At 42.7% G+C, this 72,089-nt stretch overlaps 1 protein-coding gene across 1 annotated transcript; it reads right to left on the bottom strand.

Annotated features, from left to right (window-relative positions):
• Positions 1 to 15,241: 15,241 nt before the first annotated feature.
• Positions 15,242 to 48,304, bottom strand: PSMB2 (proteasome subunit beta 2). The gene is made up of 7 exons (XM_030219852.1): positions 48,231 to 48,304; positions 48,092 to 48,194; positions 42,253 to 42,375; positions 40,561 to 40,631; positions 21,996 to 22,158; positions 17,352 to 17,401; positions 15,242 to 15,465 (listed from the first exon to the last, which is right to left on the bottom strand). The coding sequence occupies exons 2-7, from the start codon at positions 48,180 to 48,182 to the stop codon at positions 15,364 to 15,366; spliced, it is 600 nt and encodes a 199-aa protein (XP_030075712.1). The 5' UTR covers positions 48,183 to 48,194; positions 48,231 to 48,304; the 3' UTR covers positions 15,242 to 15,363.
• Positions 48,305 to 72,089: the final 23,785 nt, after the last annotated feature.

Genomic DNA, 72,089 nt, shown 5'->3' with positions numbered 1-72,089 from the left:
GAAAAAAAATTGACATGTCAGACTGGTCCATTTCAGTAAGCAGCACAGTCTACGTTGGGTTCCAAGTCTACACATATGACAGTACTATAAAAAAAATGCATTTGTAGGCAGCCGTTAACTTTAGACGATTGTTATCAGAGGTCTAAACGACGAATCTCATGGTAAAATTGGACCTTCTTAGGATATGAAGAGCAAGTACCAAGATCAACAGGAGAAGACATGAAACAAGGCATGTTCTACGAAATCTCATGGCCTTCCCTCTACTATGAATACTGACTTGCTTCCTCCTTCTCCTAACACAGAAACTTAGCAAATGATGGCAGATAAAGACCATATGGCCTATCCAGTCTGTCCATCTGGACCGCTTCTAGCCTTTTTACATCCTTAGCAAGATACGGCCTCCAAAACTGAACACATTTCTCCAGGTGGGGCCTCAACACCTCCTTTCTTCTGCTGGTTAAGCCTCTCTCTATATAGCCTAGCATCCTTCTGGCTACAGCCACCACCTTGTCACACTGTTTCATTGCCTTCATATCCTATCACCCCAAGGTCCTTCTCCCTATCTATGCATATCAGCCGCTCACCGCCTAACACATACATCTCCCTTGGATTTCTAATCTCTAAGTTCATCACTCTGCACTTCTTTGCATTGAATTTTAATTGCCAAACATTAGACCATTCTTCTAACTTTTGCAGATCCCTTTTCATGTTTTCCACTCCCTCTGGAATGTCCACTCTTACAAATCTTGGTATCATTTGCAAAAAGGCAAATCTTACCTTCTAACATTTTGGCAAGGTTGCTCAAAAATATATTGAATGGAATCGGCCCCAGCATCGATCCTTGAGGCACTGTGCTACTCACCTTTCCTTCCTCAGAGTAAATTCCATTACCCACCCACCCTCTGGTCTCTGTCCATCAACCAGTTCCTAATCCAGTTCACCACTTTGGGTCCTAACTTCAGCCTGTCAAGTTTATTCAAGAGCCTCCTATGAGGAACTGTGTCAAAGGCCATAATACATACCCATTGAGAAACCAGAAAAATTAAATATAAATCTTTATTTTCTGAGTAAAATGGCAAAAACCTGACTATTCCTTCATCCTAGTTTATTTGGCCACAGCTAGAAGACTTCTGTTGTAGTGAATCAGCAACTAGTTGACATCCATACCTACTAATCTCTTCAATCCTTCCTCTCCCACAGAGATCCTCTGTGCATCGAAACACAAAGAATGACAGCAGAAAAAGACCAAATGGCCTATTCAGATCAACGAGACAGTCACAAACAGAAGAAAAATACTGTGAAGAGGGCACCAAAAAGGAGAAGAGTAGAGTAACGAAACTCCTCGAAGATGATGTTCAAACCAAAGTGTATTCAGAATTCTTCTAAAAACAAGGAACAAGACCCGACACGATACGTGTTTTGGCCCAAAAGGCTTGCATCAGGGGTCTAAGGAATAATAGACCAACATGTATTTCCAAAATGAGTCATTAACTGGTTAAAAACCAACACAAGTAAGTGCTCAACGTGGCTTCTGTGATGAACCGCATTTGTTAACATTGTTTGAACATCATCTGCGAGGAGTTTCGTTACTCTACTCTTCTCCTTTTTGGTGTCCTATTCAAATCAACTACAGAGCTCTACAATCCCTTTCTCTGCCTTCCTCTGAGCTGCTGCCAACTATGTGAGGATCACATGACATTTTTAAACCAGGATGAAAGGATGGTCAGGTTTTTGCCATTTTGCTCAGAAAATAAAGATTTATATTCAATTTTTCTAGTCTCTCAATGAGTATGTAATATGGCAGGTGATCATTTCCATTTTAAAGGCTTTATGCCCCAATTAACAATAATCTTGGATGCCTAGTGAAAAACAAATGTGTAGCCCCAGAGCTATTGCCTGGCCTTGGAGTTTCATACTTTTAACAGTCATATCTTAAATGATGCTTCCAACTGGTGTGTGCTTGGTGCCTTGGGCATCTTACAGTGAACCAATATAAAAGGATTATCACCCTAAACTGCAGACTTAGGTTCCAAGAGAACAACCCTTTTAGAATGCTTTAGGTCTGTTTCACCCACCCAGGCCACCAGTCCAAGAAGAGGCCAGCCAGGAGAGCAGCACAAGCTTAACTCTTTCTAAACCCTGCGGCTCTGCTGATAAAAACATATGGTCAACATTATTCACTAAAGGAAAGAAAACAGTGATGTGGACGTTAATAATTTAGAAATATTTTAAGCAACTTACAAAGGATTCCTGTTTTACTTTAATAGAAGCCCTTCTATTAGACATTATTTAAATTTTCATTTTTAATTTTTTTTCAGCAACATAGCCTGGAGGAAGCTCAAGGTTGTTATCCATTCTACTGTCGGAACAGCCCTTAATTTATTTTATGGAGATTTTCACTGCAAACATTTTCCAACACGATTCTTATGTTGCGCTCTAGAGCACGTGCACTTTCCATAGGCAATTAATACTCCGGTTGGTGTCCCAGCCCACTCTGACCCTACTAAGGCCACAGGAGCACCATCTTCAAGGGCCACTGAAAGCCAATCAGAAAGGAGACTTTCCGATAGCTCCTGGTTACCATCAATCGCTTTTTACTCACTCAGTTACTGCACAGTGAGGAAAGGATATACAAAAGGAAGATGTCCCCAGAAGTGTATCGTCTTCCTTTTGTGATGTCATCACACACTGAAATTGCCTTTTTTGGGACAATAATCATTCTACAGTCTGGTGACATCAGACACAGGACAAAGGATACAGCCCACAGATTCCATCTTCCATTGTGCAATTAAGAAAATTAAGTGTCACCAGCAAACTCGGAATCACAATCCCCCAAATTCTATATATGGCACCTAAAGTTGTGTGCGCTAATTTGACCACATGGCCAAATTGTGTGGACAACTTAATTGAACAAGCCAATCAGGGCCAATAATTGGCAATAGAATCGGATAGCGTGAAAAATCCTAATAACGGAATGTGCCTAATTCTATTGAGTGTAACAATTTGGGGGCGTTCCCAGATTTTATGCACGCTGATACAGAATCATACCTAAGTGAATCTAACGTAGGCACCAGTATTTAAGCCTGCTTATTGCAGGCCTAATTGCACTCATGTACATTTAGACGCAGCTTAGTGCTAAGCGCGATTCTGTAATGGACGCATTCTATTTAGAGAATCATGCTAAATGCTTTTCATTTTTGGCGCCTATTTTTAGGCACAATTTACAGAATCTACCCCAATGTGGGTTCACCATGAAAATTAAGAACATAAGAATAGCCATACTGGGTCAGACCAATGGTCCATCTAGCCCAGTATCCTGCTTCCAACAGTGGCCAATTCAGGTCACAAGTACCCAGTATTCCATGTTATCAGTCCTGGGGCAAGTATTGGTTTTCCCCATGTCCACCTCAATAATAGACTATGGACTTTTCTTCCAGGAACTTGTCCAAACAGTTTTTAAACCCAGATATGCTAACCACAGTTATTATATCCTCCAGCAGCAAGTTCCAGAGCTTAACTATTTGAGTGAAAAAATATTTCCTCCTTAAAGTATTTCCATGTAATCTCATTGAGTGTCCCCTGTCTTTATAATGTTGGAGTTCTATTTTGGACAATGTGTCCTGATTTTTATATGGTTTATTGTACCCTAAGTGGTTAATCAAATAAAATGAACCTGAACTGACATCTTCAAGATGCAGCAATAACAGGGGCAGGAAATTCCGACAGGCACAGAACAGTTCAATGAGGGTTAAGTAAAAGGGTTTTTTTCCCCCTTAAATTTGCCCGAAGGCAACAGCAGTTGCTTAAGAGGCAAATTACTGTATAATGATGCTTAATAATGCTTATTTCTAGGGCAATGGCATCCTTAGATTGGAGCGTGTCAGAAATTAAACCCTTTCAGGGGAAGCTGTTGAGCCTAAGCTCATGCATTCAGCATATGATGCTAGAAGTTGTCTAGGTTTAGAAATAATCATACAAGAAGCTAGTGTGCATGGTAAATATGGAAGTCTTCTTACATTGCTAGCACTCCTGATAACACTCAAAGGCCAACAAAGTGCAGGAGGCTTAATGCTGGCACTGTGACTTATTTTATGCACTATTATGGCCATCCTATCTTCAAAGGGGTTCAAGTGCACAAAAAATAACATGCATAAAGGACTGTACAGATAGCAGCACACTGCTCATGGAAATGGTCATGAAGGCAATAGCTATTAAACCTGGATGCAAAGAAGTGTGAACAAGACTCAAAGGCTTATGATCTGGATATTTAGTGCTGGGGATTTGGCATGTAGTCTAAGGTTGAAGAAAAGGTTATGTTGCTTTTCTGCAGCTTGTCCAAGCTCCATCCCTAGTTACACTCAATGAGCCCAACCTGGCAAGTCCTACCAGCCCTATCCAAGCCTTGCCCTCTTAGCTCCACCCATAGTGACATCAGTATTTGTGCTTCCCCTTTAAATTCAAGATTGCAGTGGTGTACACCTTGTGACGTGCCTAAGGAGCTCACTTGAGCTCAGCCTCCATGCTTGTGTCCCTTCTTTTGCTGGTTGAAGATGCCTCCTTCACCTGTCTCTCCTGCCTGCTTCCCAATCTCTGTCTAATGGGGTAAGAGGTCTTCCCTTTCACCATCAGCCTCTGCATTGTGATGTTAAAACTGGGCTTTTGCCCAAGTAGTAGGACGTATTTTCATAAAGACAGAGTAAGGAGGTGAGGTGGGGGAGTTGTTTGCTTTCTCGCTCTAAAACTGTAAAGGCTATGCTGCTCAGGTTCAACATTAATGTTGACAGTCACCAACTGCTTTCTGTTTTTATAATTTACGACCCTGCCCTTGCAACCATGGAGTCATTAGATGAACTCCACGTTGCAGTGTCTGATGTGTACTCTATGCCCCATTTGCTTATCCTCGTTAACATGGCTAAGCCAATTCCCTTCCCTACGGAAGGAAAAAAAAATCCTGTTGATCCGTCCCTGGAAGATCAGGCAAACTGCTGAAACAGCACATTGAGAAATCAGCTAAACTTAGTGTGCCCCCCCCCACCCACCCCCCAAAAAAAGAAAGAAATCAGATGATACGCTTTCACCCTGGCGTCATTCTGGCCTCTCTCTTGGTCAGGCTGAGAAGTTGTGGAAAAGAAATGTCATTGATCTCATGCTGTGCAGGAAATGGCTCCATAGCTATAAATCTGAAGTTTGTAGAAAAACCTATTTCTCTACACTCGTTCACTCGCACAGGGACTACCCTAACCAACAGTTTAACATCATTTCTAGCATCTTTATTTCTAGGCTTGTGTGTTAACTCCATCAACTGGTGCCCACTCTTTCATCATCTCCTCCATTTGCAAAGTTATTCCACACCAAAATAGTGTCCAGAAGAGAATAGTTGCTCCAACCAACTTCATTGCCCCTGTGTCCAGAGCTCTCTTAAACCATCAGTTGCTTGCTTAGAGACTAGTCATGCCTAGTACTCTCAATCTTCCTTCCAACTTAGCCCTGGCAAATGTTATTTCTTCAATGATATAATCCACTTCTTCAGGCCCACTCTCCTCTAGTTTGGTTCAAAAACAAAACAAAAAAAAAGACAGCTTGGCCTGTTGCCATTTATTCACTCAATGGTCAATGGCATTCTCTCCCAAAATCTCTTTCACACCTGCTGGAAAAATGTAAAACTCACCGACTTCTATAAAACAACAAAAAAAAAACCTTTGACTCACCTGTTCCAGCCAAATACTGTCCATTTGCTGTTTCTTTCAATAACTGCTAAGAAAATAGTGTTCTCACAACTTACAGATTTCCTAAATAAAACTCATGTTTTCACCCTTACTATATTAGATTTTAGGGTCATTTACAGTACAGAAACTTCCCTTGCATCCAAAGTCAACAGAATTAGGTTGAAAGCAGATGCCAGCAAGATACAGTCATGATTCTTATCTTAGTGCAACCTTCAACCTGATGGAATACTGGCTCCTGCTATTTCACTGGAAGAACGGGGCCTATCAGGCAAAGCCTTGAGCTGGTTTAAGTCCTTCTTGTCAGCTAGGTCTTCCAGGTTGACTGAAATGCTGTGTCATCTGCTCCCAGATCAGTAGTTCATGGAGTATCTCTGGGTTCCATTCTAGCACATACACACCTTAAGTTATTCTACCTCTGCCCCCCATCACACTTATTGGAGTTTTGGAATCACAGTTCTTATGCGGATGACATTAAGATACAAATGAGTGTAGACTCCTTATTGCGATATTCTCTCTCTCTCAGCTCTTACCTTGATGTCAGCGTCTGCTTCAAGAAACACTGATTGATGCTAAATCCTTACAAGGTGGAAGCCATCTGGTTTTTCCAGGAGGAATATTTGGCCAATCTTGACACCTGTGATTTGGAACGTCCCACTGTCCCTTTAGTAATTTTTCTAGAAGTGCATTTGATTTCCATCTTATCTTTGATAAACATATCTCTTCCCTTATTCATGTCACTTTATTTGCATTAAGGAAAATCTGTGCCATTACTGTCAGACAGGACCTTATTCTCATCTACTGCAACTCTTCACAATCAGATGTAGGCATCATGTTGATCAAAAGGTTGTCAACCCTGAACAGAAATTTAACAGCCAAGTTCTGTATAATTAATTTGCAGACAAAACCATGTCACACCTCTGCTCCTCATCTCTCCTTCAGAATTCAGTTCAAAATCTTACTTTCAATTCATTGCACTTTACGAATAGGTCTCCTGCACTCTATAGCTTCACTTCTAACTCCACTAACTCTTTCTATGCCATTGAATCCCACTCCATTTTCTTTTGAATATACCTTCTTCTATTGACTTCAGACTTGAGGTTACGCATTGGTACATCATCAATTTTGGTCTTCTCTAGAAGTCTCTCCCACAGTTCAGAGGTGAATCTAGATACCTCAGATTTCAAGCTACGCTGAAAATCTCTTTCTTCATGTATCGCCTTCATCTAACTAGGTATCACGTGTCCTCTCCCTCCCCCTCTTTCAAACTATGTACTGTGACCCTTCACAATGCTGTGGGTATGTATATATAATCCTTATGATATATTGACTGTATAAGCTACCCTTATCAGTCATGTTCTACAGCTCTTTGACTAATGTTTTCTATTGCTACAAGTTGTCTCATCGCTCCCTTCCCCAATATACACACTTTTAATTTTCTAACCTTTGGCCCTGATGAGAGGCAGTTAATTACATTAATAAACTTTAAAACTTTAAACCTTTTTTTGTGTCTTTATGAACTATACACAATTTTTTTTTGTTTAAGGCGATGGGTAGTCAAATTGGAAACAAAATGGCAGGGGGCGAGAAACTGAGGTGGTCATTGCTAAATACAGGGGAAAGGAAAGGTGCTGTGATTGTGAAATGATGGTAAAACACGATTTTAGAACTTAAGGCCTGATATTCTGCTGGCGGTGATCAGTGTTTTGCTGGCATTTCTGGAACTGGCTAACTTATAGGAAAGGGAAAGGGGAGGGATTTGATATGCGTCCTTTCTGTGGTTACAATCAAAGCAGTTTATATCTTAGATACAGGTAATTATTTCTACCTGGGGCAATGGAGGGTTAAGTGACTTGCCCAGAGTCACAAGGAGCTGAAGTGGGAATCAAACCCGGTTCCCCTGGTTCTACCACTAGGCTTCTCCTTCACTTGTAATACTTAACCGGCTATGGGTTACCACATAAAGATCGGACTGGCTTTAATATTTTGTTACATTTGTATCCCACATTTTCCCATTTATTTGTAGGCTCAATGTGGCTTACATAGCTCCGGAGAGGTAGTTACAGACTCCGGTGTGAACAGTACAGATTGGTTTGTACAAGTACAATTAATTAGAATTGGGGCGATTCGTCCCATGCAGAATGCAAGGGCGGGAACCGCAGCAAGGGATAGGTTATTGTCCGTTTCCTAGTTTGATTATTGTGCTTCATTATTTGGTTAATATGGTTAACCTGCTTGGAAAAGTTCTGAATATCGGAACTTAACTGCTCAAAGGCAGACTCCATCCCTGGAACACCCCCAAAATACCTGGTCTTCAGTTTGGCACTAACTGATTAAGTACCACTGAAAATTAGCGGCTAGCGCCGAATGGGTGATTTAGCCAGCCAGGAGTCATTTCTGGCCAGTTAAATCACTTTGAATATTGACCCCTTAGAAGATACAAGTAATAACTATGCAGGGAATAGCAATGCAGACACATGCATTCAACTGCTCCAGTTGGCGACAAAATTGTGCACTTATTAATTCTGCAGCTAACACACATCCATCTGCAGTTTCCCTGGCAACCGGTACGCTCTCCCATGTTTGTGTGCATCATTTATATATGATTTGGTTAGAGCATTGGGTGTAAATTTTATGTGTGCATTAGGAAAAGAGTGCACCAAGCTTCAGCGCAGTTTATTACATCAGCCTGTTACAGTCTTTGTGCCTCCTGCCCTCTTGTTTTTGGAAGCAATTAAGAATCTCCAAACTGAGGTTAACTGTGAAGCCCAGAGCTCTGGTTCTGGAAGGCTGTTTGCATTCTTTTTTTAAACAAGTTGAAAACCCTCTGTGTAATAAGGACAAAAATTGAGGCCAATAAGCCTCCTGGTAAATGACTTATTAAGGGCAACGCAGAGACAGAAGCATGGCGCCAGATCAGAGCAGAAATTATCAAAGAGAAGAACAAAAGATTTTATCATGGAGCCTTTTCTCTGAATAATGTTCTCAATTTTAAAAGTTCTCTTTGCATCAGATGAAAAGATGCAAATTTTTCTTGCATCATTAGATCGGTACCTGGAAGTGGACTTCATGCCATTGACAAAACATAAGGAGACGGCACACTTCAGTGGGAAACGCTTGCGTTCTCCTCCATTCACAGAAATGTACTCTTTCCGATCACTTAGAATGCCCAGAAACAATCTTTCATTCTTCTGTTTGGTGAGAAAGGTCCTGCTGGAAGATGGACATTAATGCTTCCTTCCCTAATCCGGGAGGTTGTAGAGCAGCCTCTTGTCTTCCTGATGCGACCTCTGTATCTTTCTATCAGTGGGGGATCCAGATCTCTCTTCATGCCCTGGGGCTAAACATATGTTCCACTCTAACCTGACTGCAATCAGGCTCTTTCAGAAGAAATAATTGTTTTATGTTTATTAATCACCTGCATGCAGATGGGATGCAATAAATCACAAAATCAAGGCAATAGAGGCAGAGAACAGGAGCAGCAGAGTATTAACAGTGCAGGCGCAAATCCCTCACTGACAGGATCCTGTCTAAAGAACTCAGGATTTTAATCAAAAAGGACAACTAAATACTAGGTTTTTTCACCCCAATATAAAACTATGAAGGCATAGCTAGATAGTTAGAAGGTCCAGTGCAGAACCAGTTTTCTACATACAGTACTCTCTATGCAGCAGAACACTTGGGGAAACTTCCACTTATCCTGAACTAAGATTGGGGGATTGAGGATCGAGACTTACCTCAGATTCCCCCTATCCAACAGAGTGACAAGGAAAACTGCTACCATTCCCAAGTCAAATGGCTCCTGTTTTATACTGGCTCAGGTAGCTATCAGTCTCCGGGAAAGGTTGAGACAATTTATTTATTTATTTAGATTTTGCTCACACCTTTTTCAGTAGTAGCTCTAGGTGAGTTACATTCAGGTACACTGGGTATTTCTCTGTCCCAGGAGGGCTCACAATCTAAGTTGTGACCAGTTGTTAGAATGGAGGGATTCCCATGACCACACCCCTGAGGTCTCCCTTAAATCCTTACAGTTGTTATTCCTTAGTGGTGACCCAATCCTGGTCTTACCTAAGATGTCCCAGGATCAATAAAACAGCATGAGCTCTTGACCTAAGATACCTACGTTTGGGAAAATATTCAGGGGCAAATTTAGACACGACATGTCTAGGCAGCTCCATTTTTTTTTAAAAAGGTCAGGCAGATGGGAGGGGCAGGACCCAGCGACAGTCAGTAAGGTAGACAGAAGGGGCTGGCATTACTTAAAAATCAAATGCTAGGAACCTAAATTTCCTGCCCCAATAGCACTATGTTTGGTCACCTAAATTCCAGAACTTTGAGAAACTAGGCACCATTCAGACCTGGGCCATTTTTCAAGGAGGCAATTTACATGCCTGCCTATAGGTTCTTCTGAAATAGAAGCTATAGGTAACAGAACCACAGTCACCTTACTTTCTAACTCTTCCTACTTTCTTTCCTATCTATATGTTACATCTTTGCTTTACCCTTCGCTATCAATTATAATGTTCTACTACATATTGTGTTGACATTGTAAATAGTATACCATGCTTTGTATTGTTTTTGAATATTTTTACTGCTTTGTCTATTGCTCATGTTTGATCTATTCTTACTGTACACCGCCTCGAGTGCATTCCTTCAAAAAGGCGGTAAATAAATCCTAATAAATAAATAAACTCCTTGACAAGGATCATTATATCCCCAAAGGGGTAAAATGGAAGTACATCAATATGTCCTCCCCCCGCTCTAAATTACATAGGTTTTCAATCTCCTTGCCAAGGCTAGGAAGGGACTTGTCCTCAGCTAATAGCTTTGCTTGAACCTTAGCCAAAACCAAGGCTGAGAAATGGAAGAATATCATTGTACAGACCAACTCAGATCTTGAGGGGATCACTCTCTCTCATGGTACACTGCCTCCCCCCACCTGCGATATATTATCATTGTTCCACCTCCCCTCTATCATCTTATGTTCTCATGTAGGCTAGCTACAAAAATATATCAAATTACTGAAGCCCTTTTCCCCTGTCCCCCTCCCCCAATATATCTAACTGCTACGCCTGTGTTTCTAAAGTTTGCTATTAAAGAAGCATGTTGGAATCCAAATTAATACTATGGATAACGAAGAGAAAATAAGCAGGTCTGGGTAAAACAGAACGTGTGGCCGAGACTCAAAGATGAACTGTTGCCTTTTGGATTAGGAATGAAAAATTTGTAATGCAGGAAAGGAAAAGAAAACAGAATGTGACTAAACTGATAAAATGCACTGCATGAGACTCCCCGATAACATCTATGTGTGTGCGCGTGTACAGACACAGCTAAGCCTGCAGTTTACATTTACATAAGGAATGAAAGACAGATCTTTCTCTTTCCGTAAGTGACCACAAATGGTAGAATTTGGACAAAACCACCAGCAAATAAACCTAATATTTCCTCCTAGAATAAACTGTATGTTTCAAAGTGGATTATTGTGGTCAGGCGACCTGGGTTTAATTTTTTTGTTTTCGCTTTAGAAAAAGAGAAGACAACGTGGCCCCAACAAACCCGAACGGAAGCAGAAGTTTGTGGTTATAAGGTTCTCTCTCACACACTATTCCACATAATTGATATAACGTGTTTGTATTATATGGTACCAGGCCCACTAGAGCAGCTCTTAACTTCAGAGACGACACCCTGTCTTTGCTGAGACAATGGGCTGAGAATCAGGAGATTCACATTCGAATCTTGCTTCTACCACAGACACTTGCTTTGACCTCAAGCACGTCATTTAAAATCTGTAACTGCTTTCGAGACTCTCTTAAGTATGTAAGATTTTTTTTGGCAGGGATGCCTGGATGTATCTTTCTTGCAGAACCAAGATAAGGAAAATGCAAGTTGAGAGGACCCATACATAATCCCAAAGTAAAGATGAGCTTCCATTCCTGAAGAAACCAAAATCCTTCTGTACAACCAAATGTATATCCCCTTCCTATTTCCAGTATCCATGATGTATTGTAAGCCACATTGAGCCTGCAAAGAGGTGGGAAAATGTGGGATACAAATGCAATAAATAAATATGTCTATGAAATGGCTCTTATGGAACCAGAACTTCATCTAGACTAGATGCCATTTACACTTTATAAATCCACATATATATACAGAGAGAAAAATATATTCCCACTGGTTCAAAACCCATTGCTGCTCCTTGTGATCTTAGACAAGTCATTTTAACCCTCCATTGCCTCAGATACAAACTTTTAAGCCCTCCAGGGACAGGAAAATATTAAGTGTACATAAGTATTGCCATACTGGGACAAACCGAAGGTCTATCAGGCCTGTGTTCCTGAATGAAATTCACCTTGAGCTATTTATTTACCGCCTTCTTGAAGGAATTCACTCAAGACTATCTACAGCAAGATTACGTCAAACATAAGCAATCGAAAATTACAGCAATAAACATATTCAAACAATCAATAATACAAAGTATAGCATAGTATTACTGAAAAAGGCATGAGCTAAATCCAACACTTTACAATACCTCTCTGCTCCCCACAGTGAACTTTCACATTGGGTTTAGGAAGAAATGCTTTCCCACATGGAAGAGACCCCCACATTCTTCAAAAGCACCGACTGACCAAATGCAATGGGTCAAGGGCATGCTGCGTTAGCTGTGTAGATATCGGGGTCTTGTTGTATTCCCATCTTACATTTGGAGACCAGTATTTATAAAGTCACACCTATTTTAATTTCTAAAATCCTAGTGAAAGCACAAAAGATCGCACATATAATGTGGATGCTACCACTTGCACCAACTTGAAGGCTGGATTAAACATTAGCGCACACATAAATAAGAACCAAAAGAACCAAGCCCCAAACTATATAGCGGTGAGAGACACAAAAAATTATTGACAGGAAGGAATATTCGGTAGGTCGGCTGCTAACACAGCTTAAGAGCTGAACTTTGGAACAAACCGTCAATTAGCAGCTTTCCATAAATCTTCTTGTACATCATTAATTCCCTCCTTGATGACACTTGGTGAAACTAAAGTGTCCATTATATAAATCCTTTATGTAAACGCCATCCAAAATAAAAGTTGTGATCTTAAGTCTTCAATCTAAATCTAATCTTAATCAAGTTTCTCAAACAGCAACATAAATTCACTGAAATAATCACAAAGAAATGAAACTCAAAACTTATCTGAAAAAGGACCTGGATAATCGTCCTACAAAGTACTCCATTTCAGAAAATCCTTCATCAGGGATGAAACAATCTTGCCAACTCCTTCTGGATAAGGCAGCTGAACTTCCAAACCTTCCGATTCCTTGGAGCGTTACGTGTGACTGTCCAAATGTCATCTCTGTGAAAGCTAGTTGGTATTTTATAAAAAGGCTACTTCCCTATGTAAATGACTAAAATACTACTACTACTACTACTACTTAACATTTCTAGAGCGCTACTAGGGTTACGCAGCGCTGTACAATTTAACAAAGAGAGACAGTCCCTGCTCAAAGAGCTTACAATCTAATAGACAAGTGAACGGTCGGTCCGATCGGGGCAGTCAAATTGGGGCAGTCTGGATTCACTGAACGGTAAGGGTTAGGTGCCGAACGCAGCATTGAAGAGGTGGGCTTTAAGCAAAGACTTGAAGATGGGCAGGGAGGGGGCTTGGCGTAAGGGTTCAGGAAGGTTGTTCCAAGCATAGGGTGAGGCGAGGCAGAATGAGCGGAGCCTGGAGTTGGCGGTGGTGGAGAAGGGTACTGAGAGGAGGGATTTATCCTGTGAACGGAGGTTACGGGCGGGAACGTAAGGGGAGATGAGGGTAGAGAGGTAGTGAGGGGCAGCAGACTGAGTGCATTTGTAGGTAAGAAGGAGAAATACTGGTATTTACCCGTGTTAATGCCTGAAACTAGTCAGCTCCTTTATCACCGGTGCTAGTTTTGACTATTTCAATGTGCTCAGTTTGGGACTGCCAACGTATGTGTAGTGCTCTCTTCAGCTGGTTCAGGATTTGGTCAAGTGTTAGCTGACAGGATATGGGCAGAGGTTTGATGATGCCCACACTGTGTTCTTTGCAGTGGCTACTGGTAGAGCTCCATGTCCGTTTCAAAGTACCTGAGGCAGGGAAACCCGTCTCAAATCCCACTGTGCTTCCTTGTGATCTGGGAAATCACTTCGCTCTCCACTGCCTCGGGTACAAAATTAGATTGTAAGCCTTCTGGGAACAGGGAAATATCTAGTACAGAAGGTCTCTGCCTTCTGTATGTGGACGGCTTTCTTGGACCCAGGCTATTGCATTTTCTATTGCGGCCCTTTACCCCTGGAATGCTTCGCCCAGCACATGATTGAACTCTGGAGTTCGTTGCTGGAGAACGTGAAGGCAGTTAGCTTGACAGAGTTTAAAAAGGGGTTGGATAGTTTTCTAGAGGACAAGTCCATAAGCCACTACTAAATGGACTTGGGAAAAATCCACAATTCCAGAAATAACATGTATAGAATGTTTGTACGTTTGGGAAGCTTGCCAGGTGCCCTTGGCCTGGATTGGCCGCTGTTGTGGACAAGATGCTGGGCTCGATGGACCCTTGGTCTTTTCCCAGTGTGGCATTACTTATGTACTTATGTCCTCTACTTGGCTCACTTTTATTACATAGAGCAGTGATTTAACCTATTGTGATGTCATAGTGGCTCATTCCACCAATAAGAGCCAACCTCATTAGTGATGTCACAATGGCTTGATTGTATAGAATGTTTGTATGTTTGGGAAGCTCACCAGGTGCCCTTGGCCTGGATTGGCCGCTGTCGTGGACAGGATGCTGGGCTTGATGGACCCTTGGTCTTTTCCCACTGTGGCATTACTTATGTACTTATGTCTTAAAGGTAGAAATGAACTATTCACGCTCTTGGAAGCAGGTGAAAACGTAACTTACTTACCTGAGCTTCTGGGATATAAAACAGTGGGAAGTGGTTGGGACTGTTATTTTTTGCAGCTTTTTAACTGTTGGTTTTAATGTCATGTTTGTCATTATATTTCTTCTTAGCTGCCCAGATCAGCTTTTGCTGGATGTGCAGGTTAATTGACTAAGTAGGTTACCCTCTTCAAGCACAATTTTCTCTTTGTTAAATTATTAGAAGATGAATTTCTTGCAGTTTTTATGTTTTTGACATTATCTGTAGGTCCACACCGAAGCTGTATTAGCCATTTCCTTCTGATATTTTTGACAATAATTGTAAACCACACTGAACACAAGAGGCCGAATGTGGGATACAAGTGTCACAGTAAAGTTCACTCATTGATAGGTTGGAGGAACCTTGCAGACTTCAGACCACCCTGAATAAAGCCACAACGCCATAGTCGAAACCCTGATTTCACTTACCTGGACGTGGCACAGCCCAGACACCTGCAATGATGAGATAAAATAAAATTCTGCCTGGGTGAGGGCAGGAACATTAGTATACTGTCGATTTACGTGTATTTGGTGATACCTCCAGCCGATGTTATGAATCCTTTTAAATAAAAAGTGCAGTGTGCCAACGTTATGCATTTTATTTAAAATTTCCCAGGTTCTATACATGAGCCACACTTCAAGAGATTAGAAAATAAAAAAGTTAATGTGGAAAAGATAAAGGAACCCTAGAGAAAACACGGGACTAGACTTTCTGCAAGATGATCCTCTCTAGGTCATGAATGCCTTCTTTATCGATGAGCCGGACACTGAAAGACGGTAAGTTCAGGATAAAGCGTTTCTGAAGCTGAAATAAAAGGGAAAAAGAAAGATTGTAACAGTAAAGTCCATAAGCCCTGCCACAGCCACTTCCTGACCATGGGTCTTGATACAGCCACTAACCCAACTCCATCTTCAGCTGCTAAACCCACCCTGGCATGCTGGATGAGGAGTTAAGGATGCAAGAAATATAATTTAGAGTTTTTACTGATCAAAGTAGATGAGGCCTTTGTCACAGCAGAGACAGTGTGTCCGATATTCGCATTGATCAATAACTGGACAACAAACATCATAAGAATAATACCCCTAACAGCTGGGGCATTTAAAGCCTGCTCATGACTCCACTATGACACCTGATCCCTCCCATCCATCAATGCTTACTGGACGCTGGGTTCAAGTGCTTCTGCTTCAGAAGCATCTATTCATGGCTCAAATCTCTCTTTGGTTTGTTGTGTTCCTTTGTTGAAACTTCACAAGTGCGCTATACAGGTAACCAGAATCATTTGAACAAAGGAACCTGCAAAACAGAGCAGCATAATTTAAAAGTAGCTGCTCTGAATCCTGCTTTATAAGTGTTATGATCACTGGCAAGATTCAGCTGTTTCCTTTCGCTTTCTAAGCGATGATTCCTGCCGTTAAACCTTGTCAGGAGCGAATCATGCTGAAATTTTCATGGATTTTAGTTTGAAACTGCCGACGACTTCCATAGCACAGATCAAATTTATAGCAGGAACAATCGCTAGCCTAGCGTACCAAGAGATGTAATACGATTATAAAACCTGTCAAGTGAATAAACCTGTTAGTTACAAAGTTCTTTGAATGCCTCGTTGTACAAAATTTGTCCGACACACAACTAAAATCTAATAAAAGGGTAATTCTGTTAGTGCGCTTAACCTGACAGCACACCAAATGTACGCTAGTTAACAGGCCTACTCTGTACTGGCTGTGCAGGGACAGTCACTGAAATCAATCCATCAGGAACATGACAGGCAAGCAGCACCCCATCCCCGCTGCCAATTATTTCCAGTCTTTACACCACACTCCATGGAACGTGCAGGCTAAAGAGAAGCACTGCAGAGCTGTAGCTGGCTACGGTATAAAACGAAGCATCGCTGGAGCTGGTAACATTACAGTCTGTTCTCGATCCTGGCTCTTTTATTCAAACTGATGATTCTGTGACATAGACCACAGAGCAGTTTAAGTGTTTACCGACAAGTTAGGAGGGTAGAAGCTTTCCTTTGGAAATATTTTCTCTACCAGAGGTTGTCGTAGTTTTTGATTTAAATGACAGAAATGGCGAGTGCTCTTTAATCCATTCCGCACGAGGCTTGTGTGCTGCTCTTAACATTTCACAGAGGAATTAATTGACAAACCTTTCCAAAATATCAATTGTGTGTGTGAGTGTGAAACTGGAATCTACTATCAGCAGTTTTCAATGTATTGTACCCAAGAGTAAATTCCTACCAGCAGAGCTGGGGGAGGGTCTGCTGGCATTTGAAAGTTCTAATGACAGAAAAAGGTTCAACTGATAATTGCTACACAGGTCACCAAAGCAGAGTCTCTCCTGCTCATCGATGTGGGGAATATTTCAGGTGGAAACAAAACACACGTGTGTATGGTTTATAAACAGCAAAAGGCCACCGTCTAGAAATGGAGGCATCCGGTCTCTGCCTGAGTTAATTCAGGCCAAAAGGCCACCAACTCTTTGAAGCAGCGTTGAATAATATTAGCACACAGAAGAGATTCATTTCCCTCTGCGATTCTGTGCAGGCCTGTTCTCTCTCCCTCTCATTTGCATCATTTTTACCTTACTAAACCCAGGCCACCGTAAATCTTGTCCCTCTCCTTGCATGGCCAGAAGCACCCCATGAACCAAAACAGCTATGAGCTGAAACCCTGCCCAAAGGCACTCACCTCCTCGAGGCATCTCTTAAGCAGCGCTATTGCCTCCTTGCGTGTGATATCTGAGGGGGAGAAAGACAAATCCACACTGTTTTAATTAAATGTGAAACTTTCAAAACTTGAAGACTTTTGCTTATTCAATTGATTTTTTTTTTTTTTTAAAGCTGGGTACACAAACACCAGGGAAAGAAAAAAAAAAAATCCAGACGTAGTGAGCAGTAGAGAGCAAACACATTCCATATGTAATCAGGCAGTGGTAGGCTGAAGTGCTCTACGCTATAACCAGCCATTGAGAATCGATTTGTTCCACTGAGCAGAAGCATGACAAATTCTGCCCCTTCACAGGCCAGGAACTTGCTCAGGAAAAGTCCAGCTAGTCTCGTTGGAGTTTATTAGGGTTTTAAATCAGCTCCATCTGCCTGGGGAGAGGGGGTGCACTTAGTGAATAGAGAGGACAGGGTGGGAGGTGGGGCGATTTCGGTTTAAGTCCTGCTGGGTATTAGTTTAAATAATAGGCCAGGCACGTGTGAGATGCGCATTCACAGGATAAAAGAAACAGTTATCACTTGGACAACATGCTGTGTCTGTTTTTCAGTTTTTCTATTCACGATGGGGCAGGCCAGACTGATCATAAACAAACATTCACAATGTGTTTTTGTGGGGAAGAAGGGACACAAAATATTTATGGGGTGCTGTTTGGAGAGCAGGTCTTAGGTTTAATTAAATATGTCATATATGACATCGACTGACCTTTTTTCTTTTTTATTCATTTCAATAAACATTACAAAGAAACCTGCCCGCCCACCCTCAATGTGGCGGAAAACTTAGCTTCATCGAGAGGAGGTATTCTAGGGGGTGTTTTTAGGTTGGGAGAGGAAATGTATGAACGCAGATGGCATTTTCAAATCTGTGTGTACACTTTTCAAGCAAAGAGCACCGTTGACCCTCTGACTCCGTACCCCTGGCAATTCTGAAAGTGAAAGTACATGCAGGCTTCGCCTTTCAGAACGGGTGCAAATACGTAATGGAACAAAGACCGTGCAAACAGTTTGAAAACTGCCCCTTAAAAAACGGCAAAATCTGGAGCAGGCCCCCAATATTTGAAATGAAGCAACTGCAACTACATTCCCTTCAGCAGGAAGGATTACAGCAACATGTAAGTAGAGGAGTGTGGTAGCCGTGTTAGTCCACTCTTAAGGTTATCAATAGAAATCAAACAAAATAAAACATGGAAAAGAAAATAAGATGAGACCTTTTTTATTGGACATAACTTAATACATTTCTTGATTAGCTTTCGAAGGTTGCCCTTCTTCCTCAGATCGGAAATAAGCAAATGTGCTAGCTGACAGTGTATATAAGTGAAAACATTCAAGCATTACTATGACAGTAAAATAGATACTATTGGAGATTCTACATAGAATGTTGCTACTATTGGACATTCTACATGGAATGTTGCTACTATTGAGATTCTGTTGCTACTATTGGAGGTTCTACATGGAATGTTGCTACTATTTGAGATTCTACATGGAATGTTGCTATTCCACTAGCAACATTCCATGTAGAAGGCTGCGCAGGCTTCTGTTTCTGTGAGTCTGACGTCCTGCACGTACGTGCAGGACGTCAGACTCACAGAAGCAGAAGCCTGCGCGGCCACATTGGTGATCTGGAAGGGCCGACTTCTAGTGGAATAGCAACATTCCATGTAGAATCTATAGAAATCAAACCAAATAAACCTTGGAAAAGAAAATAAGATGATACCTTTTTTATTGGACATAACTTAATACATTTCTTGATTAGCTTTCGAAGGTTGCCCTTCTTCCTCAGATGGGAAATAAGCAAATGTGCTAGCTGACAGTGTATATAAGTGAAAACCTTCAAGCATTACTATGACAGTAAAATAGATACTATTGGAGATTCTACATGGAATGTTGCTACTATTGGAGATTCTACGTGGAATGTTGCTACTATTGAGATTCTACGTGGAATGTTGCTACTATTGAGATTCTACGTGGAATGTTGCTACTATTGAGATTCTGTTGCTACTATTGGAGGTTCTACATGGAATGTTGCTACTATTTGAGATTCTACATGGAATGTTGCTATTCCACTAGCAACATTCCATGTAGAAGGCTGCGCAGGCTTCTGTTTCTGTGAGTCTGACGTCCTGCACGTACGTGCAGGACGTCAGACTCACAGAAGCAGAAGCCTGCGCGGCCACATTGGTGATCTGGAAGGGCCGACTTCTAGTGGAATAGCAACATTCCATGTAGAATCTATAGAAATCAAACCAAATAAACCTTGGAAAAGAAAATAAGATGATACCTTTTTTATTGGACATAACTTAATACATTTCTTGATTAGCTTTCGAAGGTTGCCCTTCTTCGTCAGATCGGAAATAAGCAAATGTGCTAGCTGACAGTGTATATAAGTGAAAACATTCAAGCATTACTATGACAGTAAAATAGATACCATTGGAGATTCTACATGGAATGTTGCTACTATTGGAGATTCTACATGGAATGTTGCTACTATTGGAGATTCTACGTGGAATGTTGCTACTATTGGAGATTCTACGTGGAATGTTGCTACTATTGAGATTCTGTTGCTACTATTGGAGGTTCTACATGGAATGTTGCTACTATTTGAGATTCTACATGGAATGTTGCTACTATTGGAGATTCTACGTGGAATGTTGCTACTATTGAGATTCTACGTGGAATGTTGCTACTATTGAGATTCTGTTGCTACTATTGGAGGTTCTACATGGAATGTTGCTACTATTTGAGATTCTACATGGAATGTTGCTATTCCACTAGCAACATTCCATGTAGAAGGCTGCGCAGGCTTCTGTTTCTGTGAGTCTGACGTCCTGCACGTACGTGCAGGACGTCAGACTCACAGAAGCAGAAGCCTGCGCGGCCACATTGGTGATCTGGAAGGGCCGACTTCTAGTGGAATAGCAACATTCCATGTAGAATCTATAGAAATCAAACCAAATAAACCTTGGAAAAGAAAATAAGATGATACCTTTTTTATTGGACATAACTTAATACATTTCTTGATTAGCTTTCGAAGGTTGCCCTTCTTCCTCAGATCGGAAATAACATCATCTTATTTTCTTTTCCATGTTTTATTTTGTTTGAGCAACATGTAAGTAATTCATAGAGGTCCCTGGGCACAAGCTTTTGGGACCACAATGTTTTTCTCCGCAAAGATATAACATGGTACCAGTTAAGTGGCCAGTCTAGACAGGATAACGTAGAGGGGCAGGATAGGACCAGTTATCTAAGGCACATAGTTCCAAGCAGTGGCGTAACTAGCTTGTTTGCTACCCGGGGCAGATCGCTGCTGCACCCCCCCCCCCCCCCCCCCAAGGTAAACCACACCCTCCTCAAAGCGCATCACCCCACCACCTTTCCTCCTAGCAAGGGGGTGCGTGGAGCAGGCATGTGGCTGTCGGCTCTGTAGTAGTCTGTGGGATTCTGGAATCTTGCTACTCTTTGTCCTTATCCCTTATTTGTCCTGTTTGTCTGTCCTAATTAGTTTGTAAGCTCTGTCGAGCAGGGACATTCTCTTCATGTTCAAGTGTACAGCGCTGCGGACGTCTAGTAGCGCTATAGAAATGATAAGTAGTAGCAGTCTTTGGGATTCCGGAATCTTGCCACTCTTTGGGATTCTAGAATCTCTTTGTCCTTTTCTCTTATTTGTCCTGTTTGTCTGTCCTAATTAGATTGTAAGCTCTGTGGAGCAGGGACATTCTCTTCATGTTCAAGTGTACAGCGCTGCGGACGTCTAGTAGCGCTATAGAAATGATAAGTAGTAGTAGTCTTTGGGATTCCGGAATCTTGCTACTCTTTGGGATTCTGCACGGAATCTTGCTATTCTTTGGGATTCTAGAATCTTGCTACTCTTGGTCCTTATCCCTTATTTGTCCTGTTTGTCTGTCCTGATTAGATTGTAACCTCTGTGTAGCAGGGACTGTCTCTTCATGTTCAAGTGTACAGCGCTGCGTACATCTAGTAGTGCTACAGAAATGATAAGTAGTAGTAGTGCAGCTGGAGGTCCAGCAAGACTTATCCAAACAGGCGGCAATTCTCAATAGCTTACCTAAAGGTAGTTACGGGATGATGCACATTAAGTGCAAATTCTATATCGGCAATTGCAAGAAATCCGCAGATATGCACTTAACTTTAGGCGCAGGCACTTACGCTAGTTCAGCGGCTGGTGTGAATGCTCGTTTAACTGCTAGCCATGTCCCTCTTATAGCTGCGCATTACGGATCTTGCACAATATCGACTAACGGCAGGTATGTGCTTAACAGCCAACTGGTGCCGAACAACAGAAATTAGAGCTCATGATTAAATTAGGCTATGTGATAACCCCCACTACTCTGTAACTTGCATGCGTGATTCTGCACACTAAGCGTAAAAATGAAGTGCAAGAGTTTACAGGATTTGGGGGATAGTGGCTCGTACCAGCAGGGGACACTGCAGGTTAAAGAACGTCAATCATTTTCAGTAGTGAAAAGTGACGGAGTGGCTTCCTATGAAAGTCCCGGCTGATCAAAGGCCAAGAACATATTTGCCTTATAACAACAGAGCATATGTTTAACATTTCTGCATTTACGACTTGCTGACCTCGCCCTTCTGTCCTCACCTGGTTTGTAATAGCGGTCCAAGACGCTGAGCGTCAAAAATGCACCATATCCATGGGCTGCAAAAGGAACTTTAGCCAGGGCCGCCAGGTAGTCCATGTAATACAGAGAGGGGCCGTCATGTTCATCGTGGCCGGCCAGAAGCAGGTTTACATGGTAAGGGGTCTGCAACAAAGCAAATCAAAGCAACGCTGTGAGGACACTGCCAGCGCTAAACATCACATTCCATGAACAGGCGACAGTCCGGTATCTGAAGCAGAGGCAAGCCTCACAAGTACTTATGTGATTTATTTAAAAATGTTACAAACCTAACTAAGTGGTTTACCAGCATAACATATTAACTTTACATCAATTATACAAAACAGCACAATAAACAAGAGAATAAAATCAGACTACACTGTACACAATATAAAACACACACATCAAAAAGTAACTAAAATACATTGCTCTATATCTCTGTTCACATAACACGGTTTACTTTTATCCTAATTTCAAAAATATCTTTTCAGCTTGCAAAAGTTCTCCAAAGGTTACAGGAAGGAGCATTGCCATTCTTTTATTAATCAGGACCAATCCAACATCCTCCAGCTCGGTGTTCTGGGAAACCTTTCCTCTCATCCCCTATAGTCTCAAATGCCTCAATATTCAGCTGCCACGGTCAGCACTGGGTTTTTTTAAATGCCAACTATGGAGGTTAATAAAATACAGATATTTGGCGCCACTGTGGGGACACCAAGTGGCACTGAGGTATTGCCACCAGCTGGACAGTGACCATATTCAACCCACTATCTGGAAACCTAAGTGGATAAAAGCAGGACAGCAATGTTTCTGTCCTAACTTTATCTGACAGCTGTCTGTTCTCTGGATAATTCTGTGCTCCTGCTACGCACTGCCCTGGGATTATCAGAATAGCGCAGAGGCAGTCAGTAAGGATATCCAGCGAAGAGTGCCACTGAATACCCTCGGTCCACGCCAGCTAAGCCGTTACCTGACCCAACACTTGTAGAGGGTTGGAGAAGACAGAACAGCTCAGAACCTTTCATCTGATGACGCTTCATAATTAAATATGTTGATTTTTAAAGGTTCTGGAAACAGTGAAGACCAAATAGAGATTGTTGACATTGAATCCGTGAAGTGACGCAGTGTAATGAAAAAATGGCCCAGGATACACAATGTGCCCAAGGCACTTCAGAAACACTCATTTTTTTTCCCCAGATGTATTGATTTAATTAATCACTAGAAGATCATTTATTTATGCAAAAGCATCTTGTCACACACTCACAAAGGTTGGTACTTAAGCCCAGCACGTGGTACAGAAGAGAACTCACAAATTATTGTGAGACTGTGAGCTACCGACTTTTGCATGTGCGAGATGCTTAAGCATAAATAAATGGTGTTATGCAGCCTAATTAAATCAATACATCTGTGCAAGCTGCAGCTCCTGAAATCCTTCCCACACACGGCTGCACGGCGCACCTTTATTCACACCGGGCTTCTTGAACTGTCAGATGTAAATAGAAGCCTTTCCACCTCCTTGGAAGGTGGAACAGTAAACCGTTGAGAATTATTTACACTTATTTCATGTTTATACCTCTCACTACCTGATCCTCCCAGTTTTGCTAAAGGGGCTGTCGGGAACTAATGTCTATATTATGTTATAATGGAGTGGTCTCAGCCAATCAAGGTGCAGAACAGTGTATAATGAAATCCTTTGGACATGTACAGCGGTTTCCGCTCCAAATTAGCTACTAACACTACAATTGCTCCCCAAAGTACTCGCACAGCTAGCTTCAGGTGGTTAAGATTTTACACCCATTTTCCTGGATAGACATCAAGTAGTTTGGTGGCTTTTCAGTATCGAACATAGTAAGTAGATGACGTCAGTGCCCAACAGTCAAGTTCATTACCAATAACGATGAATGTGGCATAAAATACTTGGGAACGTGGGGACAGTTCCAGGCAGACCAGGATCAACTACTGGAGTTGCTATCGAAGCCTTTCTCCAGCTCATCCTGAACTGTCTTGTCATGTGCGAGATACAGACCGCCCAACACCGGTCTTAGTTGTTCACAGCTGGAATCGCCACTCGATACAAACATATAAGCAGGATATCCCTAATGAATATGCATGCGAGACATTTGCATATAATGGAGGTGGCAGGCATGCAAATCTGTCTCATGCATATTCATTATCCTCCTCTTCAGTAACTTTGCAAAACTTTACATTATAGTGATAAACATCTTTATTCAACATTTTTTTATATATTATAACATCACACCAGTATTATTAAATACCTTATAAAACCCACACATTATATACAGGAGCAATAGGAATACCAGGGAGTTGGGTCCAAGTAACAGTGTGGTACGAGTGAGGGTTGACCGTGTGGGTTTTATAAGGTATTTAATAATACTGGTGTGATGTTATCATATATAAAAGAATGTTTATCACTATAATGTAAAGTTTTGGCAAGTTACTAAAGAGGAAGATATATAAGGTCTAGTAACTTTATAAAATCAGTGGATACTCATTATATATTAGATGCATATTCATGAGGGATATCCTGAAAACCCAACTGGCTGGTGGTCCTCTAGGATGGTTTTGAGAACCACAGGTTTAAGCTATAATACAACGAAGAAACCGACAAGTGGGATTGGGCTGTACATACCAGGCTCGGAAGAGAGTCACGGTGTGGCCTCTACCGAGCATTAAGTCCCACGAGTTAGACAGAGAGAACCGACAGAGGCATAACTGTCACAAGGGTCCAGAGAACCTCAGCATCATAACCTCACTGATTAAATGGGTACAAGAGGAACTGGGTTGGATGCTCAAGAATGGGGGATGTAAGCAGAGTCAATCACTCCTCCTCCCCCCCCCCCCCCCCCCCCGTGAACATGCTAAGGCAGGAAAAACAAATGAAAAGAATATGCACAGACACAACTTTATAAGGATCATAAAAGGCTAGAAAAATAAAGAGGGCGAGATCAGACTTTGTATCACCGACCCTCTGTTTGAACTATTTACGTTTAGCTTTTGCCCAGGCTCTTCCACAGTCGGCATCTTGGGTTCAACTTTCTGAATTGCGCCCCCACAGGGTTGGCTATGGTAAGTACAGCTCATCCAGCTGAAAGAACAGCTTTGATAAAAGGGTCCTATTATTAAGGTGCGCCGAAAAATGGCCTGCACTGTGTAGGCGCGTGTAGGTCCATTTTTCAGCGCACCTGCAAAAAAGACCCTTTTATTTTGGCTGAAAATGGACATGCAGCAACATAAAAATTGGCCAGTGTCCATTTTGGGCTTGAGATCTTACTGCCACCCATTGACTTAGCGGTAAGGTCTCATGCGTTAACCGGGTGGTAATCGTAAGCGCGCATACATTGCCATTACCGCCCAGTTAGCGCTACACGGTAGCCGAGTGGTAGTTCCAAATTGATACTCGTTAGATGTGCGTACACACCTACACGCCCCAGAGTACGATATAAAAAAATCCCCAAACTCACAATTACTAACGTCTTTCAAATTCTATCAGCAACTGGAACTATTTGCAAGGTTACATAATAGTTCCAATTGCTGTCCCACTCTATTCATTTCCCTCAGTCCTTCCTCAAACCCAAAGCCTCTAACCCGTTTCGCTTTTCTTCATAGGGAAGCCTTTCCATCCGCTCTGACACGTTTGTCGTCATCCTTTGTCTCCTGTCCAGACCTCCCGCTATCTACTGCGGAATCCTATGCGCAGCAGGACACACTCAATTTCCCAATCATTCACACAAAAAATACAAAAACAAGACTTGGGACAGAAGGGGCGTTGTGTTCTGTAACACATTTGTAATCTGATATTGGTTAAGTCTCAAGCTGGGATTTTTACCCACACCTCTGCAATAAGGGACGTTATTCAGCTGGGCGGGACTTTCGTTCTGAAATTTCCCTGTAAATATGTGGTACGATTTAATTCTCAAAAGTTTGTGTTTTATGTTTCTTCTCAATTGTCTGCTTTTTCAGCCACTAAAAAGGATTTCTCTCGTGGGAGGGATTCCATAGTTCTCTTTTCGGAAATGGCTGGCACAGTTCAGATATCACTTTGCATTGTCTTTTTCCTTAATTATTTTTCGTAGTAACCTTAGAACTTGTAAATCATGGCTTACATAAAATAATTAGAGTATATTTAATTTTCCTTTTGTATTTGTTATGGTTTGATTATTAAATTTCCTCTCATTTCTAACTTTGTACAAGCTTCATTTGTTAAAATTTGAAAATTGCATAAATAAAAACAACTTTTTCCCATGTGTAAAGCCTGTTTTACTGGGGGAGGAGGGGGAATTTGTTGTAAAATCATGCAACTGTATATCCACAGAAAGCGGGTGCCTATTTCCACGTGATCTATACCGGCATAATTTGGGTACATGGGCATTTTCTAAAACACGAGGGTACACGCAAGAGTAAATGCGCAGATTTATACCAAGTCGGCAGCAGGTGGAATATGTGTTATTGGCGCTGCATCTAGCAGCTTCCTACACTTCTCACACAGGAATCTGCTACGATGACCGGCTTTAGCCTCCTTGAAGTCTTTCCCAATACCCAGTTTTCTTTCATTTCCAGCAGCCATAAAAAGCCCCATCAGACTAAAAAGGTTTTCAGCCTACTAGAGGAGGGCTCAGGTGGAAACAATCCCTAAGAGCAAAACGGCTCCTTAATAGACTACCAAAATGTCAATGGATGCACCACAACACGTACAAGCGATGCAAGGCGAATAAGAAAACTTTTCTTCATCAACTTCTCCAGACAATAATTTCCCATTTCCACCTCTCTTTACATGTTCAACTATTTAATTAAAAAAGAAAAAGAAGCGGTGATTAGGCAGAGCGTGAAATTCCTCAGAATTCGCAGCTGAAGGAAACAGTTGTGATAAATAGACTGAAACAACAGAATCAGTGAGGGGAGGCTGGGCGGTGATAGGCAGCAGCGTGACATCTGGCGGAAGCCAAAGTCACAGGGAGAGAGCCGGGTGGGGAGGGGGGGGGGGGGGGGGGGAGGAGGAGGAGGAGGTGGGCGTGAGGAAGCATCCTGCCGAGCGTGGACACTGCAAGAGGAAGCAACTCTTGGATTTGGACCTGGGCCAGCCCCTGCCACTTATAATTAAATGTAACGACATTGTTGAGATGCACTTTGCTTTGAGCAATTTAAATAACGTTCAGAAAACTTTGCATGTTCAGCAATGTCAGAGTCTCACTATATCCCAGCAGGTACCTCGTGTGTCATTAGGGGGATGAAACACTACCAAAGGGAAAGAAAGTGGCAGAAGGGAAAAAGTTTCCGCAATCTGAAGTTTGACTTTTAAACACTGAGGCAATACACTGATCGTTTGGCTGCACTATGCCTCTAGGTCCGTGTAGAAAAGGTCTCCGTTTTCCATGCTGCAATACAAAGCACTTTTTACGAGATCGCTGGGCTCGGTCACAGTAAACCATGGCTTAGCAGGCAGCCTGGAAGAGGAACTGCTCAGAATTACTAACAGGAAGAGAGGCTCTTACAGCCACTTGGTGGCAACAACAGGGAAAAAGGGTTACAGGAAAGGAAGAGGGTGTGGATAACATAGCAAGCCTTAATCTAGAACAGGGGTTCTCAACCCGGGAGGACACCTAGCCAGTCAGGTTTTCAGGATCCCCATAATGAATATGCATGAGAGAGATTTGCATGCACTGCCTACACTTCACTGCAGATCTCTCTCACGAATATTCTTTGTGGGTATCCTGAAAACCTGAGTGGCTGGGGTGCTTCCAGGACCAGGTTTGGGAACCACTGAAGTAGGGCGTGCAAATTTATCTCGCGCATATTCATTATGGGGATCCCGAAAACCTGACTAGATAGGCGTGTCCCGAGGACTACATTAAGAACCCCTGATCTAGAACAATGGTTATAAAGTTTACTGGTATCCTCCGTTAAATTCTCGATGTAAGAGACTGCTCACACAGGGATGTATGTGGTCTTGTGTGTGACCACGTCAGTCCAAACCTGTTTATAAGAATCCCTAACAAGGAAACACCAATACACAAATCAGACGAGGGAACCACAAATCGAATGGACAGTGGGGTTTTAAAAAAAAATGATTTATTTTTCCCTCTAATTAGCTGCGAGTCCAAAAGCGACAAGTTCCGGGCTACCTCTCCCGCAAGACCCAAGAGTCCTATGTCATGTGACCTGCAATGGCTCACTGATCTTAACACTCTCAGTGGACCTTGTAACCACTGACTTATCTTACACAAAATTATGCTCTGTGGTTCTGGTGTACAATTAATGCATCAATTCTGGTATGAAAAGAAATGATTTTACCGAGGTCCTGGGTTACGAATCAGAAGCTGTATCAGGTATCTCAAGACACTATTGTAATGCCAAATGGTACATAACACAACATATTAATTCCCTGAGACACCTTAGGCCTTCGAGTCAGCTAAATAACAATTAGTTGTCATCAGTCTGCAAACACAAGCCCCCATTTCCTGGCTTACTGGATTAACTAGATTTTATATTGTGGCAGATTTTATCACTTAACATCAATTCCAGGTCTGATAGTTTTCTTGCGAAGGATGCTGTTGCCATATTGTAATTAGAATGGTTTCAAATTTAATGACATGAGACACAACATGGCACAGATGCCTGATTATGCCAACTAGTTAGCATAGTAAGGGGGGGGAGGGGAGGGTCTTCATATCACTTGCTAATCCAAAATTGCCCTAGTGGGCTCACGATCTAAGGAGTTCATTGTACCTGGGGCAATGGAGGTTTAAGTGACTTACCTAGAGTCACAAGGAGCTGCAGTGGGGATCAAAGCCAGTTCTCCCCTATCTCAGCCCACTCCACTAACAATTAGGCTACTCCTCCACTCCTGGGGAAAAGTCCCTATTGCCAAGGTACTCCGGAATATCCCTGTCTTAATGCCTAGCATTAATCCCAAATTCAGTGTTCATACACCAAAGCGAGAGAGAAAAGGTCCACGCACCTCAAGATAAATGAAGAATAAAACGAGACAATTAACAGCTGTAGATATCCTGATTCAGTAAGGACTGGCACTGAGTTACAAAGGTGAGGGCGTGTAATGAAACCAAAGTTATCTTCTTTGGCTGTCACAGAAGGTTGTCAAGTTTTGCTTAGCTAACTTAGACAATCAACCATTATTTTCTAAGTTAAATTATAAAGGCAGAGAAAGGATTAAGCCTCACATTGTTGAAGCAGCTCTATCCCGGGACAGGGTATGCAAGCTCAGTTTCTAATTGATGTGTAGTCGACACTGCGACTGCAGGGTATTAATGCTAACTGAACTTGCTCCAACATTTCCGACACTGTTGCACTATATATCTCAAAGCCCACGCTTCATTTCTTCACCTCTACTCATTCCAAAACAATCTGGAAGCTTTGTAAAGACACTCTCTCTCTTTATAGTTAGTGAAAATGCACCTAAATTGAAAAGCCAGATGTACAGGGACCAAGCACAGTACAAATGGAAAGGTATTTAAGGGAAACTTAGCATTACAACAAAATGTTGCCCTGGGGGAATTCTCTTGCCCCTTTTATTTTTCTGGGAGCAATTGTTAAATGTCAAATGAGCAGAAAAAGGCAAGCAAGAAACATCCCCCCTTCTCAGAGCACAAGTTGACACAGAACTGTTAAGATTAAACAAACCCTAAACATACATTTCTGATAGTTTTTAATCTCCACCTCTACTGCCAAATTTCAGGCAGATCCATGTAATAGTTGCTAAGGTTGCAACATGTGTGTTTTGAGACTAGGCGTTCTGAAAATAGCAAAATCCAGCTATAAATAAAAAAGATTTTAGAACTGGAGAACAGGTGGAATGCACCACAGAAAAGTCTTTCTAGCGAAAGGGACAGACCACAGGGCCACCATGAGTATTTCAGACCCCTCAAACTTCTCTTCAGGGACCAGATAAAGAAAGTGAGGAACTATGGCTGAATGTCGGCTGTTTTATATCTGGCTTTTAGCATTTAATTGATCAAAAGAGTGTGAATCGCAGAAAACATTAAGTACCTATGGACACCCGGTGACCATTTTCAACATTACCCCCAAGTCCCCAGCACAGCTGCAGAATCCTGAATGTTTAGCAAGATATGTGGACGGAGGGAAAAAAGAAAGAAACGGCAGACAGCTCGAAAGCATAAGGATGTTTTTTTTTTTTTTTTAGTTCTGTGCAAAGAAAAGATTCCTCTTTCTGCAGGTCTTTTTGGGAAAACAAGAAAATAGAGATCAAAAGGAAGGAAGGAAAGAAAGAAAGACAGAGTGATGCCGCACCGGTGGGACAGGATTATTCTGCGAAGCAGGAGCACCAGAAGCAGGGACCTCTGCTCTCAGCAGGCGGCTTACGGGATAGCACATCCGAGTGAGAAAGCAACACCATCGCACATAAGAGCCCCTGGTGAGAGGGGATTTACACCTGCAAACACGAAACTGTATCAGCACTGGTTAAAAGAAGGCAGCACAATGAGAAAGAAAAGAGAAAATACGTTAAAGAGAGACAGATTCCAGCTCGTCAGCAAAGTCCGAGACAGGGCGTGCAAAGCGAACAGGCCCAAGCCTATGCACTTTTCGGATACACAAGCGGGTACTGATAAAAACGCTTCGGGGTCTGTTTATGAAAACGGCACACGATTTTTCACTTACTGGGGGATAACGGCCAAAATAACGAGTGGTAACTACACTAACTCTGTGCTGTTGGGGGCATCCCCATATTATGCCATTCACTTAATGCCGAGAAAAGCTCTTTACTATACGTTAACTAAACAGCAGACAAGGCAATGAAGTTGTACCTATTCACTTAAGGGTGGGCAACATGCAACCCACCAGATCATAAGCATCAGAACATTCCCCCATTAGACGCATCACGTGGCCTTGAGCATCTGCATACGCTCAAGGCCAGTCTGCTTCTACCCACTCTGAAACAAGAAGTTCGGAAAGGGCAGGAGTTGGCCAAGCCTAAGCCAATTTGCCACCCTGGTGGAGGGAAGTAAGAGAGTAAACCAGCTCATGGGTGAGTGGGAAGTGGATGGGAGATGCTCGAGACTGAGGGGAGGCGATTAAGGAAGGAGAGAAATGCTAGACATGGGGGAGGGGAAGATGCTGGAGACCATGGGGTTGGGGAAAGGGAATTTTTTGTGTGTGTGTAAGAATATATTTTATGTGTGCAGCTCACTAGCGATAATGCTGACATTCAAGGGGTTTGCCTACCCCTGCATTATCTACATAACTTCTACCTCATTAACTGTAGCGCACAGCCCCCACCCATTCACCAGTCTATCCCATGATCGCTGTTTACATGGAAATTGCTGCGTGTTAACTGCTAAGGCACTATGTTACAACATAACGTAAGAATAGCCACACTGGGTCAGACCAATAGTCTAATAAGCCCAGTATCCTGCTTCCAACAGTGGCCAATTCAGGTCACAAGTACCTGGCAGAATCTCAAAGAGTAGCAAGATTCATCCTACTGATCCCAGGGACAAGCAATGGATTTCCCCAAGTCTACCTCAATAGCAGACTATGGACTTTTTCTCCAGGACCTTATCCAAACGCTTTTTAAACCCAGATACACTAATATCATGTCCTCTGGCAACAAGTTGCAGAGCTTAACTATTTGTTGAGTGAAAAAAATATTTCATCCCGTTTTAAAAGTAGTACCATGTAACTTCCTTGAGCGTCCCCTAGTCTTTGTACTTTTTGAAAGAGTAAAATCGATTTATGTTTACCCGTTCTACACCACTCAGTATTTTGTAGACCTCTATCATATCCCACTTCAGCCATCTCTTTACCAAGCTGAAGAGTCCTAACCTCTTAAGCCTTTCCTCATACAAAAGGATGTCCATCCCCTTAATCATTTTGGGTGCCCTTCTTTGAATCTTTTCTAAATTCCACTAGACATTTTTTAAGATATGGCGACCAGAATTGTACACAATACTCAAGGTGAAGTCGCACCATGGAGCGATAAGAGGTATTATAATATTTTTGGACTTATATTACATCCTTTTCATAATAATTCCTAGCATCCTGTTTGTGGACAAAAGCAAGGTGATGCACGTTGGAAAGAATAATCCGAACCATAGTTACCCGATGCTAGGGTCTACCTTGGGGGTCAGCACCCAAGACAAAGATCTAGGTGTCGTTGTAGACAATATGCTGAAATCTTCTGCCCAGTGTGTGGCAGTGGCCAAATAAAGCAAACAGGATGCTAGGAATTATTACGAAACGGATGGTGAATAAGACCGAAAATACTATAATGCCTTTACATCAATCCATGGTGCACCCGCACCTTGAGTACTGCATTCAGTTCTGGTCACCGTATCTCAAAAAAAAGATATAGCAGAATTAGAAAGGGTTCAAAGAAGAGCGACCAAAATGATAAAGGGGATGGAACGCCTCTCAAATGAGGAAAGGCTAAAGAGGTTGGAAAAGAGACGGATGAGGGGAGATATGATTAAGGTCTACAAAATCCTGAGTGGTGTAGAATGAGTAGAAGTGAATTTATTTTTTACTCGTTCCAATAGTACAAAGACTAACACGGAAACACACGGCTTTTTGTGGCAGCATTCTATTGAGTAATGATTACTATATTGTTTCTCTGCTTTAATCTAATGGGTAATGATTGTATTGTATTTTTTGTGTCTTGTTTTTTTACGTATTGTATTTTTTGTGTCTTGTTTTTTTACGTAATTTTGGAAACCATCTAGGTTTTAAGGTGTTATATATACATTTTAAAACAAATAAATAAATACAATTTCAAAGTTGTATCTGGGATGGGGCTTGTATGGTACCAATGGAGGAAGTTTAACATGTGGGGAGAAAAGGAGAAACAGCAACATTTAAGAACAAATCTTCCTTTTAAAATGAGGGGGCGGGAAGGACAACCTGTATTACAACTGGGTTCTTTACTCGTCAGGAATGTTAATTTTTAAACTAAAAATAAAACTTAAAATGTAATTGTGTTAATTTTGATTTCGTGTTAGAAAAAAAACTTTGATATTTGCCAACCACAAAAGAACACACAGTACAAATAAAAGAATTTCCCTATATCCAAACTTTTGGCACCAAAGTTTTATTATTAACGTCAAACTTGCAACATATTAAATAAGGGGCCCTTTTTCTAAATCTTAGCGTACGCTAATGGACATTAGTGGCCAGTACGTAAAAGACAGGCCATGCGGCAGACACGCCTTAAGTTTCAGCAAATGGGCTTGTCAATAAGTAAATAAAAATACCTGTAAATCGATAAAGGCTGTAGAGGTTAATGAGCAAATACTTGAGCTCATAATTTCTATTCAGCAGTTATTTTAGTTATGTGAGCTCTTGCTGTCTGAAGCCTGACAGCCGTTAACGGGAGCATTCTGAGCTTACCGGAAGAAACAGGTTGTCAGTGTGACCTTTTCATCTGGGTACACCTCTGACGAACGTTGCACAGCTCTCTTCCCTGCATCAGATCAGTACAAAGAGCATAGGAAGCCCCTGATCAAAGAGCTGACAGTCCCCTCAGCAACACAAGATGGACAACTAAGAGAAGTGGGATTTGAGCAATGGCTTTCAGTCCACTCTCCTAACCATCACAGCAATAATATAAATCAATCGCCCAATGCCTTAAATATTCAAGAGACTAAAAAGTATATACAGTAGGGAGTAATACCTCGTTTGATCTTGGTTGATACTACAATTTTCATTAATTGGACCCTCAGCAGCGTTTCCGTATCACCAGACAGAATTCGCACATGGGTCACCTGCTTCTTCATTGGCCCATTTAAATCTTTTTAATCCCACATTTTAAATATTTTTATGTGCAGAACCATCTATAACCTTCATGAATCCTTCAATGATTAAATTCTTCAATAATTGGATTCTAAAGTAATCTGTAATTTAAAAGTTCACTTAAGCGCAAATGCTGCTTGGACCACTTGCTGAAAAGTAGCTGGGTGAAATCCCATTTCTCTGCATGAAAGGCTATAGACCCAGTTGATCACAAGATTTCCTTCAATTTTTTTAATTTATGACATTTATATCCCGAAAACAAGCTTTTGAGTTCAATGTGGTTTACAGTTTAGATTAAAAATACAGAGTTTGAATTTCAACAACAGTGAAGTATTATGATGAAGTGGCTGAGAATAACAGATGAGCAATCAAACGACAAATAGATTTGCAATGCAGAAAAGAGACAAGACAATCAGCTGATTATTGTTATATTGAAGCTAAGTGGCCTCTGTGCCCCTCACTCCCCACGTAGCTGTGAGGGATAGGCACAGGGGAACCTTAGCAAAGGATCCTCTGTTCTTACACCAGAGTTTACCCCTCACTCTTCCACAACTCAGGTTCTTCTGTGTTTAGCTCAGGTTCTCGTGAATCCTGTCGTAAGGCAGTGCGGACAAAGAGCCATACTACAGAACTGAAGATATGATACAACAGAATATACCACTGTAACTAATGTACGGCAAAGTGTGACCTCATATCATGAAAAGCTTTCTATATAACCAAAAAATATGCTTCCCCAATAACTTATCTATCCTTGGGTAGTGAAGGTCTGTGCTGCAGTAACCAAGTGCAAGACAGAGAGGGTCTCAGACAAATAGCCCCTGGAATGCGACAGTGGTGTCAAAGAACAGCATTCGCTTACAGCCATCACCATCTGCAACGGCACGACGCTGTCTCCGGCAAATAAACACATCTGCCTATGCCACTGTCCTCCCCACTGTGCTGCCCATCTGGAGCAGGTGAGCAGGAAGGCATGCCCAGGCACGGGAGGGGAAGGCATCGAGCGTCAGACCTCCGGGGAGATGGCACATCGAGGAAGACAAGAGAGAGCGTGGCATCATGTCACATCCTGCTAACCATGTTTGCCAAGAAGCATGTTAAATTACCCTCGTTAGAGCTCTTAGTTTTAATCACATGTAGCAAATGGCTGTCGCGGCTGAAGGAGGCAGGACATTTAGAGTCACAGTTTCACCTGAGCCATCTGTTCACCAAAAACACAAGACATCAAGTCTCTAGGGCGACAGCAAATGCGGCTTTTTTTTTTTAATTATTTTTATTAAAGAGGGAGTGTAAAGTGGAGGAGGAGGAAGGATTATGGCCACGTTGTTATAAAGGTTTACAATGAGGAATAACAGTCCTGAGGAATTCCTCTTATCTGCAGATCATGTTAAATACATCGGAGAGAAAACTAGTGAACTTGCCTACGAGAATAACATTCAAAACAAAACAATAAAAAAAAAAAAAAAAAACAAAGCAGGAATGGGACTTCTCCCCCCGCAGGCCTACTGGTTAACTGGTGCACGCGTGGATAATCATGTCCACTTTCCCCCATGGATGCTGGCATCAGAGATGTCCTCCGGAGTGTTAAGATAAATTATTTTGTGCCCCACATGCCCAGGTCTACCTTTGCCATTAGAATCGCAGGATGTTTGATTTCTTGAAGTCATCGTAATACTAGATGTTCGGTCATTTGCCGACAGTACACACAACGTTTTGCAAACCAGTCTTCCCGTGAGCAGCTGACATACTGGTCCGAGATGTGTTTTAGTATTTGTACTCTGATTTGCTTATTATGTTGCCAGAATTTGTAGTGTTTTAATGCTCATTTTTGTACCATATTAAATGTTTTTCCTCACTATGAACGCGTGGGTCTAATAAATAAAACTCAGCTCCACGGGTCTTCCTCTCAACCGAACTACAGAGACATCTCTCTTCCAAAGCACCATCTCATGTTTACAAAAGTAGCTTCGGCAACCAATTACATTGCAACTGCAGCTCAGGACCACCAATCAGAGAGCTGCCTGTATGACAACAGGTCACCACTGTGCACTATGAGTTAAGACCCTGAGCCCGAATAGAGAAAGAAGCTATTGTAGCTACTTCTTCCACTGCTGACTCCTCTGTTCGGCACTGGACTCCATTTCTAACATGACGGATAAGAGATCTGCCTTGAACGTTTGTCTGCCCAGCTGCGATTGCATCAGACACTACATAGATGCATTTCCCACAGCAGACATGGGTATTGGCTGTATTCTCACATAACAAATTGCATCTTATAACAGAGATAGGGGCGGGAGGGGGGAAGTCTGGGGCTCAGGTGCTTGTTATTGATGGCCAGAGTCGCTCCTTCCTTCTCATTTCCTGTGTCAGAAAGAACTTCAACAATATTTAATCCGGTTCCATTAGAAATCTGGCTATGTGAGCAGGTAGATTTTTCTTTATTTTTAATATAACTTTGGTGCTACTCTGTCTTTGTTCTTTGGAAGTTCAGTAAAATCTAAGTGCCTACAAATTTTAAACTGGGTAAACATACCAACAGGGGAAGAAAATTCCTGGGTGGTTAAAACTTGACACCCTGGACCTGCCCCTGTCACAGGCCGTACAGCTTGGACAGCTCCTTGTCAACACAAAAGAGAAGCTACAGAGCACAGAACCAGAACAACAACAACAAAATTGCAAATAAAGGGAAAAAAAAATCTAAAAGTAAACAAGCAAAAACATGAGAGAGAGAAAAACAATAAAAAAGTATACAAGTAACAAAAATCAAAATCGGATCTGTGTAAAAAGACAAAACAAAATGCAATCATCTGGGTCCTGGGCGGCAGGAGCAGGACAGCAAGGAGGTTAGATAAAACAGACTCGGAAGGTGGCAAGCAGGAAAAAGCTTGCTGGCACTGGGCCCAGACCCCCCCCTTGCAGGCGGGCCCAGGGAATCTTGCGTCCCCTGCCCCCCCCCCCCCCTCGGAGGCCCTGGTAAACTCTTCTCTGACATTCTGAGAACACTTCAAACAAATTTGCCCAAAGAACTAAGCAATTACCCAACCTTAATCCCCTCACTGAAATCCACCCTTCCCTGTCTAGAAAGATCGGCCCACAAATTCCTTAATCTGAACTTCCCCAGCTGTAAAGGAATTAAATACAGTCATACGCTACTACTTTTGCGTATAAAAGCACACAGATATGGAACGCATTACCCTTGGCCCTGAAAACTATGGACAATCTTACCAGCTTTCGCAAATCTTTGAAGATACATCTCTTCAACAAAGCCTACAAAAGACATCCTTAATAAATCATTCCTCAAACTACTCAGGTGCATCAAAAAACACCTCTCACAATACCTTACCTAGCACCTTGCATCTAAATCACCTATCTTCAGCCTATTATCGACTATATTTAAGATCATGTAATGACTACATCATAACAACACTCTGTAAGCCACATTGAGCCTGCAAAAAGGTGGGATAATGTGGGGTACAAATGCAATAAATAATAATAACATGGGCAGGACTGGAGTTACGGCCAGGAAGGTGAAAAATGTGCAGGTGCAAAATCCATGGGTACATCCCTATTGTATTCTGTGTGAAAATGCAGGGGCCAAATAAATACATTAAAACTGAAACTGTCTCCTTTACCCTTTTAAGAGAACTAGTAAAATCACCAGAACATAGAACAGTAGGAGGCCCTGTTACCAGAATGGGCAAGACCAAAGCCAATCTTGATCGTGGAAATTATTCCAGTACGTTAACATAAAAACAGAAACAGGAAAAGACAAAACAATGAGAAATGGAAGAAGCTATGTGGAGGGGCATTTTTAATTTGATGCCTAAATCCCATTTTGGAAATTTTGAAGAAAACATCCAAAAATCCAGTAGTAAACACGGCCATTTTCAAATCAGAAAAATGTCCAACTTTTTATGTTGAAAATGGCCATTTGCTAGATGTTTTTGTGTTCAGTACATCTATCTTTTTGGACCATTTTCAAAAAAAAAAAAAAAAAATCCAAGGGAAAAATGCAGAAAAACAAGCCACTGGGACGTATAGGGGGGCCCCAGCAGAGCAGTGGGGCAGACTAAGAGGCACTGCAGTGGCCCTTCACAGAAAAGGTCCCAGGTAAACATTTATTTTTTTATTTTATTTGTTACATTTGTATCCCACATTTTCCCACCTTTTCCAGGCTCAATGTGGCTTACATGTAACCGTTAACGGCGCCCTTGTGATTTAGACACGCTGCATATGAACTGTATAGAAAGCTGTCTTAAAATGGGTTTTGAAAATAGCAATTTGGATGTTTTGATCCATCTGCTGCTTTTTGGCCATTTATCTGTTTTGAAAATGTGCCCCAAAGTGCCTACAAGTCTTCATTTGTTCATGAGCAAGGACTTCAGTTAGATGGATGTTGTTGTGACTTCAAAGGGGTTAACTGTAGGTCACACTGGTCATCGCGTGACGATTCAGGAACTATTGAACACTGTCATACATATCCTTAATGGGAGGATCTTCCAAGGTAAATCAAAGCAGCTGCATTTCAGCAAGTCAAGACAGCGTCAGGTTGGCACTGTGGTCGCTCAGCCCCTCATTTTATAATCTTGTACACACATTTTAACATTAGTGTGTGCAAAAGTGCATGAGCGCCTTACTGCCAGTTACACTAGTTAATTGCCTAATTAGGTGCAAATTGACAGTAACTAATACCCAGCGATTATTGGAATTAATCGGTACTAACTGGCTCTAATTTCCAGTTAAACGCATAACTGCACTTAGGCACATATAATGTTAGTGCGTAACTTCGAGAGGAGCACAGACATGGGAAGGGCACAGGCGGGGCAGGAGTGCGCCAACCACTTACGCACCAACCTTTTAGAATACAGTTACGTGCTTCACTGCCACATTTAGGGGAAAGCATTTACACCTGCCGTAATGCTATCATAAGAGCTTGTGCTTAACATTATGCATGTAACAGCGGATTTACGCTGCCATTCTTTATCCAGTTATACAATTCTCGCTTACTGTATACATTTTAGGTATCTAACTTTAGGTAGCCTGTACAGATTTAAAACACAGGCTCTCGGTATCACTGCCAGAATCATGACACCTGGCTTGTAAACGCTGAGGCGCTGAAACGTGGAAGGTGAGATTGCATCATGTTTTCTTAAAAGATACTCCATCATCAGGAGAGGAGGAGTAGCCTAGTGGTTAGAGCACCGGTCTGCAATCCAGAGGTGGCTGGTTCAAATCCCACTGCTGCTCCTTGTGACCTTGGGCAAGTCACAACCCTCCATTTCCTCAGGTACAAAATTAGATTGTGAGCCCTCCAGGGACAGAGGGGTGCACAGTGTACCCGAGTGTAACTCACCTTGAGCTACTACTGAAAAAGTTGGGAGCAAAATTCAAATAAATAAATCAATCAACCACTGGTTAAATAAGGTCCATCCAGTCTGCACAGCTCTGGCTGAGATGCTGTTTAAGAGATCTTCACACAGTACAAACTCTAGAGAACATAATTTTTTCTTTTTTTTTTTTTTCTGGAATATTTCAGATCCAGCTAATATCCCTCGAAGTAAGAGAAACTCCACAATAAGACGAGGCGTTTCTTATATACCATCCGTAGCCTGTTAGGTTCATCTGGCTCCACTGTGGGAAAAGTCTGTATTAGAGGAAGAGCAGAACTCCTGGGTGATCCAGCCCGAGAGCTCAGACCTAACACGTATATCTTCAATCAGCCAGATTATCCAATTTTCCTTACACTTTCCCCCAGCACTTCCAAACATTACTGCGTTAACAGAAACAGACTCTGCTATTAGACAGCTGTAAAGGCTAAGCTCTAGTGGGCCTTAACCAGGAGACCTGCTCAGAGGAGAGGCCGATGCTCTCCTTCCAGGCCACTGGGTGCCTCTGTTCAATTCTGGCTCGGGTAAGCTACGAGACCCTGATGCTAAGACCAGCAATCCGACCCCTGAAAAGGAACTGCTGGCCATGAGGATATCATTCCCTGGGTGGCTGTGACACTGGAACCTACGACCCATGAGATGTCATATCGTGAGTACTTGAGAGAGGACCTAAGGAACCTGGGTCTGTATGTGTTAGCAGATAACCCAGAGGTACGTGAGCTGAACCAACTAAAACCACAGTTTGACCGTATGTATGGAAACCCTCAATCAGGATGAGCCAGTGTTTACTGTACAGGACTCAAGAAACGGTTGAACTTTATGATGAAGCTGCTATATGTAAATCAGTCGACCTGTGTTGCCTAAGAAGCTGTTTCCAAAATAAAGCTAAGCTTGAAATCTAAGAGAGCCCATGGTGTACATTAGCAAATGCCCAGAACCTGATAAGAGCAGAACTGTTTTCTCCTCCACTAATACATTTAAACACCCTGGGGCATTATGAATTTTGGACTCACGTAGCCTTTTGCTTTGGTAAGTCATCTTTTTTTTTTTTTATACAGAAACCCACCAACCTTTCTCTCAGTAGTAATTCAACCGTCTTGTAACAGTTCCTCCAAGCAAGAAGAACCAACGAACATGTGCAGTTACAACTTACCACAGAAATTATTCTTAAGAATACCAGGGCTGCGTTTTCATGCAGGATTTCACTGCAAGAGGTTTTTGCAAAAATAATCAATCATTTTTCACTAGATTACTATGCTTCATGTAGCTCCAGATACATCTACTTCTGTTTTCTGAGTTGTTGAAAGAATTTATTCTTTTGTGACTGCAGTTTGGAGTGGCAAGGCAAAAGAGGAGACACAGTCAAAAAAGCTCATTTATATCTTACCCGGCTCCGGAGGTAATCTGCCAGGTTCCTGCGGGTGAAGTTTGCAGCTGCAGAAGGAGACAACTCGTATCCTGATGTAAGAAAAATAGATGCATTTATATCAAAACTGAAATGCAAGAAAGAAAACCCCATATAGGCAAAAACTGGAACATTCTCGTTCTAACCGATAAGAAGCCGGATGCAAGAAAACCAGAGAGGTAAAGCAAACAAAAAAAACCCCACAAGAATATAGAGGTTTCAGTGCAAGTGATTATTCTGTGCAGAGAGAAAAATCCTCAACTACCAATTAATAGAGTCAGAGACAAAGAAAAAGTGCAAATACAGAACTATTTTCCACCTTATCGGGAGCCACAGACTTGATTATAAGCTGTTTGAAAGATGTACTATGCATGGGCAACTTGTCAAGATGTGCCTGCAAACTTCAGAAGGAAGCTCTCTTTGGTACGATACATGTACTACAGCAAGCATTAGCAGTAAATTGGAGAACCTGAGATCATTCTCCTCGTACCTTGGAATGAGGTCCATTACTGTCATGGCATGTGCAAAACTAATTCATTTGGAGATACTTTGCCCATAAGGAGTAAATTTGAGAGCCCGAGATCATACAGCAAACCTATCCGGAGACCCTAGCTCATCACTTTGATCTTGAAGACTGCCTCATGTACATGGAAACCTTGAAGTTTCCACAGTAGGTCGATTTATGAAACAGATAGCCAAGGAAATTAAACTAAGAGGCAAAACTGTGGTTGGTCAACTAGGTCTAACAATTCACCTTCAGCTGCTGGTCTAAACTGAAGACCAGAGAGCAAATGACACTGCTGAAGCTCATCCCTATGAAAACAGTGCTGCTGAAAATATGATGGTTAATGGCACAATACAACGATGAAGCCAGCCTGCAGGTCGGGAGTACATGTGGAGGAGTATTTTCAAAGCACTTAGACTTAGAAAGTTACATAGTAACCTATGAACTCTTTGAACTACCAACTGCATCAACACGAACATACCTAAACCTCCACTACCCAAGCTGCAAAGGATTCAAATACAAATCAACCTACGCATCCAGCTTTTCCTACATCAGCTCACAACTGTGAAACACACTAAGCCTTGAAAACCACGAACGACCACTTACACTTCAAAAAAACACTTAAAACCCACCTGTTTAAAAAGGCATACCCTACCGATTCAACATAAATGCTTGATCTGTGCGACACAACAACACTAAAGTTTGTCATAGTCTTTGGACAATTTCTCTCGTTGTAGAATCACCTTTATGCGATCCTACCACATGAACCTTATCCTACCCACAACACCACCTTGTATTTGTTTACTCCGGAGGCTGCACACAGCTCTCCGGAACAATGTAAGCCACATTGAGCCTACAAATAGGTGGGAAAATGTGGGATACAAATGTACCAAATAAATAAATAAAATGAGCCCCACCTCATAACAGGTTATGTAATAATGTGTTTCCACTGTCGTCATCCCACTAAACTTAGAAATTTGGGCCAGACGATTACTCTTCTGCAATGTATTATTCTGAATTTACAGTTTTTATCTTGGTTTAGGTTAACATATGTAACATTTTTTGAGGTTGTAAAATCTCTCTTTTGGGTGGGTTTAGTTAAGCTCCTTAAGGCAGTGCATGAACGTTAAAATGGAACAGTACAACTGTGATCTGGTCACCATACGCACCATTCCTCATTTTGTACAGCTGAACGTTTTTCTGAATGTACTCAGCAAACTGGACAGTGTCACCGGCCTCTCCTACGCAGAGCAGCAGGATCTTCTCGCTCATCTTGAACATTTTGTCATAATCTTTTAAGGCAAAAAGATAAAAAGTGAACGTTAATGGGGGTAAGAATAGCAGCAACAAACATGAGAGAAGACATCAAGTGACTGAATGAGTTCCAGGACTACTGGTTAAAGGCCAGATACAGGACATGAAACACATGTGAATGGCAGGTACACTACACTGGGAAGAAGGACTCCTGGGTTCTAAGCCCAGTGCTTTCACCAAATACAACTCGTCTTGGTCACGTGATGGTCAAATATCAAAGGACTCTAACCAGAATAATCACAACAGCTGGCTACAGAAATCTAGTTCGTTACTATTTGATCTGTTAGCTTATAACCTGCAAGAGAGACCCACAATATTGCACAGAATAAACAGAATCATTACAGTACTGTCACAAGTGCTGCAAATTCTGCCCAATCAGCCCCTGCAATGCAAGAGTCCAAAAAGAAAGGGGCTTGGCAGCCCGTTGCCCCTCAGAACCCGGAAACAACAGGAGAAGCTCAGTGACAGGCCCATAAGCTGGTGAACACTCCCACACAGGGTCGGTGAGTCACATGTGCTTCTTGATACAGAACAAACCCTGTGAAAGACGGGGCCTGCTGCACGGCAAGTGAGCATGTGCTGGCTCACAGGCCTCCTGCTCATCTTTCTGTTTATTACCACTGCCACCAGGACCCAAAGATCAGGAAAAGGCCACAGAGGGGACCCAGGACAGTTCTGTTAGGACAGAGGGCAGTATGGCCTGGGGGGAGGAGGAAAACAATGATGAAAGGAGGACAAAGGAAGGAAAGGTAGAGGAGGAAGCCTCTGGGACAAGGCCATGTAAAACAAAGTTCCAGGCACTAGCATAAACAGCCAGTATTTTGACTGAATCTCAGTGTCCTCCATCCAGCCTGCAAGCATATAGGCCCTTAAGGGGGCAGATGGGATTCTTTAACCCTTAAAGGGGCAGGGGGCTTGCAGGCTGGCTCTGAAACAAGCCAGATCTCTGCAGAAATACTCCTCAATCATTTATCAAGGCTTCAAAGGGAAAACACTTTCCCCATCACCCTGGAAGCAGCTATGGTTTGGGGTGGGGGGCCTGTCTGGCAGCCTGAAACTTCAATGTTAAGTCCATTGTTGCCAGCTCACTCCAAATCTACAAAGAAGGTTAATCCAGTCCGTGTTTTTATCTCTTGCATGCAAACATTTATAGTTCTGATTTTCACACCTTTGATGTCCCTAAGAATATCAAAACTGCATCAATGCAGCAAAACCCAGAACAGATCAATCGGTCTGTCGAGCTGGAGCTAGGTAGCTACCCTAATACCATTCATAATGAAGCTAGTACTTTGTGAGCTTAAGACTAAAAGCTAGCAACACCCCGTTCATATTTTCACTTTCAGTTTGCTAAATGCTGCTGACTAATCTTCCAGGAAGACATCTTAGAGAGCTCTGAACATTAAAAAAAAAATCTGGTTGTAGTCTCTGGAGTTGCCCTTTTCTGTCAGAGGAGTATTAGCTACAATGTTAGCTGTAAGCCTGAGAGAAGCAGAACCACATACAGTTAATCTGAACAGTGACAGGAGTAAAGTGGTGTGGTAGCCATGTTAATCCACTTTTAAAGGTAATAAATAGAAATAAAAACAGAAAAGAAAATGTGAAACAAAGGATACAGGGAGGCAGAATGAGTACTATGATTTGTCCAGTCATTCAGACCATAAAATGGAAGTTCAAAATTATTTTAAATAAAATCACATCAACTTAGACATAAGAAGTATTCCAGTAACTGTTCACAAGAACCTGTTGGGAAAAGGAAGAGTTTGTTTATGTAAAACCTGGGCTCTGAATAACTTCTGATACTTGGGTTCTTCACATAATATATAAGTTATAAACTAAGTCTATCGGACACCTTGCCAGTTTGCCCTTCGCGAGATCATGGTCAAACTTTCAGCATAAATATGCCCTTTTAAAGCTCCTATAACTTTTTCATTCGCTTGCCGTGCCTAATTACTCCTGTAATCCACATGTTCATTAATATTCTTTTCATTGTAATACTTTAATTGTATGTTAGCCACATTGAACTAATGATCTTTATTTCAGATAATGTGGGATATAAAAACCAATGAACTACAATTCTGTGCAAGCTACAACAAAACATACATCAAAACAATGAACAAACAAATAACAACAAGATCGCACAAAATGAAAGACAGAACACTGTAATCCAGCCTTTGGGTCTTCAAGTCAAAGTGACAGTACTCACTCTTTGAAAGATACTGCTAAGAGCTGGACACAGTAAAGTTCGCTACCGCCATTGGCATGTGTTACTAGTAAACATGCCTAAAATGGGGCCTTCACTGTGTTAATACGTGCGACCCCTTTTATTTAATCTTGCTTTAAATGCTGGTGGGTCTTCAGTTTTGCATACTGCTATTACATTTGATGAACCCGCAAATTTTAGGGGCGTTTGTGGGGTGAATGGACCAATCCAGCGGCTTCTTCCCCAAATATTTATTTCTACTTATTAACTGCCTCTCTATCTGCTGACCTGAAGCAGTTTACATAAGCGTCATTGTAATTAACTCACTCCCCCACACACATCAGAAATGCTAAGTTACTGAGACCCAGGAGGGAGATTTGGAGCCAGTCCTGAATTTCTGACAGCCCTATCATGATAGGACCTGCAGCACTGAGTTTAGTGGGCAGAATCAGGGTCCAGAAAACCCAGTGTAACAGGATTATAAATTCCAGCGCTTTTTTGAGGGGGTACTTGGGGGTACCGAGTCCCTGCACCTTTTCCATTGTGTGCTGAAATTGACCCATGGTCCCAAGTTATAATGAAAGAGCTCAGGCTCTACACACCAATTCTGCCTTGTCATAGATTCTGTGACTGGTTGCAGGGGTCCTGGCTATTGTGGGGTGGGTCCCTCAGTGATCACCTCATCCCTGAAGGATGGCCTGACATTTGAGTACCGGCACCTCTTTTTGCTAGAAGAAACACACTGATAAATTCAAAACCAGGATGGTCCAAAGTCTCCCTTGTGGAACTGGATAACTTGGCAGCTGTGACTGTGCCATATACCCACCTCTAAAACAGTGTCGCTTTACTCATACTACCCCTCTCCTCAAAACCCTTCACTGGCTCCCTATCTGTTTTCGCATCCTGTTCAAACTTCTTCTACTAACCTATAAATGTACTCACTCTGCTGCTCCCCAGTATCTCTCCACACTCGTCCTTCCCTACACCCCTTCCCGTGCACTCCGCTCCATGGATAAATCCTTCTTATCTGTTCCCTTCTCCACTACTGCCAACTCCAGACTTCGCGCCTTCTGTCTCGCTGCACCCTACGCCTGGAATAAACTTCCTGAGCCCCTACGTCTTGCCCCATCCTTGGCCACCTTTAAATCTAGACTGAAAGTCCACCTCTTTGACATTGCTTTTGACTCGTAACCACTTGCCTCCACCTACCCTCCTCTCCTCCTTCCTGTACACATTAATTGATTTACTTGCTTTATTTTTTGTCTATTAGATTGTAAGCTCTTTGAGCAGGGACTGTCTTTCTTCTATGTTTGTGCAGCGCTGCGTACGCCTTGTAGCGCTATAGAAATGCTAAATAGTACTAGTAGTAGAGGAGTAGCCTATTGGTTAGTGCAGTGCAGCTCCTTGTGACTCTGGGTAAGTCACTAAACCCTCCATTGCCCCTGGTACAAAATAACACCTGAATATATGTAAACCGCTTTGAATGTAGTTGCAAAAACCTCAGAAAGACGGTATATCAAGTCCCATTTCCCTTTCCCCCTTTCCCTTATGACATCACAATATCAGAAGTGAGCCAAGTATCAGGCAATCAAGCCATTGTGACATCACTGATGAGGTTGGCTCTTATTGGTGGACTGAGCCTCCACCTACCCTCCTCTCCTCCTTCCTGTACACATTGATTTGATTACTTTATTTCTTGTCTATTAGATTGTAAGCTCTTTGAGCAGGGACTGTCTTTCTTCTATGTTTGTGCAGCGCTGCGTACGCCTTGTAGCGCTATAGAAATGCTAAATAGTACTAGTAGTAGAGTAGCCGCCTATTGGTTAGTGCAGTGCAGCTCCTTGTGACTCTGGGTAAGTCACTAAACCCTCCATTGCCCCTGGTACAAAATAACACCTGAATATATGTAAACCGCTTTGAATGTAGTTGCAAAAACCTCAGAAAGACGGTATATCAAGTCCCATTTCCCTTTCCCCCTTTCCCTTATGACATCACAATATCAGAAGTGAGCCAAGTATCAGGCAATCAAGCCATTGTGACATCACTGATGAGGTTGGCTCTTATTGGTGGACTGAGCCTCCACCTACCCTCCTCTCCTCCTTCCTGTACACATTGATTTGATTACTTTATTTCTTGTCTATTAGATTGTAAGCTCTTTGAGCAGGGACTGTCTTTCTTCTATGTTTGTGCAGCGCTGCGTACGCCTTGTAGCGCTATAGAAATGCTAAATAGTACTAGTAGTAGAGTAGCCGCCTATTGGTTAGTGCAGTGCAGCTCCTTGTGACTCTGGGTAAGTCACTAAACCCTCCATTGCCCCTGGTACAAAATAACACCTGAATATATGTAAACCGCTTTGAATGTAGTTGCAAAAACCTCAGAAAGACGGTATATCAAGTCCCATTTCCCTTTCCCCCTTTCCCTTATGACATCACAATATCAGAAGTGAGCCAAGTATCAGGCAATCAAGCCATTGTGACATCACTGATGAGGTTGGCTCTTATTGGTGGACTGAGCCTCCACCTACCCTCCTCTCCTCCTTCCTGTACACATTGATTTGATTACTTTATTTCTTGTCTATTAGATTGTAAGCTCTTTGAGCAGGGACTGTCTTTCTTCTATGTTTGTGCAGCGCTGCGTACGCCTTGTAGCGCTATAGAAATGCTAAATAGTACTAGTAGTAGAGTAGCCGCCTATTGGTTAGTGCAGTGCAGCTCCTTGTGACTCTGGGTAAGTCACTAAACCCTCCATTGCCCCTGGTACAAAATAACACCTGAATATATGTAAACCGCTTTGAATGTAGTTGCAAAAACCTCAGAAAGACGGTATATCAAGTCCCATTTCCCTTTCCCCCTTTCCCTTATGACATCACAATATCAGAAGTGAGCCAAGTATCAGGCAATCAAGCCATTGTGACATCACTGATGAGGTTGGCTCTTATTGGTGGACTGAGCCTCCACCTACCCTCCTCTCCTCCTTCCTGTTCACATTGATTGATTGGCTTACTTTATTTTTTGTCTATTAGATTGTAAGCTCTTTGAGCAGGGACTGTCTTTCTTCTATGTTTGTGCAGCGCTGCGTACGCCTTGTAGCGCTATAGAAATGCTAAATAGTAGTAGTAGTACAATGAAACCTAAAACCCCCGTCCTCACCCCCCCCCCAAAAAAAAAAAATACCAGCAGTCCCTGCATCTCCTATGTTTTATCTTCACTTTTTGCACTAACAAAGTGTGTGTGTGTGGGGGGGAGGTAAGGAAATCATATTGTTAGCGGGAGGGGAGAGACCCATTCAGTTTTAGCAGCCACAACGTTGTTGTTTGGGGGGGGGAGGGCTAGACCTAGACTGACCCCAAATTACACCTATAGAGTTATCTGACTGTCCAAAGCGAGCTGGACCTGCCGCCGTGGCTCAAAGGCCCCTGTGTTTGACCAGCCACAGAGGCGCTGTTGGGGGAGGGGGAGGGGGAGGGGGCCCAGCCCCCCCCCCCCAGTACCCACCGTGCTTCATCTGGATGATGCTACTGGCGCTGACCGTGTCCGCCGACACCAGCACGAAGTCCGGACCCTGGATCCCGATCAGATACTCCATAACGGCCGCTACCGGGATTCCTGCTCCTGTCCTCGCGCTTCTTCTCACGCACAGTCGCAGTCGCACACCAAAAAGCGCTGCCTCACCGGGCCCAGACGTGCGCCGTCGCCCCGCAGTGACGTCACCGGCGCGCCGCGGGCATGCTGGGAGATGTAGTCAGGGAAGGCGGAAGTGCACTTCAGGGGGGGAACTAAAGCCTGAGCTCCGTCCTCTCTGCTCACATCATATCCTGGTTTTCAGGAATCCAGGCTCAATCGCAGAAACAAGTTTTCAGTTCAACGTGACTTACAATTAACACTCAGGGAAAAATTACAATTGTGTTGTACAGTTACATAACAGCAATGGCATGATGCACCCACCCTTCCTCCTAGCAAGGGGGTGCATGGAGCACGCATGCAGCTGTTGGCTCCCTCCGCTGAACCCCAGCCCTGGAACAGGAAATAATGTCGAGAGGGGGCCGGCAGGGCCTTTTTGAAAGTGCATAAGTAATGCCACACTGGGTCCATCGAGCCCAGCGTCCTGTCCACGACAGCGGCCAATCCAGGCCAAGGGCACCTGGAGAGCTTCCCAAACGTACAAACATTCTATACATGTTATTCCTGGAATTCTGGATTTTTCCCAAGTCCATTTAGTAGCGGTTTATGGACTTGTCCTTTAGGAAACCTTCTAACCCCTTTTCAAACTCTGCCAAGCTAACCGCCTTCACCACGTTCTCCGGCAACGAATTCCAGAGTTTAATTATACATTGGGTGAAGAAATATTTTCTCCGATTTGTTTTAAATTTACTACACTGTAGTTTCATCGCATGCCCCCTAGTCCTAGTATTTTTGGAAAGCGTGAACAGACGCTTCACATCCACCTGTTCCACTCATTATTTTATATACCTCTATCATATTATATACCTCAAAGAGTAAGCAATCGATTCACATATGCCAGATCTATTGTACTTGGGATTTTATAGACCTCAATCACATCCCTCCTCAGCCATTTCTCCAAACATAAGAGCCCTAACCTCTTAAACATATGAGAGGAGTTCCATCCCCTTAATCATTTCGGTTCAGTGGCATAGCCACAGATGGGCTTGGGTGGGCCAGGGCCCACTCATTTATGGCTCAGGCCCACCCAACAGTAGCACATGTTTAGTGGTAACTGGTGGGAATCCCAAGCTCCGCCAGCTGAAGATTTTCCCCTGATGGTAACGAAAACGCTACTCTCCATGACACCGGCACCTGTGCATGCTCAGTTTTCAGTGCATGCCTTCTGCCAAGGTGGAAAGAAGCATTTTCCCACCAGCTGAGATAACTTTTTTTTTTTTGGGGGGGGGGGGGGGGGAGAACACTTGCCACCTTATAATTGAAAGAGAAAAACGCCTAGATTTCGACCCAAATTGGGAGATAGACGTTTATCTCACAAAAACGAATAAATCGGTATAATGGAAAGCCGATTTTGGATGTTTTCAACTGCACTCCATCGCGGAAGCGTACAAAGTTGACGGGGGCGTGTCGGAGGCGTGGCGAAGGTGGAACTGGGGCGTGGTTATCGGCCGAGGAGAGATGGGCGCCTTTCGCCGATAATGGAAAAAAAGTATGCATTTGTAGCTAGAATTTAGGGCACTTTTCCTGGACCCTGTTTTTTCATGAATAAGGCCCCAAAAAGTGCCCTAAATGACCAGATTACCACCAGAGGGAATCGGGGATGACCTCCCCTGACTCCCCCAGTGGTCACTAACCCCCTCCCACCACAAAACATGATGTTTCACAACTTTTTATTTTCACCCTCAAATGTCATACCCACCTCCCTGGCAGCAGTATGCAGGTCCCTGGAGCAGTTGTTAGGGGGTGCAGTGGACTTCAGGCAGGTGGACCCAGGCCCACCCCCCCTACCTGTTACAATTGTGCTGCTTAATGCTTACTCGTCCAACCCCCCAAACCCACTGTACTCACATGTAGGTGCCCCCCTTCACCCCTTAGGGCTATAGTAATGGTGTAGACTTGTGGGCAGTGGGTTTTGAGGGGGATTTGGGGGGCTCAACACACAAGGGAAGGGTGCTATGCACCTGGGAGCTCTTTTACCTTTTTTTGTTTTTGTAAAAGTGCCCCCTAGGGTGCCCGGTTGGTGTCCTGGCATGTGAGGGGGACCAGTGCACTACGAATCCTGGCCCCTCCCACGAACAAATGCCTTGGATTTATTCGTTTTTGACCTGGGCGCTTTCATTTTCCATTATCGCTGAAAAACAAAAACGCTCAGCTCACAAATTGTCGAATAAAACATGAACGTCTATTTTTTTCGAAAATACGGTTCGGTCCGCCCCTTCACGGACCTGTTCTCGGAGATAAACGCCCATGGAGATAGACGTTTTCGTTCAATTATGCCCCTCTTGGTGCCCACCCAAAATCTGTTGTCTGGCTATGCCCCTGTTTCGGTTGCCCTTCTTTGTACCTTTTCTAATTCCACTATTCTGAGATCTGGTGGCCAGAACTGCACACAGTGCTCAAAGTGAGGTCACATCATGGAGTGATACAGAGGCATTATAACATTCTTTGTTTTATTTTCTGTTCCTTTCCGATTATATCTAACATTACTGTTTTGGCCGCCACTGCACACTGAGCAGAAGATTCCAATGTCCATGATGACTCCTAGATCTTTTCTTGGGTGCTGACTCATAATGTTGAATCTAACATCATATTGCTATAGTTTGGTTTATCCTTCTCAATACGCATCACTTTGCTCCTGTCCACGTTAAATTTCATCTGCCATTTGGATGCCCAGGTCTTCCAGCCTCCCAAGGTTCTCCTTCAATTTCTCACAGTTCATATGTGATTTAACAGCCTTGAATAGTTTTGTCCCATCTGCAAATGTGATCACCTCACTTGTTGTTGCAGTTCACATATAAATAGGTTAAAAAGCACCAGTCTCAGTACAGATCCCTGTGGCACTCCATTATTCACTCTCCTCCATTTAGAGAACTGGCCATTTAACCGTACTCTATATTTTCTATCTTTTAACTAGTTCCCAGTCCACAACAGAGCATTCATTTATTTATTAGGATTTATTTACCGCCTTTTTGAAAGAATTCACTCAAGGCGGTGTACAGTAAGAATACATCAAACATAAGCAATAGACAATTACAGCAGTAAAAATATTCAAATAATACAAAGTATAGCATAGTATACTACCTACAATGTCAACACAATACGTAATAGAACATTTTAATAGACAGCATAGGGTATAAGCAAAGATGGAACATATAGATAGGTAAGAGAGTAAGACGAGTTAGAAAGTAAGGTGACTAATTTAAAGAAAGTTGCACATGAGGTCAGAGAGATGGTTAAATATTATATCAACTAGGGTAGGAGTGGATAAACATGTCCTGCTGCAATATATGCAGCCCGTGTCACTCCTTGTGTGTGTGAGAGTGAGACTATGTCTTCCATTAAAGGCCTGGTTGAAAAGCCAAGCTTTCACCTGCTTCCTGAAGTAGAGAGAGTCTTGAGTTAAGCAGAGCCTTTCAGGGAGTGCATTCCAGAGTGTGAGGGCTACTCTGGAGAAGCCTCGTTTGTGGGTATCACATCGTGTAATGCCTTTTGGAGAGGGTGTAGTTAGGGATACCCCTTGGGAGCACCTTAGAGGCATATTTTCAAAGCACTTAGCCTACCTATGGAACTTTGAAAGGCTAAGTGCTTTGAAAATATGCCTCTTTGTGTCCTTGGCGGTGTACCTCCTATCCCGTGGCTTTCTCATTTTCTCAGGAGTCACTCACGAGAGACTTCGTCAAAAGCATTCTGAAAAGCTAGATACACTGTATCAACCGGCTCATCTTTATCCACCTGCTTAGTCATGCCTTTAAAAAAATGTTGCTAATTTGCAAGGCACAATTTCCTGTGGCTGAATAAATCCATGTTGACTCTGTCCCATTAAACCATGTTTGTCTGTGTGTTCAGTAATTTTGTCTTTATAGTAATGTAGCACCGACATCAAGTTTACCGGTCTCTAATTTCTCTGATCTCCCCTGGAATCCTTTTAAAAAATTGATGTTACTCTGTCCACCTTCCAATCTTCGGGTACCTTGGACGATTTTAATGACAGGTTACAGATCAGAGCCTTTAAGTCAAAGCAGTGGGGCTTATTGGAGGCCTAATGAGTTTAGCACAGTTCCTGTGCATCACACCTGAAACAGAAGATCCTTCTCCTTAGCATAGTCTCACCTCCTCAGTGCTGGGTAATGATAGTGTCAGGCCTGCCAGAATCCCATTCCGAGCTTTTCTGTCTTATCTACTCCCTTTGCTCTTAGAGACAGGCTGAATATAGGTATTTTGGTGTTAGCCAACACTTTAAGACTGTCCATTTAATTTAAGAGGAGCAGGACAGAAGTGGAAGGTGTGAAAAACCGTGTTCTCTTTTCACCCTGAGTCATTAAAGAGCTCCATGGAAATCTTCTGGAAGGTGTGAGACGGCATGAAACTAAAGCTAAAATCAATGAGTCTGGCTGTAAATGAGTGAGAGCTGGCAAGACATCTTGTTTTCAGTAAACAAGTCAATCCATTACCGAACCTCCTGGAAGCCTTTCTCGATATTTCATATTACTTTCTTTCTTTCTCCTAATATGTATTCGTTGTAGGTTGTGATACCTTTCACTGGAACAACATAGGACTTATCTAGTGTTCCTGTGCATGTATTTTCGGGACCTCATGGTCCCTTTTTCAGATATGATGACATGTATAATTGCTGTTTATTAAATTCACATTACACACAGTTTCTGAATTTTGCACACCCTTCACTGATACTCCTCCACCACAATCTCTGGAAATGATTTCTAGTTCCCTGTCAGCTATAATCCCAGCTATTGTCTTTCCATCTTTCAATAGGAACTTACTTCTTTTTTTGGAGGCCAAAGGGGATCTTCGAGCTCCACTTGAACTGGAGCTGGGATCAAGTACCTTTATTCATAGCTACTGGGGGAATATATATCCCCCGTTTCTGTCCGTAGGTCAGGGCCAGGAAACTGCACTCATTCCAGACCCCTGAAATAATGAGCCTTAAATCCAACCACTAGGTTTAGCTATTTTGTGACAATAAGTGAGTGCTCACACCAGGGGCTGTTAACGTTTTCTCCACTGCTCCAGCTATTCAGGTGGCAGAAAGCTTGAGCTCAGAAACAAATGTGGTGCTTATCCTGAGCCATTGGACTGGTCAAACACAGTTTCTTTTTTCTTTTCCTCTTCACAGGCTGTCATACAGGTAACAGTGTCATTGTGCTGATAAAACTGCTTGTGACATCCACCGTACAGCTGACTGTAAGTCTATTTCTGAATTCATATGATTGCAGTGGGTTCCGTTAGATATGGAGATTGGGTGAAAGACACTGAGGAAACCTCTAGAGAATAAGTTTGATGAGGTCGTCTAGATTGGAAAACAGATGTTTAAGTCTGTGCATTCAAAAAAAAACCTAGAATTTTAACAACGCATTTTAGTAAGGACATACAAGGGGAAAGGGATTGGGATTTGATATACCGCCTTTCCGTGTCACATTCAGGTACTGTCTCTGTCCCTAGTGGGCTCAGAATCTAGAGTAGGGATTCTCAACTAGAGAGTTGCATGGAGACAGAAATCTAACCCGTCCCTGCCCATCCCCGCTGGAATGTAACCCCTCCCAGTGGGAATCTAACCCGTCCCCACCGCAAGTAATCTCTTCCATCCCAGCCCCTGCTGCACTGCACCACAGTCACCTTACTACCCCCCCCCCCAAGAAAGATCTGTATGAAATATTTATTTTTATTATTTTGACTTATGAAAACCACTTGTCCCTGAAACATGCTCCAAACGGAATAATCCATTTGTACAAAAGAGATGAGGTGAAGATTTATTTTTGTTACATTTGTACCCTGCGCTTTCCCACTCATGGCAGGCTCAATGTGGCAGGCAATGGAGGGTTAAGTGACTTGCCCAGAGGTACAAGGAGCTGCCTGTGCCTGAAGTGGGAGTTGAACTCAGTTCCTCAGGACCAAAGTCCACCACCCTAACCACTAGGCCACTAGGTCCCAATGAAAGGAGAGTTTAATTTTACTTCCAGTCTTAATAACACCAGGCTTCCCAATGCAGATTACAACAGTTACTTAAGTTGAACCCATCAGTAAACAGGATATCCTCACTGAAATTTGGCCATGTAGTACTGTATTGTATAGAACAGTGTAGAAAAATGAGCTCAAAATGCAGCCTTTATTATTGCTGTTTCTACCAGCTACAATAATATTTGAAGCTGTTTTAGTGACATTCAGTTTTTATTTCATGATATTTATATCAATTCTACATATGGGAATCTTTCAAATAAATTAAAAAGCTGTCAAATAAGTAAAAAAAAAAAAAAAAAATTTGCCCTCCACCTTTTAAGACACTGCCTATCCAACTGGAACAGCCTCTGACTTTTTACAGATGGGCCAGTCATAGGCAGTCCCTTATTTCTAACTAGTAAAAAAGCCCCGTTTCTGATGCAAATGAAACGGGGGGTAGCAATGTTTTCTTCTGTGTGCATGTGGGAGTGTGTGTGTCCCTGCCCTCTGGCCTCTCTCCCCTCCCCCCTCTGAGTCCTTCACTGTTACAGAGCCAGCGATTTGATTTCGTGCTCTGCTGTTTTCCTTCACTGACTGTGTTACAGAGAGGGCGGGGCAGACACTCATAGGGAAACCGGATATCTCGCCCCCTTCACACTTCCGGCTGGAGGCTTCATAGAACATTGGTTTTGCCTTTTATATAGAGAGATAATCATTTGCTATTGTTTTGGGTGAACCGGTGTGGTGGCAATCTCCGCCTACTGGCTTCAACCCATTGGGCTATAGCCTCGTACCGTCTCCTGTTCTCAATCTAACCTCCTTGCCCCTTACCAATCTTTTTCCCCTTTCTCCCTGGGCCCACACTCTCAACCTTTTTACTGTCCCCTCTCTCCCCCACCCAAGTACACGACTGCACCCACCTCCCCTCCAACCCTGGGTGCCCTCTCCACACATACCTCAAGGCATAGGAGCCAACTTTTCAAAATTATTGGGGGTGCTAAGCCCAGTAGAAATAACCCCTCCCTGGATACATGCAAGGAATTTTCTCAATATTGGGGGTGCTGAAGCACCCACAGAGCCGGCTCCTATGCCTCAAGGCACCCTGGTGTTCTAGTGGCTTCTTCGGGGCAGGAAAGAACCCCAGTCTCTCCTGCCCGCTGCCTCCTGCTGATCCTAGTGCTGCCACTGCTTGTTTAAAATGGCTGCCGAGACTTCAAATGGTGGTCTCACAAGATTTCCACTGAGGTTTTGTTCTTCATCCTTTGTTGAATAATCCCTAATGTTCTACTTGCTTTATCAGCAGCCATGACACATTGCACCGAAAGTTTCAATGGCTCCGAGGTCTTTTTCTTGGCCGGTGACTCCTGACTCAGAATCCCGTATTTTCTGCCTGCAGTTGAGATTATTTTTCCCAATATGCCCTTGCACTCATTCACATTATATTTAAGTTGAGATTTTGATGCCCAGGTCTCCCAGTCCAGCTGTTCCCAAACCTGGTCCTGGAGGCACCCCAGCCAGTCAAGTTTTCAGGATACCCACAATGAATATTGATGAAAGAGATTTGCATGGAGTGGAGGCAGTGCATACAAATCTCTCCTGAATACTCATTGTCCCCCCCTCAGAGAAGTTGGGAGGCCACAGTGGTGGCCCTGGCTGGACACAGCTCAGAAGAGGGGCACCTTGAGCCTTCAGGTCAGTGACAGCTACCTAATGCAGTGTGGGCATGCCGTCTGAGAAGGAGGTATCAAAGATGAAAAGGGAAATAAGCTTTCGCCTTATGTGATCCCAAGAAATTTTATTAAATTCTGTGGCTCAAAAAAAGCCACATGTAGGACCTCTGAGCAGAATTCCACTAGTTTTGAAGAAAATACCTCAAAGAAGTCCATGTTTTCCAGATTATCTGTAGGCTGCTGGTCCAACAGGTGCCATTGTTGCACACCAGGAAATAAACAAATAACACACATTTCATTAAAGGAGGCGGTCAGGCGATGAACTGTTCAGTGAAGTTTTATGAGGTTCATTCATTTCCAGGTGCCTCCAAGTCCCCATCTGATCAGATTACCCGGTCCCTCATATATACCTCCCTGGCCCTTTTTCAGACATTCAAATCAACATGATGCTACTCCAGTCGACTTGCTTTTGCATGAAAACCCCTAGAATGAGATCAGCGACTGACTTCCATTCTGTTAAACAGTGCTTGAAGAACCAGGTTTTAAGGGCACATCAGGAGATTGCAGTGCCAGGGAACAGGATCCCTCCCTTTCATGGTCCTGCATGCTGGGCCTCCCTCCCCCTAATGACTGATGGCTGCTGCTGAGGCCTTCTGAAGATCTGCTGATGAACAGAAGAGTCAGAACAATTTGTTCTCCGACCCTGGTGCAGCCTGAAGGTATTTTCTATATTACACTTTCCATTAACACAGCCTCTCACTGTGAGAACAAAAAAATGCTGGTCTTAGCACTGGCGTGAAGAGGGTTAAACAGCCTTCATTCGCACACATATTTGGAATTAGACTTGGCTAGTTTAAGGAGTGTTTACTTGGAGCCTGTGAGTGTAAGAATGAGAAATCGATCGGCGTGGGCAGGTGAAAATGGATTTCTAACCAAAGTGTGGATGGTGGTGATTAGCACTATTTCTGTCTTTGATCGATTGATCCACAGGTGAGAATCCCCTATTCCCTTCCACCGAGATTGGACCTGCTCCTCACAAGCCCTGGCTGGGAGCAGCTTTATTGCCTTTAGTCTGAATATCCCAGACCAAGCTGAAGGGACGTTCTGCGCAATTAGGTTTTACCTATGGGAATATTTCTGTAGGAGACATTCATAGGCACAGTTTCAAATTCAAATTAAAAACAGCTTTTCCAATACAAGATCACAGCACTAACTAGTACAATGCATTTTTTTTGGTTAAGAAACTATCAGTTTACCACCTACCTATATTACACTTTCATAATTCTGGGAGAAAATTGGATTGATTTGTGATAAACTGTTATTGACCTGAAATTATAATTAGTCAAAGCATGATTTCATTATTTTACTACTCATAAGAGTATCGGGATTCTGAGGTGGCCAGGGTGGGACAGTGCTCGCAATCCTAACAGCTATATCAGGCTTCTAAGAAGACATGGAGTGACCATGCTTAAAAAAAACCTAAACGGCAAAGGCATATGGAGAAGTCAAATGAGTTTTGACAACAGCCTCACAAATCCATGTGGCTATGTGAATTATTGGAAAAGCCAATGGCAAGACACAATAGGGAACATGGATTAAGCACTGGCCTGATAAAATACAGGAGGATAACTGAGCCAGAACTGGCCTAGTAGCAGAAGTGGGTCCAGATCAAGGATATTCGGTGCTGTACATTAACTTTCGCATTTGCATCTCCCCTAATTCACTTCTAGGCCCCCAGGATTCATCTCTGAGATTGTGACAATTTAATTCAATAAACATAATCACCCCTATGCCACCCCTCAAAGAATATATATATGTATAAGCAATTTCGAAAAGCCATTTGTCTAGTAAATGTCTATTCACCAGGGTGCATGTGCTGTTTGGAAATTGTCCCCTTTTCCTGCAGTAGAAGTGTTCACTGATGTTCCTTTGTGTTTGCGTCTGTCGGGATCTATTGCGCTTCGGCTGCAGCTACTATTTGCTATTCTCCTCCCCCCACCCCCACCCCGAAGCTCCTGTCCTAGGCGATCCCGTAGTTTGTCTAATGGTTGATACTGGACCTGAGTGGAGGAGGTGGAGGGAAGGACTAAGAAAGACAGATATGGGGGGTGGGGGGCACCGGTTGAGAAGATGCTTGAGAGTATGACTAAAAGACATATGAGGGAGGGAGTGGGGGCTGGGATTGGTTTGAGCCTGCAAATAGGTGGGAAAATGTGGGATACAAATGTAATAAATAAGTATGGGAATATAGGGGAGAAGTTATCAAGCTCTGTTAGAGCCTTAAGTCACATTATTTGCCTGTTAACATGAGTTAAAGGGCCCAATTACAACTTGATTTGTCTTACCATGGTGATATTTAGGTCACAGTGGGTTACATAGTAATGAGATGCAAAACATGCAAATACATGTAAAGCAGCTCATTACTATGTGAAAACATTAATATGACTGGTAGAAACATGACCCCTAGTGGTAGTAGTGCAAGACTACCACTAGGGGCACCATTTTGAAGATGGTCCTTTTTGGGGGTGGGAGCTTGGAATTGGATCTGAGGGTTTGGGGGCTTGATTGGGGTGGGTGGGAGTTCGATTGGGGTGGAAGCTTTGATGGCCCTTTTAAGATGCAGCCTGGGAGTATCGGCTCGATGCTCCCAGGCTGGCGGAGTAATACTGCTTGGAAGGTGGCTCATAAGCAGCATTATTCATTTACCATGGGAGTCAGCAACCTGCAGGACTGTTATACTGGTACATCCAGGTGTGGTAAAAGCTCACCTTTTATCTCGATAACTTCCCTCCTTAAATGCTTATCTAGTTAAAGTGGTAAAAAACCAGAGAGGAAGCATCTCAACTGCACAGCTATGGAACGCACTGCCAAAAGCAGTAAAAACTACGCTAGACCACCTACATTTCCGGAAAGCACTAAAGACAATCCTGTTCGGAAGAGCATACCCCACCTACCCAACATAAAAAATTTACCTGGACACCTGCGACACAATATAACAAAAGACCGTAATGGACATTACCTGACTCTTCCTCCCCCCCTCCCTCTCCAAGTTCCCCCCCAATTGTACCTACCATACATGTACCTTATCATCATTCATACCTTGTATTTGTTCAGACCGGAACCGGCAAACGCCGATAACGGTAATATGTAAACCACATTGAGCCTGCAAAAAGGTGGGAAAATGTGGGATACAAATGTTACAAATAAATAAATAAAAATATATAAACTACCCAAACAGGGTGGGGCCAAAAGGTCTCTGCCTGCCATTGCGTTACTATGTTGTAAATGAGCGTCTGAAGGAAGGAATCTTGTGGGCTTGAACGTTCTGTGCTACAACATCTTTGGGTAATTCTTAGGCTGACCCAAATGAAAATATCACTGCTAAAAACCATAACCTGCTCTCCAATGTTTGTTTGTTTGTTTTTTTTATTTAACCCTTCGCTGATTCTCTTAACGTATCTGTTCTGCTGAGCCCCTCAGCTTTCTGTTCCCAGAGAAACACATTAATGATCGCGATTCTCAGGGGCTAATTGCAAAAAAATGTCATCCCTGGCTACTGCTCCAATATTTCATATATACAGACTCAGGGCCGGTCCTAGGGTCTCTGGCACCCCCCTGCAGACTATGAGTTGGCGCCCACGCGCCCCCCCTCCAGCACCCGCATGCCCCCGCCCCCCCAGTATCTCCTTTCTCTCTTCTCCCACCCTGCCCCTGTCCAGCGATTCTCCTTCGCCCCCATCCCCTGCCATACCGCGCCGCCCTTGGTGCTTTAAATCTTTAATTTACCTCCGTTCCAGCAGCCGCGTCATTTGAAAGCCTTGCCCCGTCTCTAACCTTCCCTCCCTTCGTGAGTTCGCTCTGCAGTCCTGCCCTCGAGGAAATGACATCAGAAGGCGGGACTGTGGAACGAACTCACGAAGAGAGGGAAGGCTAGAGATGGGGCAGGGCTTTCAATGATGCGGCTGCTGGAACGGAAGTAAATTAAAAATTTAAAGCACCAAGGGTGGCGCGGTATGGCGGCGCAGCGCCACAGTGGTGCCCTTGAAGGAAGGCACCCCCCTGCGGTGCTTACCCCGCTTACCGGGTTTGACCAGCCCTGTACAGACTAGAACAGAAACAGCAGAAGTGAAGATTATTTTCAGCTGAAGGACAGAGTTGCTCCACAGGTCAGAGGATGCCTTTAATTATGACTCTGAAGAGAGGGAAATGTTAGTTTCTGGAGAAAAATTTCATCTGACAGGTTTTACAGTATGTTTGGTTTGTTCAGAGCAAAATGCCCCATCCCTTGTCACCCTAATTGAAATTAAGGAAGACAGACATTTCACTGACAACAGTGGCCTAAGGGGGTACCTTATTCCTTCTCCTCTGAAGGTCAGATCTCACATCCCAGAAAACACTTAAAACACATGTGCATATGTGATCCTGAGACATTGAAAGACACAGCTCAAAGACCTGTACACTTCAGACCCTGTGCACTAAGGGCCACATTCAGTAAATCAGGGGTTGTTAAGATCCGTCCTAAGTGCCAATTCTGTAAAGGTCGCTTAGTGACCTTTATAGAATAGTGATTAGTGCGGATTCCTGCGCTCAACATTGGGTGTGAGAACTGATGCCTGCTAAAACCTGGTGAAAATCAAGTACACAGTGCATGGAGATGGGCAAGTACACAGGTATGCACACAGTACATGGAGACAGGCACATACATAATGCATGGAGACAGGCATGTACACAGGTATGCACACAGTGCACGGAGACAGTGCATAGAGACAGGCAAGTACACAGTGCATGGAGACCGGCATGCACTGACACATCTTGTGTGACTGATGGCCACAATTCACACATTGAGACCCACAGAAAAGTGCAGGATGTCGATAGATAGAGAATAGATTTCTCCACTGTAATGGTTCAGTATAAAGCAGAGATTCCCAATCTGTGGGTCAGTAGCCCACATGGGGTCACAAAACTTGGGCAGAATCTCTACAGGTGCATCATTATTCTGCACCTCAAGGGGGTCAAGCAATTTTATTTGGCAGCTATTATGGGGTCATGGCCACAAGGAGATTGCAAGCACTGGTTTGAAGCAAAGTATCAGATGTTGTCCCACCCAGTGAATCTGCTCAGCTCATCACATCCTTGAGAAAAGGTTAACACTAGCACGAGTCTGAATTTCTTTTCAGTCACCTGGTGAACAGCTCAGAGTTGCTTTACCATCCACATTGTTAGCCCCCATGATAATGTTTCCCCTGACATCTCCCTCACTCTCTCTACCACTGCGAAATAATGCACCCTGAGCCAATAAGCTGTGACAGTTTAGGTCACTCAGTAACTTGCACCCTGCAGACAGGTCAGGTGATAAATCGATCTATTTCTTAAGTCTGTCTTAATATTTATTTATTTTTCTTGATAAGATGCCTTATCATAAAAGCCCAATATGGAGTACAGACAACATAATATCCCCCTCTGACAATATATAACTTATCAAGCCCAATATAAAAACTATACTATAGAAAATATATCAGATATGGGGATCTTGTGAGCAGAAGTGAAGCTTCTAAACCTTGTTTGGCAAACTCAAATGTAGAAAGCAGGTCATGGCGTGGGGACTCACAAATTTCTTTATGGGCATTGCTTCAATGACAGGAAGAAATATTCTTTACTGCTTTCCAGTTCTCAGTAAACACCCTGAGCCCATCTTCAGAAGTTCTTTGATAGACCCATTCCCCAAGAAGTCAGAATCTACTGAAGTCTGGTCTTAAAAAAAATAGTTGGCACCACATAATTCCATCCGCACCCCATTTGCCCCTCAACCCACTGCTACCAACCCAAGTATCTCAGCTCACGTGACATTTGAGAACTCATCAGGGGAAACTTCACTTGCCTTTTCCTGGTTCCCTTCTTTTCGAAAGTTTAATTCTGAACAGCCGGCTGTGTTCAGCCTCACTGCTTTGTTATGGCTTATAATTTGTGTTAGGATTAATTAACTAATTACCGACAAATGTCCGTTGGCAAGATTCTACTTCTGCTTGTCAACTTGAAGTATTTAATTATTTTAATCATTTACTTTCATTTTCAGAGTTTATGCTTCTTCAAGAGGGTTTCCGGGCATCTTATAATTATTATTTCTGGCCTTTTTTTCATCTGGGGGGGAGGGGAAGAATCATTTTTTTTGTTAACTTTCTTTCCATGATACCTCTCAGAGCTGCTGCTTTGTACAACCACAATGGGAGAGACTCAGTACTAGGGAAAGGTAGATGGGTGGCAGAGGGAAGGATGGTTTGCTAGATGCGTGGAATTGTCTTTTCATACAGTCTGCTTACTCCTGAAATCCGTCCTGTCAGATTTTGAGGCTAAATTTTGCATAGAATGTTTAGGTTGTAAAATGGACATTCGGAGGGCAGTTCTATAAAGTACTACTACTGATAATCATTTCTATAGCACTTCTAGATATATGCAGTGCTGTACATATTATATGCAGGCACTTTCTCTGTCCCTAGAGGGCTCACAATCTAACGGGTGGACTGAGGGAGGTCTGGGCCCCCTGCCTGGCCGCTGCCCAACATCCCCCTCTTCTGCCCCAGTCCTACCTGAAGGGTCCTGGTAGTCTGGTGGCATCTGCAGGAGGGGGGGGGGATGTTCTTTCCTGCCCGTGATATCCGCCAATTTTTAAACTGGCTTTGGCAGTCATACTTGGCCACGTCAAACCCTTACCCTGGTACATCTTTGCCCGGTTTATCGACATAGCTGGTTATTTGTGCCGGAAGTGGCCCGGCCTTGAATATCCAGGTTCAGCACGGACCGCAGAAAACAGCCTGGTTATCTCCTGTGGTCTGACTATCGGGACCTTAATTTGTTAATTAGTGCTAAATTGGCAAAACTTTGTAGCCCTGGTTTACACCCCTATTCTAGGACCTAATTTCTATAGTGTGCAACTCCAAAGGGGGTGTGGATCTGGGAGGGGCCTGGAGGGTTCAGGGCGTGATGTATAGAATATTGTCATATAGACGCCTGGTGTTCTATAAAGACACTTACTTGTGGAATTGCCGCTTAGCGCCAAAATGTTTGGCACCTAACTCTAGTCGACCTTTCTTGAATTTACATCTTAACGTGCATCCTTATAAAATATTTATTTATTTCCACTTGATATACTGCCATATGGCCTGTACTAGGCTTCAAAGTGGTTTGCAATGCAATAAAAAAAAATGGGAGAGAAAGAAAAGAAAAAAATGCACAACTGTCTGGAGCAAAAACTTGAGTAAACACGTACGTGCAATTTTTCCCTGCATTTACACATGCAAGTGACCCATAAATGCAGGCATTTATTTCCAGAATTGCCCCCCTCCCCCCATGTTCAAGACCAGAAGTGAGCAGACTATTCTCACCATAAGCCACAAATTCTTACCATAAGCATTTGAACAGGCCTAGGATGAACTGAGAGGATACAGGGTGCACCCTGAACAAACGCAGAAACGTTTGGATTCCCTTCACATGTTGTGTTCGTTTTCTCAGTTTTATCATAGAACTGCACTAGTCATTTTGATGGAAGTCTGTCTGTCCCAGGAGCTGTCCAGTCTCTAGTGCTGAAAGCAGTGAAATGTGACCCAGGGTTTACATAAGTACATAAGTATTGCCACACTGGGACAGACCAAAGGTCCATCAAGCCCAGCATCCCGTTTCCAACAGTGGCCAATCCAGGTCACAAGTACCTGGCAAGATCCCCCAAAAAGTTCAATACATTTTATGCTGCTTATCCCAGAAATAAGCAGTGGATTTTCCCCAAGTCTATTTAATAATGGTCTATGGACTTTTCCTTTAGGAAGCCGTCCAAACCTTTTTTAAACTCCGCTAACGTCAACCGCCTCCACCACATTCTCTGGCAATGAATTCCAGAGTTTAATCACACGAGTGAAGAAAAATCTTCTCCAATCCATTGGAGGGGGTGGAGTTCGGGGTATTTGGGTGGTGGGGTGGGGGAGAGGAGGAGTGGGTGGGTTTTGCTCCTGTTAAATCTTAAAAATTCGGGGTCACTGCTTGAGTTATAAGTAGTAGTGGAACTCCTGTTGCTGTTAATGTATGCAAAGGTATTTTTCTGGGATTTGTACAGTGGTCACGTTGTTAGTTTTATACTGCAAGAAATAAGCTGATTTTGTATGTGTAGTATCCTCTGTACAGGATTTCCTTAATGCTTAATAAAGACTTAATTTAAATTAAAAAAAAATTCACTACATTCACATGCCCCCCAGTCCTAGTATTTTTGGAAAGCGTAAATAGCGTAAACAGACGTAAATGGGAAAATCCACTATTTCTGGGATAAGCAGCATAAACTGTATTGTACTGTTTTTGGATCTTGCCAGGTATTTGTGACCTGGATTGGCCACTGTTGGAAACAGGATGCTGGGCTTGATAGACCTTTGGTCTGTCCCAGTGTGGCAATACTTATGTACTTGGGATTCTGAATGGAATCTTGCTAGTCTTTGGGGTTCTACGTGGAATGTTGCTACACATTGAAATTCTGCATGGAATCTTGTTATTCTTTAGAATTCTAGAATCTTGCTACTCTTTGGGGTTCTACATGGGATGCTGCTACTCTTTGGGTTTCTGCCAGGTACTTGTGACCTGGATTGGCCACTGTTGGAAACAGGATGCTGGGATTGATGGACCTTTGGTCTGTCCCAGTGTGGCAATACTTATGTACTTGGGATTCTGAATGGAATCTTGCTACACTTTGGGGTTCTACTTGGAATGTTGCTACACTTTGAAATTGTGCATGGAATCTTGTTATTCTTTAGAATTCTAGAATCTTGCTACTCTTTGGGGTTCTACATGGAATGTTGCTATTCTTTGTTTTTCTGCCAGGTACTTGTGACCTGGATTGGCCACTGTTGGAAACAGAATGCTGGGCTTGATGGACCTTTGGTCTTTCCCAGTATGGCAATACTTATGTACTTAGGATTCTGAATGGAATCTTGCTACTCTTTGGGGTTCTACATGGAATGTTGCTACACTTTGAAGTTCTGCATGGAATCTTGTTATTCTTTAGAATTCTAGAATCCTGCTACTCTTTGGGGTTCTACGTGGAATGTTGCTATTCTATGTTTTTCTGCCAGGTACTTGTGACCTGGATTGGTCACTGTTGGAAACAGGATGCTGGGCTTGATGGACCTTTGGTCTTTCCCAGTATGGCAATACTTATGTACTTATGAATCTGGGTGCACAGATGCTGTTCTAGAATTTGCACTCAGCGCACTGGCACATAACCTTTGGTGCCCTTTATAGGATTTTCTCCCTATGTGTCTTCAATTGACTCAGTCCAGTGCCATGAAACTCATACACATGACTCATCGCTATGACCATGTCTCTCCCCTTCTCAATAAGGAGCACTGGCATTTGCCATACCAGAGCATGCAAAATTCAAAATCTTGGTCCAGGTCCCCTACAGCTTATTATTCTCAAACAGCACCTTCTCTAGTGGCATTGGTTTCTCCTTATGCTCCCGGCTGCTCCCTCTGTTCCTCTCAGGCAGGGTTTGTCTCCCTCCCCTTGTGCATTTCTACTTAGATATTTCATAGGACTTTGTCTGCTCTTATCTGGGCCCTCATCTTTGGAATGCACTTCCCCTTTCAGACTCGTTTTAAGCCCCATTTCCATATTAAACAGAGCTTTTTCAACTGGCCTTCGGTGCAGTGCTACATCACCTATTCTAAACTAGGGACCTACCCCCTTCATCCTTCTCGCCCCCTCTATTCCCCCTTCTCTTTCTACACTTTGTGATTTTGTTGTAAACCATTCTGCTATGCTTTTGGCATTGAGACCGGTAAATCAAACAAATAGTGATCTCTCCTCCCAAACCCTGCCCCAAATCAGAAGTTAGCCAAGAACTATGCATGACTCAAAGCAAATTTTCTAGGCTATTCCTATCATGCCACTCTAAAATATGAGCTACACATGTATTTTCAAGGTTCACCTCCTTCAAATCCGTGCGTGCCCGTGGCTTATGTCCCTAAGTAGCAGATTGTGTATGGTGATTTACATGCGGAAAATGACTTTTTAAAACAGTAAATGGTGCATAACTTTTCCAAAACTGACTCCATAATTTGTAACTGGGAAACAAATTACTCTAGATATAAAACTTATGTTATTGGATGACATGCACTGTTTAGCTAGTGTCAGAAAACCAGACAAAAGATTTGTGTTCATTGCATTACGCTTGGTGAAAAAGGGAAAGCATTCTAGCTGATCATGATGTGAGACCAGATCCCACTTATTAAAAGTTGTGGTAACAACTTATGGTAAATTATCTATTCAATGGTAGGCTGGTCTTGGTGTTTGGAAAATCTCTTCTCTGAAATACGCAATTTTGTGGGACAAGTTGGTGATGGGACTTTACCAAAGACCTCAGGCTTTCCTTCTCACTTTCTTTGTGAAATTTCAGTAAACCATGATCTTTATCTGTATTTGAACTCTTTTTGAGTGTGAGTGAGTAGATCAGCAGGTCTGTGTGTGTTGTGTGTGTATTTTTTTCAGCGAGTTAACATTTTAAAATCTGACACATTGTATTTATTTATTTCCTTTATATATCCTTTGCCATATGTTTTGCATTACATTTAGAGGCTTATTCATAAATAAATATTGGGAAAAAAAAAGCTTTTGCTATAAACTCTTGCAGCATGGTAATTTCAGATTTTAAGCTTAGTAAAGACATGATAAAATCCCATTTGTGAAAGAAAAGTAATTTGAAGGAAGTAACACTCGCAGCCAATCAGAATGCCAAAATCCATCCCCAGCTGTGATGCGTGATTTCTTTTTTGACTACTTTCATTTCCAATGTGCCTTACTTCTCACCTCTCATTAAAACCTTCCCTTCTCATTAAGGCTTTTTAACTAGTACTTGTGAAGGAGCAGAAAGGAAAGGATTTTGGGGAACTGCCAGTCTGGAAGCGCTTACCCTGGCACTGCCTCTGCCATGGCTCTCCAATTTCACACTAAAGGTCTGATTAATACCAGAGCTCTTTGTTTTTTTTTATATAACCTGAATTTATAACTCTTTCTTGTGACACAGATTGATAACATGAATTTGTGGGCAATCTGCAAGGCACAGCAGCACATTTACAAAACATGTACAAACTGTTTAAAAGAGATTTATGACCCTCACTCCCAACACAAATTTATATAACTCCAGAGTTAGCAGCCCTGGGTGCAAGTCTGAGCCAGCCCTGATGAGCTCAGAGGTTCAGGTAAATTGTAGAGTATAAGCTTGAAAAACATTTGCAACAAATACAAATTCAGGGCTCACTTTGTCATAAAAAGAAGACTTCAGTATTCAGCTGTATGGCTATCGATTCTCAGTGTGGCAAATGAGAGGAAGCCCATTCAATTCCTATGGTTTTCCTCTCATTTGCCGTGCGGGGATCACGAACGCAGCTTTGTTAAAGAAGCCCTGACTTAGTTTCAAATCATACATACATTCAGCGATATTATCTACTTAGCTGGTACAGCTGAATATTCATGCTGAACTTTAACCATAAGTGCTGGGCATGTGCTCAATGGTGGTCTTTAACTTCAGTGCACAAGTCACATGGGGCAAGTCTATAAAGGGCCCTAAAAATTAGGTGGCCAAAATCTGTGCACTAAGGTAGTATTTCTGTAACCACAGCTGAGTACCCAGATTCCATGATAGAGAACAGCCCACTTTGGTATTTGGGTGTCAACATTTACACCATGGAAAAGGCAGGGGTAAACGTTAACGCCTAAATTTTGGCAGCTAGACGCACAACTTACAGTATTCTATAAGTTTGGCACCTAAGTGTCTGATCTGCCCATGCCCCGCCCACATGCTCCACCCCCTTTGCAGTTACAAGCTGACTTATAGAATACAGCCTAAGTGCAATTAGGTGCCTAACTAGCATTTGAGTGCCTAAAGATAAGCACCCAACTGTGGCATATTATATAGAATTAGGGGGACAGTACATAAATGCAAGGGGAGGGACATGATACAGAACGAGGGGGATAACTTTTAAAGTCCTAAAATAAGATGAATTATCAGCTAAAAATGTAGGAGTATAAATTTAAGAATATTGGGCCCATTGATATCAGCATCCAGACTACAGTTCTGGGTCAAGGCTCCGAATGCCTTTACTGGTCTTTGTTCTGACACACTAGATATAGGATGGCTACGGTCATTATGAACATCTTATTCTGTAGAACCTTCTAGAATGGTATCTTTCTAGAAAAAGTAACCCCGCGGTGCCTTGAAGTGTGCAATAATGTTTGCAAACCATTTGCCATGCGCTAAACCTTTGTTTGAAAAGACCTTTTCATGATGTAAATAAATGTGGAAAGCTTTAAAATGTATGTTGACATCTTTTTTTTTTCTTTTCCAAGCAGAAGTGCAGGAAGAAGTGTTATCCCTCAAGGGCTACGGGTAACGTTCACTATATCCTGGCTTCTACGTCTGTTCCCTTCGTAAGCAAGCTGAGTATTTTTCAGTAGCAAGCATACTACAAAGTAACACAGTAACACAGCAGACGAAGACCTGCACGGTCCATCCAGTCTGCCCAACAAAGCCCATCACTCTGTGCGGCCACAGTGGCCCATATTTAAACGAGTTAAACCCCTGCTCTGAGGCAGGGTTACATTTTAGACCTTAGAGAGCGCATGTTACATAGGGCCTGAAGGAGGACAAACTAAGCTATGTCCTTGCACACTCACCGAAGCCTCATTTGCATCCGATGTTTTTGATTTACATGTACTTGCATGTTGATTTTAGCATCATCAAGATCCTGGTTTGCATGTATGTTAAGACCATAATGCACAGTCGCATGACCTCTAAATAGCCTGTTTTCAAATTCCACCGGGACCATTAACTGAAGATAGGATTTTTCAAACTTCGCTCAAAATTCACAAAAGATACACGTCCATTAAGTAACTACATTCAGTTAGTATATATAGAAACCAAAAGGCAAGAAACGACATAATCTGAACATACTCAAAACTAGATAACAGAGTGATGTAATATTATTTTGAAACAACGTTCTGCCTTTTCTCTTCTGGGGCAACAGAATATGCTGTTTTAGATACCTGTGTGTTAGGGGCATTGTCCATATGCCCATTACAATCTTTTACATAGTAACATAGTAGATGACGGCAGAAAAAGACCTGCACGGTCCATCCAGTCTGCCCAACAAGACAACTCATGTGTGCTACTTTTTGTGTATACCCTACTTTGATTTGTACCTATGCTCTTCAGGGCACAGACCGTATAAGTCTGCCCAGCACTATCCCCGCCTCCCACCACCGGCTCTGGCAAAGACCATATAAGTCTGCCCAGCATTATCCCCGCCTCCCAACCTCCAGTCCTGCCTCCCACCACTGGCTCTGCTATCCAATCTCGGTTAAGCTCCTGAGGATCCATTCCTTCTGAACAGGAACTTGGAAGTCCATGAGTTAGCACAAACAGAAATTCCGATGACAGATAAGGACCATGAAATCTTTCCTCTCAGTTTTGCTTCTTGCTCATCAGGGATCTTCAGTGTTTGTACCTGTTACTTCCCCCTTGGACGTTGCTCTGTACAGCTACGATTCTTCATGTGAAGAAGTCATTTCAAATCTTGTTCCCGAGTCTCTCCCTTCATGGTTCCATTATAGCTCCCCTGTCTCACACAGGTTTACGCATATTTCATAGGGCTTCTGCCACAGATCCTACACAATTTTGGAAGCCTAAGTTATATCTCTAGCATTCCAGAAGTACGGCCTCCAGAACCGGACACAATACTCCAGGGGATGTTCTAGCCTTCCCTGAGATCTGTATAGTGAAAGTCAGGGGACGTTATTTTTGAACAAAGACCTACAGGTCCTGAAAATAATAACGTTTACTTGCATGAAACAGCTTTGTGTTATTCACATCTATTGCTTTGAAACGTTTTCTTATGTATTCTTAATCCAGCCTGGGTTGAAGTGACTCACGAGCCACTGCGATTTACATGGAGGCATCCTTTGCTGCTCATGTTTCCCTACAGGTGGCTTTATTTTTTAGAGAGAAATTTATTTGGAAGCCCTATTAAAGCAACCATTCAACAAAGACAACAAGAATTACTGTCCGCATTAGGCTGGCTGGATTTTCAGGGCTCTGCTGTGAAGATGAGAGAAGACGCAGTTGTCATAGTCTTCAGCCATGTCATAAATCCATGAAAATGGAACATCTGCATGATCCCTACTCTCCAATATGTCACTGTGAACACCAGAAGCTGCTCACTGATTGGACCAGTGGCAGCTGTTCTTATCATAAGATCACATTTGTCTCTCCTTGGAAAGGTGTTTCGGGCTGTGCACCTGCGGCTCAGTGGTGCAGTAGGGCTGCAATGTCATCACCTTCTGATCATGTAGGGACTCTTTTACTAAGATGCACTAAGAAAAGGGCTTAGGACGTTTTAATGTGGAACCTTCCTGTGTACTAAGTCCATTTTTATTTATTTTATTTATTGCATTTCTATCCCACATTTTCCCACCTCTTTGCAGGTTCAATGTGGCATACAATACATCATGGATAGTGGAAATGAGAAGAGGGTAAACATTTAGTATTACAGAAAGATTTTGGGTTGAATGGTAAAGGAATAGATGATTTTGCTGAAACAGAAGGCATTATTAACATTTCTAGATATATGTGGGATTAGACTTCGGGATCAGGGCTGCTTTAAAAAAAAAATAAAAATAAAAAGTTATAAGAATAATGGTGGGAAGGATCAGCACTGTTTTAAAAATAAATACAAAGTTAAGTGAGACAGAGCTAGGGATTGAAATTAAGGCACAGAGGTAACAACTTGCCAGGGATCGTTTTTTTTTTTTTTAATTCCATGGTGGGTAGCTTTTTTTTTTTTTTAAGCAGGGCCGGGGATTACCAAATGTTGCTGAAAGGAATTTGCAGAATTTGCAACCGGAAAGGGACTTATTTGCCTCTCAGGAAATCACTGCCTGGAATTTTCTTTTTCTTTTTGCAGGTCCTATGCTAATTTTTCCATTAACACGCGAGACCTGCAGAATATTAACAGAGGAGCGCTGAGGGCCCTGTTTACTAAGCAGCGCTGAAGGCGTGCTAACTTTTTAGCGTGTGCTAAAACCTAGCGTGCCTACAGTGCGGCTTAGTACATAAGTATTGCCATACTGGGAAAGACCAAAGGTCCATCAAGCCCAGCATCCTGTTTCCAACAGTGGCCAATCCAGGTCACAAATACCTGGCAAGATCCCAACAAAGTACAAAACATTTTATACTGCTTGTCCCAGAAATAGTGGATTTTCCCCAAGTCCATTTAATAACGGTCTATGGACTTTTCCTTTAGGAAGCCGGCCAAACCTTTTTTAAACTCCGCTAAGCTAACTGCCTTTGCCACATTCTCTGGCAACGAATTCCAGAGTTCAAATACACGTTGAGCGAAGAAAACTTTTCTCTGATTTGTTTTAAATTTACTACTTTCTGGCTTCATCGCATGCCCCCTAGTCCTAGTATTTTTGGAAAGCGTAAACAGACGCTTCACATCTACCCTTTCAACTCCATTCATTACTGCCTCCTATTTAGGGGGTGCTTAGTTCTCCTGCATTATGGGGAGGGAGAGATAGCGGATAATATGGATGGACAGACTGGATGGGCCATATGGCCTTTGTCTGCCATCATTTTCTCTGTTTCTACGTGATCTGTTTTCATTTTCATTTCCACTGCCTGGGTTTAAAAAAAAAACAAAACAAAAAAAACAAACATTTTTACAAATGTACTGAGAAAAAAAAGAACCCAAAACAGTTTTGTTTTAATTTTATTGAAACAAAAGAATCTTTATGGGTAAAATCCATAAATCTTACAGTGATGATCATTCTTGCAGCACTGGATACATTACAATTAATAATGAAATCAATTACACAACCATCATTTCTGGCAGATTGCAGACATCATTTCCATACTGAAACAGTTGAACTAGAAAGTTCAGCAACTGTTCACATTCACTTTCCTGGTATCAGAGGCAGAGGAAAATCAATTGATCTCCGTCGTACGGTGGATTCTAGCAAGTATTTCCATCGTTCAGGTTAACAAGATCGCCCAGTAATGAAGACGGTGCTTGTCCACCACCAGGACCAGAGAGAGAGGAGCAGATCCCAAGCGATAATTGTTTTAATTCCTGGTTAAGTTCCTGTGCACACAGGCAGTTATA

This window comes from Microcaecilia unicolor, chromosome 11 (assembly GCF_901765095.1).
Source record: "Microcaecilia unicolor chromosome 11, aMicUni1.1, whole genome shotgun sequence".
NCBI lineage: Eukaryota > Metazoa > Chordata > Amphibia > Gymnophiona > Siphonopidae > Microcaecilia > Microcaecilia unicolor.
The sequence above is the reverse complement of the archived record's forward strand: the minus strand, read 5'-3'. Positions and strand labels throughout refer to the sequence as shown.

What these genes read in the sequence shown, in the direction of transcription:
- PSMB2 (XM_030219852.1), bottom strand. Translation starts at nt 48,182, where the DNA reads ATGGAGTATCTGATCGGGATCCAGGGTCCGGACTTCGTGCTGGTGTCG. An exon ending in GCTGTACAAAATGAGGAATG is followed by an intron (nt 40,632 to 42,252) that starts GTGCGTATGGTG and finishes TTCTTACATCAG; the next exon opens with GATACGAGTTGTCTCCTTCT. An exon ending in TTAAGAGATGCCTCGAGGAG is followed by an intron (nt 15,466 to 17,351) that starts GTGAGTGCCTTT and finishes CTTTTATTTCAG; the next exon opens with CTTCAGAAACGCTTTATCCT.